General features: G+C 44.5%; 1 long non-coding RNA gene across 1 annotated transcript; it reads right to left on the reverse strand.

Moving 5' to 3' along the window:
* Nucleotides 1-7513: 7513 nt before the first annotated feature.
* Nucleotides 7514-40782, reverse strand: LOC138510968 (uncharacterized). Its single transcript, XR_011280501.1, has 4 exons — nucleotides 40626-40782; nucleotides 33838-33913; nucleotides 7763-7878; nucleotides 7514-7665 (listed from the first exon to the last, which is right to left on the reverse strand). It is a non-coding gene; the product is annotated as an uncharacterized lncRNA (long non-coding RNA).
* Between the last annotated feature and the right edge of the window lie 31307 nt (nucleotides 40783-72089).

The raw sequence follows: 72089 nt of genomic DNA on the forward strand, positions 1-72089 counted from the left end.
GGGCAGGGCTTGCTAAGTGAGGAAAAAGAGCGGCAACCAGGAAGGCACCAGGTGGGCGGGGGTTAGGCCAGTTGACCTAGATCCACTTGCACCTGCTCCCCATCTGCAAAGAGGCTGGAGGACTCCTTAAGTAGAGAAAAAGAGTAGGAACCAGGAAGGCACCAGGTCGGCGGGGCTTCAGTTAGGATGTTTGCACAGCAGTTCATCAAACACAGCAGTGAGTTACAACCTGCTACCACATTTAAAATGCTTCAACTCTTCTTCCTGGGCCACTCGCCTACCAGGATAAAACTCCTACTACTAATATTCGTACGTCATGGTAAGGTTTGTTTACAACTTTCTACACTTGACTCCTCAATGGGGTAAATTAAACCAACAACAGCCTCTGGGATAAGCCTTTAGACTTGTAATATAATTGGCTTATAAATTCTTTCATACGCATGCTGCTCAGAAGGACAATGATTCTTATATGCATTTAATTGCCATTGGAAATGCATTTTACAATTTTCTCCCCCATGAGCCTTTCCACAAAGAGGGACTTTTCTCTGCTGTCTCTTATCTCTTTCCATACAACCTATTGTCTGTTAACAATATTATATACAACCTCTGTGACTGCGACATTCAATCTGCCTTAATTTATCTTGGCTTTGGCAATGCGGGTAATAACGTCCCTTTTTTTAATATCCTTCTTTGGGAAAACTGTATCCTTTGTTTAACATTTGGCGTTCTTTGGCTTGGGCAATGCAGGTTACAACATTCTCTTACTGGGTCTCTCCCCTCAGGCAAGTTGCACTCACTTTGTGCAACAATTGCCACCTTTTGGCTTGGGAAATATGGGTTACATATCTTTCTCCTCGCCCTCTCCCTTGTGGGTAATTACATTCAAACTGCTTTCTTTCAAATGTTTGGCATTCAAAATGTGCTTTCTTTTGAAGCGGTCTATGTTGGAGCACCCCTGGGTTACTGAGTTCAGGATAACTCATCAGCTTCTCTTTGTGTCTCCTCCAGACCTACTTGTTATACTTTTCTGCTCATAGGGTACTCACTCGTGGTGACCAGCTACCGTCAGTCTCTTGCTGCAAGCGCTGTCTCCTGCTGGAGCTCACAAGGCTCCAAACGCACTCTGGTGCAGTCCTCACACCGGAGTGTGTAGTCGGAAAGAGAGAGCGAGTCTCTCTTTCAGGACAGCTGGTCTCGCCACAGGTTCCCAATGTGCATCCTCTGAATCTCCAGGGCACTAAAAGCTCTGACAAACTCTATGTACGGCATTGCGCTATCTGCAAAGCGGTGGTGCCGACTTCTACTTTCTCCTGCTGCTTCTGAGGATCCTGCTGCCATGGCTTGCTACTGACCTGCACCCGACAGGGGTTTAAATATTTAAACTCCCACTCAGGTTTGGGTCACTAGAACAATTAGACTGCTCACTATGGTCTAGTTCCTCTATGCCCCTGTTCCTCATCTCAGTACTAAGATCATTGTGGAACTTGAAGTCCACAATGTTCTTAGTTGTATTAATATCTTTTTTTAATCCACTTTGTTTAGGGTTCATATGTGACACATTTTTAAAGGAAGATTTTAATCAAAAAATAGGTTATCTTTTAGATTCATTACTTGAACATTTGGAAAGATCAGTACTCTTAAAGGTAGTGACATTAACCCTTTGACTCTGATATATATCATCTTCATGTTTACAAAGAAGGTTTTCAAACTTGGTACCTTGTGGAAGTCTGGGAGGGGAGGTCCGATGGTGACAATATGCCATCAAATATACAGGCATTAATAAACCTTCATTATCAGAAGAGGATGGATACCGCGTCCCCTCTGACGGAATCACTACATTCCCTTGACAGCCTTATCCTCTTGTGTGATCCTCCCACCTGATAACACCCCCAGGGTTAATATCAGGTAGCATCTGCCTTCCCTTACAGTCTCCTACAGTCCCCTAATGCCATATGGGAGCAGGTTATAGACTGAGATTCTGGGATGACTCTGCAGGATTCATCACATACCCTTTCCCAATTCCATACTGGATCTTCTGAATAATTAGTGTCTGTACCCAAGAATTTTGGGGAGAAAGAAAATATATTATTCTTTTTTTCAGCAAGATAATTAGTGGTTTTCAATTTTAGATGAGCTACTCAGAGGATCCATTCATCAAAATGGGGAACATCACTGCCCAAAATCATTTCAGCGGGAAGGTCAGGTATTACTGGCACTAGTAATGAAATTTCCTTCACCAGTATGGTAACATATGCATATGCTGTAATGTAATGACCAATTGTACCAGTCTTAATATCAGTATTATGCCTTGTAGTATTCATAATGGGCCATTGAATGCTACTATTCCTGTGCCCTTGTAAATAAGCTCTTGCAAGTAACAGCGCCTCAATGCCCTTGGGCTGTTTGCGTGCTATAGAAATATAAATAAATAAACATCAAGTTTAGTTAAAGTATGTCCTTTAGCTTGACCATGAACACAACCTACATTTCTCTGTCATAGGGTTTTCCAATCTGGGGGAAGAATAATAGCTTTTACTGCATACCCTTTACTTCCTGTGTCCAATTGGGCCCAAATTGTTTTTCCCTGTATTATTGCTGGGAGCTGATATTTATTTGTCTTCCCCACACAAAGCATCACATCATGTTTCTCAACAGAGATTGTTCTTTTAGAATGAAAAGAGATGGTACTTTCCTCGGATACTCAAGCTTTTCTTCTTCTCTTCTTTCATTAAGGGTTAAAACACCCCTGGTCTATGGGAGAAGGATTATCTGCAAGATCTACATCTTTGAAGTATAAGGTTTGAAGATTCTTATGAATTTCTAGTAAAGACTCTTGAGTTGTATCTTTAACTGGGGGAAAGATATCATGGGATTTATTTTGTTTTGAAAAACCTTTATTAGGTGTTTGATAATCCCTTATTTCACCCTCTTTACTATACGAGTGGTGGTTTATGAGGGCATCTTTCATATAATTAATAGCTATGTCTGAGTTCCATAAAGATTCCAATTTCTCATACTTCAGAGTACCATTATTGGAGTAGCAACATTTTCTGGGTTCTGTTTGTTCAGAATCGAAACATGTCATCATATTATGTGATTCTCTCTCCTCTTCATCAATAAACTCCCAATTACCTTCATTTACTGACTGAAGGGGAATTTGAAATCCTGAGGACTTGTTAAGGATATAATTTTTAAAGGTCTACTTGTTCCATGCCTCCCAAACCACATTATATATCAATCTTCCTACTTTATCACCTCTGTGTATTTCACTGGGATTTGGTGAAGTGTTCAGGGGCATACTTTTTAATTCCTTTCCTCAAGAAACTAAGGGATACATTTTCAATCATGATTCTTGTAAAGGTAGAATGTAGGCAGATAGGTAAAAAGGAAACTCTATTTCCAATAATAGAGAAATTAAGAGTGTATCCTTCCCCGGGATTACATGTTTCTGAGGAAAAAAAGATGGTTGATGTTACTTTCTCTCTTTCGGGACAGCTGGTCTCGCTACTGCTTCCTGCTGTGCATCCTCTGCATCTCCAGGGCACTATCAGCTCTGGCAAACTCTTTGTACGGCGTGCCACTAGCTGCAAAGTGTCGGGACCGACTTCTACTTTCTTCTGGTGCTTCTGAGGCTCCTGTTGCTGCTGTTGCCATAGGTTGATACTGACCTAAACCTGACAGGCCTTTAAATATTTAAAGGTCCAGTTAAGGTGTAAGTCACAAGACCAACCAGGCTGCTCACTATGGTCTAGTGCCTCTGTGCCCCTCTTCCTCATCTAAGTACTAAGAACATTGCAGGACTTGAAGTCCACGATGTTCTTAGTTGAATTAATGTCTATTTTTTTCATTCTACTTTGTTTAGGGTTTGTATGTGACACATTTTTAAAGGAAGATTTTTATGGATTTATAGGTCCTCTTTTAGGCCCATTACTCAAACGTGTGAAAAGACCAGTACTATTAAAGGTAGTTACCTTAACTCTTTGACTCCTATATATATATCTTCTTAATGTTTACAAAGAAGGTGTTTACACTTGGTACCTTGTGTAAATCTGGGAGGGGAGGTAACAATATGCCATTAAATATTCAGACATTAATAAACCTTTATTCTCAGAAGAAGGTGGCTACTGCGTCTCTCCTGTCAGAGTCACCACACTCCCTTGAAAGCCTACTCCTCCCATGTGATCCTCCCACCAGATACCACCCCCAGGGTTAGGATCCGGTAGTGTCTGCCTTCCCCTGGCCACATGAGAGGAGGTCCTAGGCTGGGATTCTGGGATAACTGTACAGGATTCATTACAGTACCAATTTCTCGGGTAAATATAATCTGTGGATGACATGAATTCAAATATGCCACAAATTCCATCAATTCAGTATGTCCGGGTTTCCAAATTCCAAATTTGTAATCGATGTACCATCTCCAGTATATCAGTTTGTTGGACCAACGCTCATGTGTGAGAGTGTTAAAGGTATCAAAGTAGTACGTAAACAGGTTTGCGTAAACTGAGGTCATAGCTGAGCCTGCCGAGGTCCCTGAGATCTGTAAATTGAAGATTTTATTAAATCTAAAGAAGTTGTTATACAACATTATTTTAGTCATTTCCAGAGTAAAAACTTAATTGGCCTGAAAAACATCTGGTTGCTGAAGGAGTATCCACGCTAGACGGTCCAACCCTTCATTGTGCGGGATGGACGTATATAGACTCTTTATGTCTAATGTGAAGAGAATAGAATCAGCACTAAGGTTTCGTAGATCGTTCAGAGAGTTCAGGAAATGTGTAGTATAGGTGGAAGTTTGTTGGGGGGGTTGAAGAGGTTGTTTTGGATTTTGGGTAGTGCATAGAACACTGGCATTATAGGAAACTCTTTAGTAAATTATTCCCTAGTTTTCTTTGAGATCCAGCTATTGTTGTAAGCATTATCCAATGTTGAGTCAATGATAGTTTTACTAGATTAATAGGGTTATGTTCCAACGGTGTGTATGTGTTCCCATCTCCGAGCAGGTCCAGGTAGCTCTGGACATAGGAGTCCATATCCATAATGACTATTGCCCCGCCTTTGACTGCCGGTTTGATAATAATCAAATCATCCTCAGCCAATTCTTTTAGCAATCTCCATTGATGCTTTTTGAGATTGCATTGCCTTTTGAATTGATATTTAATAGAGTTAAGATCCTTCAACATCTTGGTTTCAAACACATTAATAGCCAAATTGTGTATAGATGGGTTAAAGGTACTCTTGGGTTTTAGTTCAAGGAAGTCAAATGCCAGTGATATATCCTCCAAAGGTGGTTGTGATTCAAAAAATACCTTGGCCCTCATTAGGACCCTGGCGTTAAGGGGTTAATGATGCCGTAAAAGGTTGCGGTGCCGTTAACCCCTTAACGGCTTACTACGAGGTCCCTTTGCGGCTCCCGACCTTAACGGCTGGTCTAGACCAGCCGTTAAAATAGAGACCCGCAAAGGGACTTTGAAGGTAATTGTGGTACCGCAATTTGCGGTACTGTAATTACCGCCTTCCCCATTCCCATTGAGCCCTATGGGGCAAAAATGGGAATGGGAAAGGGCCAATGGTAAATGGGGAATTACCGCCCCGCCAACCTTGGAATGGGGTGGTAATTCCCCATTTAACCATGGCGGAGTCGGTAACTTACCGGCATTAACCATGGCGCTAATAGCGCCATTGGTTAACGCCGGGGTCCTAATGAGGACCCTTGTATACATTTTCGTATCAGCTTTGACAAATGTATCTGTTCCTCAAATAGTGAGGTGCTAATGGTTGGAACAAACGAGAGGCCCAAATTAAGGAGATGATTTTGTTGGTTAGATACATTTTTCTTAGATATATGCACCACTAACTTGTGCCTTTCCTCTTTGGCCTGAGATTTCTTCTGTCCTCTTCTAGTCTTCCCTAGGGTGACTGCTATGAGGTTTCTTAGGGATTAGGCCTGTTTTGTTGATATAATTCCTGCCAGGAGTAGACAATTTTTTGCGCTGCTCAATCTCTCTATGATATTTTTCAAGTTTCCTTTAAGTGTCCTCAAGAATTTTGTCTAGATTTTCACCTGTAATGATCGAAGTTAATTGTTGTTTTAGGCCTGAAATCTCTGAATATATGGGAGCAGGAGATTTCACTAGTTCTTCTATTGTAAAGACGATAAAATCTAGGAAACATTTACTAAGAATCTGGTCCCACCTTTTCGCAAATTCAAAATTCTCCTTGCATAGCGCTGGTTTTAGATAAATCCTAATACCACGAGGGATCCTTTGTGAGTTGTAATATTGAGCTAGCTTTGATGCAAGCAGTTTGTGGGAAATGTCTTTCTTAATCAAAATAAGTCTCAGGATTGTCAGCAGGAGAACTCAACCTATCCATATCTTTGATCAGTGAAAGGATACATGGGGCTTCCTCTTCACAGAAAGCTAATGTAGTAGCATGTTTTAAGGTCAAAGCATTAATTTTAGAAAAAAACATAGCTATCTAATGGAAGAATTTGGTTGGTGCTGAATGGAAGTTGTGCCACTCCCTGAGAGGGAGCACAAATCCAATGTAGATAGATAACCCAGTCAACTTTCCTAAAGAAGTAAGTAAAATAGTGTAATACTTAAGTAATTAGATATAGTTTAATCGGGGGAGAAGACAGCAACTCTACCACAGGAGTTGCATGTAGGAATATAGTAAAATAAAGTGTCCTACAGTGGAGGAAACTCCCGTTCCATGCACACTATCTCAAATTGGAAGACCAAACAATATTCAGAAATTTGCAAAGTCAATAAACACATGTTCCGTGAACAAACATTTCATCAGGTGACATGTAAAGTAAAATCTTTGTAGTCAGCTCTCTCTCGTATTTTCTGATGTAAATGCAGCCTCAAATCCACTGATAATGACATCACATGCCTGGGCAGACACCACATGTAATGTATACCCTTGCAATAAAGTGCCATGTGCAACTTCAAAAGCCCCACTAATAGTATTATAGTGTTGATAGAGTCACCATATGCAAGGTAGAGCCCCACAAGTCCAAACACAAATGACCCAACAAAAGCTTAAAGTCATAATATATAAGCTATAGCCTCACAGACCATGTCCATGTGTTGCAATCATATTGTAACTGCACATTCAAATGCCCCCTAACATGTCTGGTAACTCACCATGTAAAAGGTGTAGCCTTGCAGCAAATGCTGCAGGCATATACAAACTAGAGTCTCAGATGCCCTCCAATAGTGCCTTCATAGACCTGTTAAGTAAACAATGTGCAAGCGTTACCATCACTGCAGAAAATACATCTCCTGCAGAGCTGGCCTGATTTACAAGACTAGATTTATTATCAAATTAATGTATTGTCAACTATTTTCCCTCACTCAATTTGCAACATGTAACTTAACTTGAAAGCCACAAATCTTAAAGATAGGACTGAAACTGAGCATGCGTGTTTGTGCTCACAAATTGTAGAAAACCATTTACATGAATATAGATTCAAATGTACATTTCTGTGGATTGATGCAAACCTGTCAATTAGAATATCCATGTTTATTTAGGCAGCAAGTCTGGACTGAATTGCCAGTGTGGCAAGATCTGATAGCCTTTCCTCGGACATTGTTGTGCGCAGATAAGACTTTATTAGCTTTAGTGCAGAGAAGCTTCTTTCACATGAAGCGCTGCTGACTGGCAAAACACAAGCAATTTTACAAAGTCAGTACAGTTCAAAGAATAGAACAGCATAAAGCTCCAGAAAGTCTCTGAACTCCAGAAGTGTGCTCACCTTAATGGCACCATATGCCTTCTTCCTTGACAGTTACCAGTGCCTGCTTTAGTTCTGTTTGCAAGTTCTCCAGGTCACAGGAATAGAATGCAGCCAATGGTGACAATTTCTCAAAACTGAGAAAAGGAGCATATGTGGGATTTAGTGCCTGCATATCTTCCATGACCAACAAAGAATCTTTTGAAAAGCAGGATTTTAGTTCTGAGATTATTCAGTCAAGAACTACATATGCAAAACGTGTAGTGAAATCATCTTTGGTGCACAGTCTTGGTTGCTGCCCCACATTCTCCATTATGGCACTATTTTCGAATTGGAGAGGCAGTCGACAATCACAGTTTTTGGAAGTGGGTTCAGCCTCATCATTTGTAGGTGCTGCTATACCACACTTACTGCTCAGGTGGACTGCTTTGTCCCAAACAGTATTGTTGCATCTAAGTCTTGATTATGCACTTCCTCAAGTTCTTGTATGAATGTCCAGACAAGGACGACAGCTGAGGCCTATACAATATCTGCTTGCTGTAACGTATTTGATAGAGCATGGGTCCTCTTTAATATATTTTCAAAAAACACAAGGCAGAATATTGGCATGCCCACCTTGTATCACTTAAGTGTTTTAACTGTATGACCTGTTTTTACATTTCTGTTTCAACACTTACAAACACAGAGTGAACGACAGATGCACTGCAAAACAGATAAAGCTTCTCCAATTTCACAGAAATCTCAGTTGCTGCATGTACGTTCTTAACCATGTCAATGATGACTAAATTAAGGTAGTGATTCATTAATGAACATAAAGTGCACAGGGCACCTCTTTTTGAACATGTGCCTGCACACCATTAAGCCAACCACTCATCACTGAGGCCCCATTGTACCCTTGCCCAATGCATTCATTTCTATCAATGCCCAGTGATGATAGACCATTCAATATATAACATGTTAAGCGGGCATGGCTGTGAGCCACTAGTAGTGGATGTGACCTCATAGAGCTCCACATCGAAGCCTGCAATATCCAACATTATACTGATAATTTCTCACCGAATCTACCTGATTCCTTAATCCGAACAGAAGGGGAAGGTGTGTCCACTTCCCCTTAAATTTGGTGACTCAGGAGCTTTGTGGCACAGCTGGATAAGCACAAGCGCCTGTAGTGTGTCAGTGCCTATTTGTGTAGATGGAGAGTTCCAGGGGAAAACTCCAGGCTGCACTGTTTATTGCTAAGGATGACACTGGGGTGCAGCAGGCAGACAGCAGCGCACAGAACGGCATGTCTGTACATCTATGAAGGTCTGTGTCCGACGGCGGAGTGCAATTGGAGCGAACACCAGACTGGTAACTCAACGAGGTGGGGGTGCGTTGGGGTGAAGGAGCTCTTGTTCTGGTGAGTGCTGATAAGGTCCTGAGTGTCTCTGTGGATGTGGGACTGTGTTGCTGAGATCAGTGTGAATCATGATTGCAACTTCCTCCCGTGGAACGGAAGGTACAGTGGGAACGTGGAATGAGGGACTGCCAGAGACTGTGTGAAAGCAGTGGGAGAACTGATCGTGTTGATACAAGAGCTGGCAGGCCTTGGGCTGATTGTTTGCTCTTTGTCTAGGGCAGCTGGAGTTACAAAATGGTGAAGGGACAGCAACAAAGGATGAGAATTTGTTGGTGTTAAGGGCAAACATGACAAACACCTACCAGTGGAAGTTGATTTGCTTGGTCAACTGAAACCTCCCCCAGTGCAGGTCACGTTGGAAGGCCTATTGGCTGCTAGTCAGGACTCCAGATTGTCTTTGGACGGCAAGATCCAGGAAGTAGGAGTGGATGTGTCCTTGGTAAGAGCAGACCTCAGGAAGGTGAGTGAGCGAGTCACAGAGGCAGAACAGAGGTTGTGCAGGCTGGAGAACACGGTGCAGCTGTTGAACTCCAAGATTATGGGTCTTGCTACTGCCATGAGAGTTTAGGAGGATAGAGCAGAAGATGCTGAAATGTGCTCCCTTACATGCAATGTTAGAATTGTAGGTCTCCCTGAAGGTGATGAAGGCCACAGTATGGAGTTGTACTTGGAACGTTTGTTTGCAGACACCTGTGTAGTGAAGGGGCTGTCTAAACTATTTACGGTGGAGAGAGTGCATAGGGTCTCTGGAAACCACCTCTTGGCACTCCACATAGTTCGATTGTGGCAACAATTCTGCATTTCAGAGACAGAGATGCTAACTTGCAGGATGCAGAGTGCAGGAAAGCCTACCAGGTGGGGGGAGCCCAAATCAGGGGTTTTCCAGACTTCACGCAGAAAGGCCTGAGGCAGCATAAGTCATTCAATGTGGTACAGGGAAGACTGTGTGACTTAGGTTGTAAATACATGATGTTCTTCCCGGCAAAGATGAAGGTACTTCATAATGGCAAGGTTCACTCCTTTGACTCAGCCAAAGATGTGTGGGACTGGCTGGACAATGGCCCACTGAGAAATGTGCGGAAGGTTAAAGTGGTGACTACCTCTCAGGTTGAAAAGGGAAGGCGTACCCTAGGGACATCTGGATGGGAAATCTCTGCTGGCTGGAGCAGAGTGTGGGTTACCGAAGATGGCAGACTGGCTTTGGAAGACGTAACGGTGGACAATAGTGGAAGTGGGGACCCTTGAGTATATTAATGATGTTTGCCGCTGGGCTCAGTAGACATTTGGGACAGAGGAGTGGGGGAGACACTTACAGAGGTTTTAATGCTGTTTCGATGACTGGGAAAATTAGGAAGAGGGGATATTGTCGTTGGGAATAGGGCAGCTGAAAGGTCTAAGGAGATGAGCATCTCTGAGGGACTCTGATGTGGACTGTAGTGTGCTCGATTGGGTCTGCTATATTGCTATTGCCCTGGTAGGGTATGCCACAGAAGAATAGTAAGTGGGCTTTTCTTGGATTTCAAGATTATACATTTTTGTTTATTGGGGAAGGGGGCAGGTGGGTTGTTGTATGCGCCCACAGTGTGAAGATGAAAAGTGTACAGGGGTGAGGGGGTTTGGTTGGGTGGGGGGCATGTTTGGGCTTGAGATACATTGTAATGATGAGACGGGTATTGTAATGGGTGGGGTTGGTGATATCTCTGTGAGCAACCGATGGTGACAGGTAGAGTCCTGAAAATCATAAACTGGAATGTTAGGGGAATGAATGGGGGGTTAAGAGGAGCAGACTACATTCTTATTTGATTAGGCATGGTGTCACGATTGGCATGCTCCAGGAAACACACTTACAAAGGGGTGAAATACAGAGTTTGGTAGGCACTAGAAGGGGCGGGTTGTGGGTTTGGTATTTTCAACACGTCTCATGGGGGTGCTAAATTGGGTAAGGGATACCACATTGTTTCAGCTGAATTCTATGTTAGAAGATGAGAAGGGACGATATATAGGCGTGATGGGTACTTTTTCGGCAAGGGACCAAATGTGGATCATGCAGGTTTCTTAGACAAGATGGCAGGTGTAATTGCAAAGTATCATTATAATGCTGACATCAGTATGCAGTGAAGACCTATGAAAAATGTGGGCACACTTGACACATATTGAGTCCCTAGCACCCACGCTATCTCTTTACTTCTCTCAGCATCCATCAAATGCCTGACCTCATGGGTCGCGTTCTACCAGAGCCTGGTCAGCCTCCTAAGCCTTATTTGGCGAAATGTAGACACGCATTCAAATCCTACTCCATGACCTCCAATACTCTAGACTACGGTCCCCGGGGGGCATTCCCACCCCAGCGCATTGAGACTAAAATAATGGTAAAAGGCGCTATATAAATTACAACTACAATACAATACTATAGTAAATGGATACTGTAGGCAGGGGATTTTAACTGCATATTGGATGTACATTTGAACACTCAGAGGGTGGGGGCCACATACTGGGGATGGCTAAGTAGACGCTCTTGAGAGTGACGTGAGAATTGAGGTTAGTGGAGGGGTGGTGGCTGAAACATGGGACCGAGATGGGTTACTCTTGTTATTCTGGGGTGCAAGGCTCTCAGTCCAGGATATACTTTAATTTCACTGGGAAGGAACATATGGAACAGTTGGTTTGAGTGGAATATTTGGATTGGGTGTTGTCGGACTATGCACCTCTTTTTGTGGCTCGCTGTATGCCTCTGAGGCACACACCAATTCCGCTGACGTGATTCAATAAGGCGATGCTTAAGGATGTAGGTTTTAGTGAAGAGTTGAGAATGGAATTAACATGCAATCTAGCATCTAATTGGGGGTCAGCAAGGTTCAGAGCTATAGAATGGGATGCATTGAAGATGTACATTAGGGGTGTGCATGTTCCTTAGGATTGGGGTGTACAGAGCTCTTAATCAGTCTGTGCTGCAGCTTGAACGACAATTGGCTGATTTAGACAGGGGATTGGTATAGAGAATGACTTGAAAGCACGTTTTCCAAACATTTGAACTGAATTATTTGCTGCACAAGAGAGGTTGAGGGACTTTGATTATGCGACTCATGAGTCAAAAAGGCATGTAGAGGGAGATAGGCCTTGCCAGTTGTTAGCGTGGCTGGTGAAAAGGGAGAAGGGTGGACAGGCGATCGTGTGTATTAAAGCTGGCGATATTGTGACGGGCAGGAAAAAAATCTGTGAGGTATTGTATGATTTTTATTACAGGCTATATGAAGAGCATCCCAAGGTGGGGGAGTGGTTGGAGGAGGCACAATTACGGTCACTCACTGAGGAGGAGGCTGTAGCACTTAATGCACCAATAGATTTGACGGATGTGGAATGGGCTATAGCCAGGTTTGGAAGGAATAAAATATGGGGAGTTGTTGGATGAATTGATGGTGGAACATTACTACTCTTATAAGCAACTGCTGGCTCCTAGACTGTTGGAGGTATTTCAAGAAGCCTTTTCGAGCTCCATGTTGGAGGCATGGTGGTCCTGTTACCTAAGCCGGGGAAGGATGCCCGGGAATGTGGCTCTTACTGGCCTTTGTCACTGATTAATGTGGACCTGGACATCCTTAGTAAGGTACTAGCAATTAGCTTGAGAAGAGTTATGACTAATTTGGTCAATGAAGATCAAGCCGGCTTTATACCTGTAAGGACCAATCCTCAGAATCTAAGAAACCTATTGCTGATTTTGGATAAATGTGCATGGGAGGGGTGACAATTGGGGATTGCCAGCTTGAATTCATATAAAGCATTTGTTATGGTAGTCTAGGAAGTCATGTAGGTTGTCTTAGTGATGATGGGATTTGGGAATTGGTTTTTAGGGTGGGTCAAATTACTGTATAAATTGGCGCACTTCCAGGCTAAGAGCTACCAGGACATTGTTGTGGGAAATGTGTAGGGGCACTAGGCAGAGTTGCCCACTATTGCCATTGGTATTTGCACTGGTGATGGAACCGCTGATGAGGGTGATTAGGGGTATGTATAATGATTGGGGGCTCAAGGTGGGCAAGGTTTCTCACTGGATCATGCTGTATGTGGATGACATATTTCTGTATTAGGCGGACCCTTTACAGGTGTTGGGGTTGATGTTGGATTCAGTGGGATTACACATGGCCACTGCCCTGGATAGGTTCCAATATCTGGGTATTTAAGTGAGTCAATATCTGCAATGAGTATATCAGCAGAATGTGGAGGATGCATTCTTACAGTTCAATAGATCGGTGGATTTTTGGGCAAAGTTTCCGTGCTTCCTGATGGGACAAGTTGGTTGGGCAAAAATGATCACATTACCAAAATTATTGCACATCTTAAAATCCGTGCCCATGGTGATACCTGCTGAAAATTTCCAGAAACTTGAGATGGGGTTAAGGAAACTTCTTTGGATGAATGAGGCCCCAAGAGTGGCCTTATCTATGTTACAACTGCCATTTGGACAGTGGAGTGTGGGTATATGGGATGATAGGGTCTTTTCTTGGGCGGTGATACTGCAACATATGGTAGTTTGGTTTAAGGTGCCTTGTGTAGATGTGGTTACGAAGTTAATAGAAAGATTGTTTATGCCCTTGCAGTTGTTCGAAATACTGGGAGCTATGGGGAGGGAATTAAGGGCTCTGCCAGCGCATGTGTCCAATTTGTTGACCGGCAGGCGAAGAAGGGCTCCAGCACAAAAGTGGTTATATTTACCTATGATGTGTTTGAGTATTAGTTGCATGGAGAATGCATACAATGGTAATGCGCGGTCATGTACTCTCAGTGATAGACTTAGGGGTACATTCAATGATATCTATTTGTGTGAAAGGTCCGCCACATTCCATGAATTTAAATTGTTAAACCCAACAATACGCATACATTTTTTGGAATATGTCAGTTTGATGGCAGTTGTGAGGAAGGTCTGGCCGCTGTTTCTGAAGAGACTGGAACTGCACCTGGTGAACCAAACATTGATGGGTGTAGCGACATGAGGGTGGAAGGTCTTGGAGCTGTATGGGGTGATTCCAAGGAGGGAAGATGGAAAATTATGTGAAATTAGAGTGGCATGGGACGGAGATGCAGATATGCAGTTCACTGATGATGAATGGGCAAAGGTACTTAGGCACACAAAGGAGGTCTATAGGAATGTAAAATTCTTTTGGATAAAGTACAAATGTGTAATGGGGGATATGTCACACCCATAGTGGTGGCTAAAATGACAGGGGTTGCTGACCCTACTTGCTTGAGATGTGGGGTAGAGGATGGTATTATATACACATGTGGTGGGCTTGCAGCAAGGTATTCCCTTTCTGGGTAAAGGTGGTGGAAAATTTGAACAGACTGAAGGATATACAGATGCAGTTGTCAGTTTAGCACTGCCTGCTGGGTCTCATCCCGATAAGGAAAAAGAGAAGTGTTCCAGCTCCCAACTTTGTGGCAGTTGGATTATTATTGGCTAAAAGGCATATAGCCAAGACTTGGAAGTCTACCACTGGGCCAAAATTTCTGACATGGTTGGCCGATGTCAAAAAATGGATTAGGGCTGAAATGGTTATCATGAATGTTAGATAGCAAATAGGGGAAGATGCAGGGTCCTATACTGTGTGGCATGATGTGCATGATTTGTTGAATGAACCTTCACTTGTACCCATCTTGAAATTGTCAAACTTAAAGTGATGTTGATTGAGGATCTTACAAATCATACCACTTTGTTTATGGATGCTGGGTTGTACGGGAATCTGAAATGTATGATATTGATAGTCTGCGAATGGTAGGACCAGACTGAGGCCCCAATTCACATCCTGGTGTTAAGTACCGAAAAGTTGTACTTAAGACCTATTCTGAAGGTGGCGTATTCTTCCAAAGTTGGAAGGAGTGTGTCACTTTCGGAATACATATGGCGGTTGCTAGAATGGGTTGGAAACCAACCTAGCAACTGCCACATTCGTAACCTGGCTTTTTTTAAGGGTGTTCTTGTGGCACTCCTCCAGTTTAATATGTGCGCTAAAATAGCGCACATATACAGTTCCATTTTGATGCCATCATACTGGAGGAGTGCCACAAGAAACTGTTGCCAGTGCAGGGTGTATATAAATGTGTTCATATACACCCGCAGTGCATATGAACACTTTCATACACAACAAAGTAAGCAGCTTCAACGGTGCAAATCACAATGTTGAAGCTGCTTGCTTTGGTGTATATGACAGTGTTCATATACATCTGTGTGGTGGATATGAACACTTTCATACACACCAAAGAAAGCAGCTTCAACGTTGCAGAATACAACGTTGAAGCTGCTTGCTTTGGTGTAAATGAAAGTGTTCATATTCACTGCACGGGTGTATGTGAACACTTTTATTTACACCAAAGGCAGCAGCTTCAATGTTGTATAATACAACATTGAAGCTGCTCGCTTTGTTGTAAATGAAAGTGTTCATATACACCACACGGGTGTATATGAACACTTTCACATACGCCAAAGCAAGCAGCTTCAACGTTGTATTTTGCAAAGTTGAAGTTGCTTACTTCTGTATTCTCGGCAGCATTTTTGTAAAATAATGAATATGTCATTATATCACAAAAATGCTGCTGAGATCAGGGGTGTTGCTAGGTGTGGAAATGGTCCGGGGCTGCACTAATATCAGGGCTGTCGGGACTCAGTGCTAGCTAGCCTTTTGGTTGTAGCCCCTGAGATTCTATCTGGGGCTACAACCAAAAGACCCAGGGCTATAGCCCCCTAAACCCCCCTAGCAACGCCTATGGCTGAGATTGCAGGATTGCACCCGTTATGACAAAACAGGCACAATCCTGAAGGAGCACTATTGTGCATTGCAAGGATGCCCAGGCCCACAGTTCTGAATCGGGGCCTGAGGGTCCTTTAAAGATCTTTTCTGAGATCTTTAGTCTTATCAGCAAGAACAGAAAATGGGCTTCCTTTAAGGCTTTCAGCAATTGTTCTGCTTTTTCTTGGTCACGTGGGGAGACCTCGAACTTTCGTTCCCCGGACCCTCGCAAAAATCAGTTATTGGACTCAGGTAGGCAAAAAATTACACATAAAACGCTGGGTATAATAGTAATATAAATGGCTCGTTATAGGCCCAATATTCACTCATAACATACACAAAAAAAGAAAAACACATAGGGCCTCATTACGACCCAGGCGGTAAGGGGTTTACGGCGGCGTAAACAGCGCCGACCCTTACCGCCTGATTCCGAGGTCCCTTAGCGCCATGGAGGATTTAACACCTGCTTTTAGCAGGTGTTAAAATCCATGGCGCTAAGGGGCCTTGTTGTTAATTACGCCACCGTAATTTACGGTGGCGTAATTAACGCCTTCCCCACTCCCATTATGCCCTATGGGGCAAAAATGGGAATGGGGAAGGGTAAATGGGGATTGGGGACTTACCGCCCCGCCAACCTCGGAATGGGGCGGTAAGTCCGCCAACCACCATGGCGTAAACATAGTTTACGCCATGGTGGTAAAGGTACGACCCAGGCGGTAATTTACCGCCTGGGTCGTAATGAGGCCCATAGTCAGTTATACATATACATAGAAAAAGAGCATCACCGTTAGGATAGTTGCAGAAGACACCTTCATCTCGGCCACCAAAATACTGCTTAGTCCCACAGCAGGTAGGCAAAGAGATCACTCGTGCTTACAGGGTCTGGATCGGAGCGTCCTCCCTCTCAGCAAGACAGCATCACCCGGGGTCCAAGTTCCAGCTGCTTTTCCGAGAGGAATACCTCTTCTCTTTATGGGGCTAATCCCCGCCCCTCCTAGGTTACCTGACTGCCCTCGGCCGAACAGCAGACAATAAACATGAGGAGCAAAGAGTGAAAAATTCCAGCTCGAAGTGGAAAAAACCCAGCTTCTCTCCTTGCCCTGGTTCCCAGTACCCCTTATCACTGCACCTGCAGAATGCTCTGACTCCCTTTCTGGCTTGTCCTTCAGCGAACAATACAACATCTATTCTCCACAGTTAGCTCACCTAACATCAATATGTGACCTTGCCCTGCTGCAGAAATACATGTTCACTTGCTCTTTCATTGCTGTAATGGAAGTGAATGTCCAAGAAGGCTGCGCATCAGCGCCATGGTTTCTTTGCTCATTCTCGCACATGCACTAGAGCAATGCCCTTTCTGATGAGAGCAGCCAGAATTGACAGAAGTTCATTCTTTATGGACAGATGTAAATAGCCTGCGTTTTGGGCCCATTAAGTTTCTTTTTTTACAATACTCTCTCTATCAGCAAGTAAATACAATATTTCTCTCCTATTTCCATGATTGATGTCATCAGAGTTGCAGCAATGCTCCCTTTGTGCAATTTTAGTTTTGCCAGTTAAAAGTAAAACTTGAGCAATTGTTTTAATGTGATGCTGATTTTCAGTCACCTCTCTGGAATATGCCTCACTGGTACCTTTTAAATGTATCGTCTTTTATGTTTCTTTTGAAATTCTCCCATCTCACATAGCATTCCTTGTTGGAAGCAGACTTCTCATGCTGCATTATTCATTTGTAATTTTGCAATGTGTTTTTTCAGTTGGTAAAGCCTACACTGATCAAAGTTACTTTTTAAAGTTCCCCATGAAAAGATTTGGACCTAGAAAATAATCAGCATGGAAAACAATATGCTGCATCCTGGGCAATGGAGTTTTGTAGCCATGTGTATAGCTGAAACCAATGCGAACGGAATGGCCTACGGCATGCACCCAGTTTTGTCTGAGCATATGTTTTTATGATGGGTTATTAAGGCCCTTCACTCGCCCGCTGGCTGATATCACTGGGACCTGGTAGTGCCTTACCCTTGACAGCTGCAACAGTCTAAAAATCACACTCTTAATACACCACACCACTTCCCTTAACTGTGAAAGTGCATAAAGACGCTGCGCTGATTAAATGCACCAACCCGTATCTAGCGCGCTCCTCGTTTCGCCCGGGAATAGTGTCCTTACTAACCTCCCCTTTTTGTTGTTTTACACCTGCCGTTGTTTCCCTAAAGAAAAGAGTCCAGTATTCTTGATGGTAAGGCCCCAGTTCTTTCTACTGTATTAAATAACCTGGGTTACGTATAAGGTTTATAGCAGTGCTTTGTATTATAGATAGGAAGTCCATTCCGGGATTCCCTGTATACGGTCCAGGAGCGGACACATCAGGTATTCCATAGAAAGCTTATGTTAGATTTGTGTACTCATAAGTTACAGATTGTTACTTACATTCTGCCCTTTCTTTGCAGCTGGTTTTGTGACGGTGTGGTCTCCCCGCTCTTTTGAGTGATCGGATCCTTTTCACTGTTTATCATTTGAGGGTCATATCATTAAAAAGGTATTTTTCCCTCACAGAGAGGAGGCTCGGGTAGGAGGCTCCAACCCGAGCTCTTCAATCAATTCTCAGCACTCGGTAACGGTCCCGGGCAGTTCCCTTTGGTGAGTAACACAGACCATGCCAAAGAGAAAACTGCATTTTCCACCCCAGCAGGCCTCTACCAATTCAAGGTTATGCCTTTTGGATTAAAAAATGCACCTGCTACATTTCAAAGGATGGGTAATCAAGTTCTGCATGGGTTGGAGGACTTCTGCATGGCATACTTGGATGACATTGCAGTGTTCAGCCCTACATGGAAAGAACATATTGATCACCTGGGATATGTTTTGCAGGCTCTTGAGCAGGCCCTTCTGACCATAACGGCAAGCAAATGTCAAATTGGTCCGAGTAAAGTGGTCCACCTCGGTCATGAGGTAGGAGGAGGTGAAATAAGGCCATTGCCCAGCAAAGTACAAGCTGTGCAAAACTGGGCCACCCCTACTACTCAAACCCAAGTGAGAGTTTTTCTAGGTCTCACTGGGTACTACAGGAATTTCATAGATAACTATGAGTCCATAGCTTCTCCCTTGAATATGACCTCCTCTCCAAAATTCCCTAAAAAGTTTAGATGGAATGAGGAGTGCAATCAAGCCTTTGAAACCTGAAGAAAGCCCTATGTCAAGCTTCAGTCCTAAGAGCTCCTGATTATCACCAACCCTTCATTGTGCAGATGCCTCCAATATAGGTATAGGTGCAGTCCTTAGTCAACTGGATGAGAAAAGTAGGGAGCACCCCATTTGCTTCATCAGTAGGAAACTGAAGGAACCAGAAACAAGGTGGGCAACGATAGAGTGTGAATGTCTTGCCATTGTGCGGTCTCTGAAGAGGTTTAGACCATACTTGTATGGATCTACCTTTGTGATTCAGACAGACCACCAACCCTTGAGATGGTTAATGCAAATGAAAGGGGAGAACCCAAAACTTCTAAGATGGTCAATCTGCCTGCAAGGGTTTGATTTCACCATTGAGCACAGAGCAGGATGTCACCACCAATGCTGATGGACTCTCTAGGATGTTTTTTAACTGACTAGAGGTAGAGATTCATCCAGGAGTGGATTAAATCCTCCTGTCCCTTAGTCTGTGGGGGGGGGGCCAGTGTTAGGGAGAATACTCATAAATGGATGATTTCCCTTACCTAATGAGTCCCTCAGCAGCTTTGCTGGATTTCTAGGGTTTATTTTTCTCACCTGGTAAGAGTGTGAGCCTTTTTCCCACTCTTACATGTGTTTTGCTGTGTGTGTTTTCACTTTTTGTGTGATCTTGAGCACTGGAGCCTCACCTACTCCATGGCCTCATATTTTCCATATGTGTTACACAGCACCTTCAGTGCAGTGACACAGGGTTGTCTTTGAGACTTCCCACCGACTCCATTTTCTGGGGCTGGCTACTGTCCCCCAGAAAAGGTTAAGTGCCATTAACTTTACTTTAGTCACTTTAAACCACAGACCCAGTACTACCCATCTTACATGGAGTATTGGAACGGATTTATTCCTATCCCTTTTTGTCTGTGTCTCTTGGAGCAGTGTTTCGCTCCCTTTAAATTAAGACTTGGATGGTGGCAGTGGTAACTACCCTCACTTTTCTACCGCGGTTATCTTATATAACCATGGTATTGTTTTAGGCTATTATATTATCCTCGAACATAAACCCGCTTGACCAAATACATTTTATTTTTGCTCCAGTGGGTTTATTCACCATTTCTGTTTGTTAAAGTATTTCTCGTGTTTTTCTCTGCGCGCCAAACCGGGGATGATTCCTTTGTTCGGTGTCTTTTCGCGGGCTTTTGCACGCCCTCCTTGAGGTGCCTGAAAGTCTAGGTAGGCAGGATGTGAGGGAGGGATCTTCGGAACCCTGCCATGGGTTCTCTTGGGAACCCAAGTTGTACTCCTGTTTGATTGGCTGAGGGGACTGTCCTTGCCAGGACAGCCACCCTGCTGTGTGTTTGACAGCCAGGCTGTATGAATGGGGGAAAACTGCATAAAAAGCAGGTCTCTGGGACTGGAAAGGAGAGACGCCACTGGAACGAAAGAACCAACGAGGAGCTGGCAGGAGAGGACCTCTACAACGAATGAACCGCCCGGTGAAGTCCTGCTGCAGGTCCGAATCTTCAGAATCCGATGACAGAGAAGATCCTCCAGGAAACGTCTTTCCTTGAGCTGGTGGGACCAACCAGTTCACCCAAACTACAAGCCAGGACCCCACCTCTGGTGGAATCCACTGTACAGAAGTACAGTGGGCCGGATAGCCAGGAAGGTCAGACCCTGCTTGGGATTTAAGGAGCGCACCTTTTATTTGTTGTTTTGCTCTGCTGCTGGTTTTTTCTCTGGGTAGCGCAGGACCCTCGAGTCTTCCTACTTCTTGTCAGTCCGACAGTCGCTTCAGAAACCGTGAGTCTGCGGGAACTACCAGGAACGTGCGCCTAGCTAAGGCTTCCTCTCCGTTTTAAGGTACTGTGCAAATCCGGTTGCTCGTTTCGTTGAACCGCGATGAAAGTGTTTGAAATCTTTCTCCAATCCAAGGGCTTGTCCTCCTCTTCTCTTTGAACTAACTTTTGTACCATCCAACCTCGTTCAGTAACCGTGCCACAAACTTTACCACAAACTACCCTGAACTGTGTGATCTTGAGCAACAGACTTTTGACCCATTGACTTTGGCCCTAAACCTTTTCTACCTGATTCTATCTCTGTAGTGCCTCATGTTCAATTGCCCTGAGTACTTACCTGTTGGTTGATCTAATTTCTAATAACTTTGTCTTTCCCTCCCTTTTAAATTGCTAGAGTGCCATTTTGCTCCCACTTCATTTTGTGAGCTTAACTTGTCTGGAATTTAAGGGAAGTGGTGTGGTGTATTAAGAGTGTGATTTTTAGACTGCTTATAATAGTGTAATGTTATACAACTGAAGAGTGAAATAAATGTATTTTATTTTACTTGAAAACCTTGAGTCAGTGTTTGCCTGAATCATAGTAATTGCTGTCCTTTGTGTAACTATCTGATACTGCTCACTAACTCTTGAGATAAGTCTGGCTGCTCAGCCATCGCTACCACTTTAACAGGCTTGTACCAAAGGTGAATTTGTACTGTCACTTGTAGTCTTAATTGTGTGTGGTGTTCCCAAAGGGTACTGCATATAATTCTGCCTAATAGGTGTAGGCACCATGTTTATGCTCCTTGAATTGACATTTGCATGTGTGTGCTGATGCCGCCCTTGAAGATGGGGATGCGCATCATGTCTGTGCCACCTATATTGACTTTATGCATTGTTTGCTGATGCCACCCTCTAAGATGGGGCTGTGCATCATGTCTTTGCCACCTATACTGACTTTCTGCATTGGATGTGGATACCTCCTCTATTCAGATACCTCCTCTATTCAAAAGGAGGCTAGGCAAATTGTATGTCTTTGTTAGCACTTATGTTACCACGATTTAAAAAGCACTATGTAACTAAGTAAGACTACTTAACAGCGCTGCGATGCCCGAGGGCAGTTGTTCGCTTTACAAATGCTAATAAATAAATCAGTCTGAATGTTATATGATAGGTTATTTATAAAGTGCTCAATACCCAGTGGTTTCTAAGAGAAGACCCTGGGATGGAACCTGTGTTGCTTCGTGTCGTCTTGCTACCAAGACAAGCACATTGCCGCTGAGCTATCCTCCCAAGGTGAGAGTCTTGCATAATTTGCAGATGAGAGTCCGAATAGATTTGAAAAATGAGACATGAGGAATGAAACAGCGTGCATGCCGAGAGTGCTCGAACGCTGGGAGAGGAGATACCACGAAGACCCATGGAGGCAGGTAAGAGGGACCAAGGGTAGACACACGCGCAGAGCAGTTGATAAACGCGGGGAGATGCAATGAGTAGAAACTGGTGGCTGTAAAGCGAGGCGGCACCCGAAGAGGGTAACATTTACCGGCATGTGCATTATAACGCACGATTTTAATGTGCTAGGAAAGGAAAGGAAATGTGCCTCAGGTTGATGCAATTATACAGATAGAACTAATGGAATTGCGAGAGCCAACAGGGCCAGTGTCTTCTCCGTTCTCTACTGTCGAGTGTGATTGGAGCAATACTATGCACACGAAATAATGGGCAGGAACATGAAAAAGAAGCAGAATAAGCAGGGCTTTTCTTCTTGTTTTCCTTTTCTTTTTTTCATGTTCTTGTTCCGCTCATTCTTGAATGCAGGTGCGGTAAACATACGAATGAGGACCGGACCAGAATGTTAAAAGACCAAGGTAAATTCAGAAAAGCAGTAAGAGACGGATTCCTGGTGAAATGAAGCTCAGGTCGTTGAAAACCCCTGCAGTTTATTAAAAGACACAGGATTGGTGTACAGAGTGGACACCGATATCAGGTGAGAGGAGTAGTGTTGTAAATTCGGAAATGAGACAATTGTTAGGGAATTAAATTCCAAGGTGCACCAATTAAATGTGGGCACTGAAATACTGAAAATAGTATACAGCGCTGAGAACGGTGAATTAAAACCGTGTCTGTCTATGTGTTGCTGACCCCTTGCAGGTAGTGACGGACGGCAGAGTCCACCAGATACAGTGGAAGAGTGCCATTGTTGATGTACATCATTTTTGACCAGAAGGATTTTTTAAGCAAGGTCGGCAGTGGTGTTAAACAAAGCAATAATTCAAGCAACATAAATGTTTAACCTATAAATAAGCATGGATGTGTGTACTAGTGTTCCCCTGATGAAATTCCTGAGAAATTGTTCTTAGATTGAGTGAAAGAGGAATGAAACATGTTGGGCTAATTGTTGACTGTATTTTAGAGGCTGATTGTGAAAACAGATAGATGAGAAGAGTTTAAGTTTTAACTAGAGGATGAAGATATTCTAGAGAGAAATCGCCACTAGACACTAATGTCAAATCCACGAGATAAAATGATTTGTGTACAAATGTTTTTATAGTTGTTGTATCAAACAATATGATTAATTCAAATAATTCAATTGCAAAGTTACCTGAGTCGAGTGAGAAAGAATAGAATTTCTTTTCTAAAAACATTTTTTGCAAAAGGTTTTTCTCCAAAGTAGCTGGTTGCGAATTATGCGATTAGAGTGATGTGATAAGGATCTAAAACACAAGACTGGTGGAACATTTTATAATAAGTATTGGTTATAAGATAGGGGGATTGTTCCATCTGGTCATTAAACACCCTCTGGTCTCAGGTTTGGTCTAGTGGCTGACTCCAATTAGTACAATCAACGGTTTAAAAATGGGTAAACGTATCACAGGTATACAGTAAAAACTGGCCTTGTTGATTGGTGGCACTATATACATGTTCCACAGGGGATGCCAGGCTACAATTGGTTCCCTTCTCCGCCGTCTGTCAGTCCTCAAGTGGGTCAGCTGGGCTCATCTCTCTGTGGAGCGAAGGTCAGGTGTCTCATAAGCTACATTGTAAAAACAGGGATTATTTGCTAAGCCAACTACTACATCACTATGGCATGCACATGGGAGGCCCAAGACTGGTACCAGGGGAAGGGGGGAAGAAATACAGTCACACTGACCCACACAATCTGTGCTGTGTTGATACCACTCCTCACGCACCAAGGCTTCCACCTTCGTTTTGATCTATATTTTATTCTTCCCTGTACCTTGCACCGCAAAGGATGTATTTATGTGACAGGTTTGGCCTGTAGGTTTACAATTTGAGCTGGGGTCGTTAACTACCTTAGAATGCAGGGGTGTGGGGATCAGGTCAATGGTGTGGACCATGGCTCTGGGTAGGGTGGGTGAGTGTTAGAGGCCTGCTGGCAGCTTGGCTGTGATGAATGTGCACTGCGAGGAGCCTGGTGTTGTCTCATGGCCTTGTAGGGTGCATTCCTCCCAGTGATACTAAGTAATTGCAACAATGGAGGGACAAGAGGCTGCTTCCGTGAGAACTGGATATGCGGACCCATCCTATCTTAATGATTTGGGCTTGTCGAGTCCTTTCATGGACTTAAGTGTTGTGCAGGGTAGCGATGCAAGACTATGCATCCGCCATAACTACAAAATGGCAGTTCTTTCTATGCGCATACTAGGGTTATACATCTATCATTTGCACTATATTATATCCACACTGAGTTTCATAGCACGGTCCTCTCCCTCCTTGTACAATACACGATTTCATATGGTATTTGCTGCACCTTAAAGCACCCATTGGGGTGGGATAGACTAATTTACATCCCAACATTCCCCCTATCGTTACTTTTACAGTAACTCATTTTTCCCCATATTTGCACTCATTTTCTTTTCTCGCTGCTTCTTCATAGGCGGGTGTTCACTTTATTGGCATCCAGGCCCTACACACATGTCTCAAGCTTTCTCCAGATCGGGAATATTCCTCAGGTGTGCATGTCATATAAATACAACCCCCATTCCCGGCCAAGTCAACCCACAGTTCCTTGTAATTCTCGGGATCAGGTGGAAGAACAATGGTTGTGTGGTACAATCGATTAACTATGTCTCGCACAAGGATACGGGCCATGTGAGGAATGGGGTGATGAGTCTTTACTTCTACTTCCTTTGTATTGCAAGGTACTTTAGGACCGCCAATGGAAACCATCATGATTGCGTTATTAGGCACTGCTTTGGCACAACACCAGAGACCTAAGTGGCACATGCAGAAAATCACCAGGAACAACACGATGAAGGGCACCATCATTTTCATCAATGTTCCGAGCCAGGGTGGAGCACAGCAGAATGCCAGCGAGAACCAATTTTCTTCTTGAGCGCCAGCTCCTTTTTCAAATTCACCCCTAGCTCATGTAATGCAGCAATAATGTGTGATAATGTCCCGTTTTCAGCATCTTCAGAATGTGCGAATGTGCAACATGAACTCCCAATCTTTTTGCAAACACCACCTTCCATTGCTGTCAGCAGATCCAGTACGTACCTGTTCTGCATCGTCATCAGTCTGAGGGCGTGCAGTTCCACTCTTATGACATTGAACCCCTTCTCAGTATCATTGGCCAATTGGATCAGCTCCCATCTAACGATCTGGAGCCATTTGGCATTTGCTCGTGTCTGTATACTGGGTATTAAGGATGTGAAAAATGTCTCTATGGATGTGAAGAGCTTGTACTCATCAGGTATCTGTGCGAGCAGTTCGGACGAGTCTGTTGATATGTAATTTGATTCTCTTTTTCTTCTTTGTAGTTGAGCATACGGTTCTTTCTGAGGAAGGATGCGAAAGTCTGGCAGTGGCAAGGTGTGCTGTGCTTTGATTTTCGGGGGCATTCTGGGTGCTTTGTCAGGCAGTAGCCCCCCTTTCAGGTGTTCCTCTGAGACTGCTAACAGGGCTGAGTGCAGTGTAGCTAGCAAACAATAGCCCCTCCAGGGGGGTAAGAGGTGCAAGTACGCTTGTTGGCCACACACCCAGTAGTAGTCCATCAGTGCTGCAGTTCCCTTCTTGAGGTCTGGAATTAGCACAGTCCTGTGACACCGTTCGTTTGAGCTGACAGAAATAGTTACTTCACTGAAAAAACACAGTTCATAAGTCTTTTCTTGTAGACTGGAATTGCATTGTGGTGCGTGTAGCAGAGAAAACGGGTCAAATAAAGGGAAGTTAGGGTACGCATGGATAAATTGGGTGGGAGTAAGGAGGAAAGAGAGAGAAAGAGAGAGAGAAAAAGAGAGTTTTAGTTTTTCAGTTCTTCACCACATGCAAAAGTTCTAAGTGGACGTTGCATGCCTGGAAAGTGCCTCTGATCCTACATAGTGTAAGATGAATTAGGCATTGTGCCTCTATAATTGGTGCTTCCTGTGGTACTAAAACCTTGGGTGCCCCAGATGCGTGAGGTATTAAGGAGCACACATAGCAACTACCATTGGTTGTTCACCTTCCTGCTGCACTCATGTCGGAATAACAACTGTTAGAGTGCTCGAGATGATGGATATCTTCAACTGCATCTAGGCCCAGGCCATGATAAGCATCATATTTGGGTTTTCGTGCTTGTTTTTTCATTCTATTAGGACATAATATGTGTCTTTTCCCCACTCTGTTATTGCTGTTTGTGATATTTACACTATCATTTGTGCCACAAAAAAGGTTTTTAACATTTAGAAGTACTACTTCAAACATTTTACTGTTGCACACAGTCATGTAGGTGTTGCTGCCACTTGTACGGGTTATGTTGTACGTATATATAGTTACATTTGCTTGGTAAGTCTAACTATAGGGTGTGCTTCATTCAGACATTCATTCAGGGTTAGACTTGGGGTGAATTCAGTTAAATTAGCGGGTTTACTTTTGTTCCAGTTCCTCAGGGCCTCCCCCCTTCTTTTAGATGGCCAACCCAGTTAAAAGATATCCCCCAATATGAATACATTCTCGTGCTAATAACGGTTTATAGTGATAAAATCGAAAACAAAAAAGTCGAATGTCAACATTTTTTTGTTATTCCCGGACCCCAAAATAAATATATAATTAAAAAAGAGGGAATTCGACTTTTTTTTTTCAACATTTATTTTTCGACATTATTGTCATTCGACTTTTTTTTTCCACATTTTGACTGACCACCGCTAATAACAATATTTCTATCACTAGACAAAGAACAGCTTTAGATTGAAGTTTTCATCATTTTGGTGCGTGTAGTAGGGAAAAACGGGTCAAATAAAGGGAAGTTAGGGTAAGCATGGATAAATTGGGTGGGAGTAAGAAGGAAAGAGAGAGAAAGAGAGAGAAAAAGAGAGAGTTTTAGTTCTTCAGTAGCTGATACTTTTTAGCAGCAATGCAAGTGTGCTTATCTCTTGTACATGATATGATATGATATGATATGGCATTTATAATGCGCCTATACACAAGTGTTTCAAGGCATGACGAGGCAAGGGGGGAACAAAAAGAGAAGACAGAGACAACAATTTTACTAGGCCAGGTGACATTGAGATTGTGCACGTACAGGGGAGTGGGAGGAGAAACATGCAAGGGGAGAAGGGACTGGGCAGTGCAGTACATGGGATCACACTGTAAAAACAATAACAAGTGCGGCCAGTTGGTGGCAAGTGCAAGGGTAAGTGCAGACATCAAGTGTCCAAGTGCTGGTAGGGGGACTGTAGGGATACAGAAATATACCTGAGTGCAAGGGTTGCAAGGGGGGCAGTGCAGGTGTGCAACTGGTAGGGAGGGGACCTGGGCCCGAGATCAGAGGGTAGCCAGGTGACCAGTGCAGCTTCAGTTTCAGCCAGGAGTTCAGCAGGGGAGAGGAAGAGAGGAAGCAGAAGCAAAGAGGAAGGTCTTGAGGTGCTTTCAGAAACAGAGTTGGTTCTCCTCAAGTTTCAGAGAGGCTGGGAGGCTGTTCCAGAGGGAGGCTGCAGCAAAAGAAAGAGATCTACCACCAGGCTGTTGCTTGGAGAAGCGACTGGCCCTGAGGGAGTTGGAGGCGGACGAGCGAAGAGCTCGAGAAGGCAGATATTTACAAAGTGAGAGTTGAAGGTATTGAGGCCCAAGGCCCCAGAAAGCCTTGTAGACAATACAGAGGGTTTTGAACTTAATCATTGCAGCCAATGGGAGCCAGTGCAGAGATTTCAGTCCTGGAGAGATATGATCCCTGGGCTTGAGGCCAAGGAAAAGTCTTGCAGTCCTGTATTGGGTGAGTTGCAGAGGGCGGAGAGTAGAAGCAGGCTGATTTAGAAAGAGGCTGTTGCAGTAGCCCAGCCTAGAGAGAACCAGATCTCCAGATACAGTGAACTTCTGAGGAAAGGAGAGGAAAGGAAGAATACCTCTGAGGAGGTGCAGTTGGTAGTGTGAATTCTTAGAGATGTCAGAGATGTGAGGAGAGAAGGAGAGTGTGTAGTCGATGATGACCCCGAGGTTTTGAGCCTCACAGGTGGGAGCAGGATGAGGGCCAAGAGAGGTCGGCCAGAGACTGACAGGAAAGGAGGGAGCAGGTGTGCCGATGGGTAGAATCTCAATCTTACTGGCATTCAGAGATTGTTGGCGGCACACCACTCCTGGATAGAAGACAGTCAGAAATGAGATAGGAGAAGAGGTGGCAGAAGGGAGCCTGAAAATGAGCTCAGTGTCATCTGCATAGTACTGAAAGTTGGGGCAGAGAGCGTCAATGTGGTGGGCAAGAAGTGCCAGGTATTAGTTGAACAGCCAGGGAGAGAGGTCAGACCACTGGGGAACACCGCAGGTAAAGAGAGAGATAGAGGAGAGGAAGGACCCTAGTTGGACCTGGGAAGGCCGATCGGAGAGGAAAGGATTAAGCCAAGCCAGGGTCTGATTGTTGATGCCCAGGTTATCATGGAGACGGTTGAGCAGGATGGCATGGTTGACCGTGTCAAAGGCAGACGAGAGATGAAGTAAGATGAGGACACAGGGGTAATTAGAATCGAGGATGGAGAGCAGTTTCCATGCTTCTGGCTGCTCTGAAGCCAGACCAATTGTCATGGAGACAACCAACAGATTCAGTGTGAAGATTAAGCTGGGAGATGACCAGCTTCTCCAGGGGTTTGCCCAGGAAAGGAGTGATGGAATCGGGCAATAGTTAGCCTGATAGGAGGGGTCGGCTGAGGGTTTCTTAAGAAGAGGGTGAACAAGAGAGTGCTTCAGGGGGGAAAGGAAGACTCCGGTTGATAGTTTTGGAGGAAAATGGGGAACTTGTTTTGACAAGACTTTCAAAGCTCAGACTTATCTAGAAACCTCAGATTGGGAGAACAGGGGAAAGGCAGAGAAGGAGGGAGGAGAGGAGGCAGGCCACAGAAGGGCCAGAGGAAGAACAGAGAGTAGAGGGAGGAGGGGAGAGGAAGAGAGAGAGGACAGGATGTCCTGAGTTTTAGAGATGAAATGAGAAGCCAGAGCCATGCAGAGGGTCTGGGAGGGACAGGAGAGGTAGCGACTGCAGCAGGATTGGCCAGCTCCTTGCAGATTTGAAAGAGTTCAGCCACAGAAACGCTGGCTTGGATGTTGGCTCTCTTCTTGGTGTGAACAAAGAGCCGGTATTGCCTTTGGAGCAGGCGGCAGGCCAGTTTGTCAGAGGATGCACCCGAAGCATGCCATTTCCTCTCAGCCACCCTGCACATGCGTTTAAGGGTGACAAGGTCTGAGTCGTACCAGGAGTTGCACTTGGCTTTGGGCTTCAAGCGGATCTTCATGAAAGGGGCAAGAACATCAGGAGTATCAGATATAGCAGAGTGGAGCATGGAAAGGGCTTTGTCGGGGTGCGAGTCAGCCAAAGGGGGCAGGGGTGAGAAAGTGGCGGCAAAAGCCTCAGGTGACACATGCTTCAAAGGTCGGATAACCGAGAAGGTAGGGGGCAGTTCTGGAGTTGGCTTGCCCTGAGGGTTATAGAGGGTGAGATGGGAGGAAAGGAGAAAGTGATCACTCCAGGAGAGAGGTGTCTTGCACTTGCATAGTCAGCATTGAATCTGGGATTGTTCCATTTTCTGACAAAGCTTCTGACATACACCAGCTCCCCCAGCAACAATGGTTGTGTTGGTGCTGTGTCATTTTGCAAATCTGCCACGTTTTGTGCATCTTCTGTGTGTGGTGGTGCCATCTGTCATGACATGAACCTGATCGACCATGTTAGGTGTGTCAAGTACTGCTTGAATCCCTCTCCCAGGACTGCTGCCACCAACGGTTCCTCTTCTGGATTTAGGGTCATTGACAGGACTGGACACACAAGTGCTCTGTGTATGCTGTCCTAGTCACGGTATATGTCTGTCCCAGGGAACAAGAAAGGGTTTCCTCCTACTACTGTAGCACCTTGAAATGCGGCCACTGTGCCACACAACAATATAATCTCATAAAATATTTCTCTAATAAACACGTTTGACAGTCTGAGATCATTATAAAATACACAACTACTTAGCATGTGTGATATATTGCATTTTTTGTAACAAGATTGTCATTAATACAATCCAGAATCACCACAAGTTTGAGAATCAATGTTTGGCTGTTACCCCACATGCACCTACTCCAGGTGGATTCTCTTGAAAGCGCAGATCCTGATGCAAGATAGGTGTCAAATGTCCTAATCCTAGTATCCTCAAAAAAATCACAATACATAACAAGATGTTTTAATGTTTCTTTCTCTGAAAATCTAGTACAAAACCGGCATAAACCTGTGGGACCATTAAGTGTTTTTTTGTCCCAGGATTGAAGCTTTTGGTTGATAGGAAATCGATAGAATTTAAAGCGTATATAAGTTCTTCTTACTTTATTGCATGGAAATTTAAGAATATACATTGCTCTCTCACCCCGTTTTCTGGGTAATTTGCAATATTCGGTAAAAGACTTGTAGCCACAAACTTTATCTGTCAGAGTGCACCATTGGTATTTCTGGAATTTACTTTTACAAGCAGGCAATCTTGCACAAAGGTCTTCTTTTGATACCAAAATGGCCTCAAGGATTGAGTTGACTTTTTGTGTAATTTATTTGATAGAAGAAAATTTAGCCTCCATGTACATAAGATGTAACTCCTCGTACATAGAATTTCTTGGCGGCTGTATAATTTTTGCATGGCTATTCATTAGGTGCCACTTCCATTTAGCAGAGAACGGAAGAAGTCCAAACTCATAACATCTAATGACGTTTGGAATTGATGAGGGCAATCACAATACCAATTTCCATAGCCTACCTTGCAGCATTTCTAAACAAATATCCATGTCACATAAGCAAATGTCCAGCCCATAAAGAAAAATAGGTTCTCATTTTAATGAAGAGACCTATATAAGGGGTAACAGAGAGAACTCACAGTAACTGTGAAAAATAATTTTCAATTGGGAAGTAAGAGGTTCGATTTTATTTTTTAAGATAGTCTTCCACATTTCTGCAGAATAGTTGTCTGTTAGTGTATAACCTAAATATCGTATTGTAGGTGTGTAAATAATTGGTATTTCTTCCAATTTCCAAAGCATTTAGATGGATTAGATTGGAGATTATGCTGTTGTGCGAAACATGTAAATAGCTTTAACTTGTTCTGGAGCCCAAATGGCGTCCTGTCTAACAACAACAAGTCATCTGCAAATCCAATCCAATTTAGTACAAGACGACCCAATTTACAGGATACATAGCAAAATCTTTCCATGCATTGTCAAGGTCTGATATATAGAGGTTGAAAAGTACAGCAGCCAAATTGCAGCCTTTTTTAACACCAATGTATGTGGGGATGAGATCCGTAATCGCCCCTTCCCGGTTAAGTCTAATCGTGGAGGATGTGTTGCAATGCAATAAGGCGATAATAGAAACAAGGTGCGATGGAAAACCCAATTTAAGCATTTTTATGACTGTATCAAAAGCAGTGGTTAAATCTAAGGCTGCCATGTAAATCGGGCCTGTTTTCAAAAGTTTTGTTTGATACTGCAGATGTGCTACAATAGCAGCATTGAGAGGGCACCCCATGGATTTACGAAATCCCACCTGATTACGAGGCAAGATAGTGTTTTGGGCAATAAACGATTGCACTGAATCTAGTAGAAGTATCGAGAAGATTTTAGAGGATGAGTCCATTAAGGCTAAGGGTCTAAAGTTTTGAGGGTCACTTGCTGGGACTTTTTTGTAAACAGGAATGATTTTAGAAGAGCACCATGATGGAGAGAGCACCCCCGATGGATAGATGCCATCAAATTTCATCTTTAGTATCTTATCCCAAAAAACAGGATCAGATTTCAATAAGCAAGGGGGGGGTGCCATCAGGGCCGCAGCTTTGGAATTTTTGGTCCTATTTACTACATGTTCGAAATCATTCTGAGACCAAGGCGAGTGCCCTGAAATGAATGATTTATCGTTCACCCAATTGATTGAACAAAAGCTTGTAGGTAAACAATATTTCTTGGAAATATAAGTTCACCATACTTCTGCAGATATCGAGAGCTCTGTAAAAACATAAAATTCAAGTAGCAAATATGCGGTAGGCCAAAATGGAAAAAAGTGGACAACGCAAGACTGAGATGATATTTTCATAAGGCAAGTCGTTTGTTGCAGCTACATTTCAACACAATGTGATCCTCTTCCTGAGGCTGATGAAATGTTCAGTGAGTGGTTATTTAGATCAACCATTATGTTGTGAATACCCATGCATGATCAAATGCCTTAAAAAAGTATTTTTCGAAGAAGCACTATGCCACCTTCATTCTAAATGGCTACAAAACACGCAGAAACATTCTACACTTCACTAAAGGGTACTCTGAGTACAGAGTACAACAAGCCCAATAAGTATTTTAATTCATTTTTGAGACAAGGTAGGTCTAGCATCCTGCCTTCAACCCGACCCCAACAGCACAAGCCCCATCCCTGGCCTTCTTCCCTCCGCCCATGACAAGACCAGGTCCCATACCCACCACCCAAGCGTGAGCATACCCACCAACTAAGCTTGAGCCCATACCTGGCAATCTGCCTTCCCACTGCCAGAGCCCAAGCCCAATAACTGGAATCCTGCTCCCCATCACCAGAGTGCAAGCCAAATACCTGGTATCCTGTTTCACCAGAGCCCAGGCCCCATATCTGGCATTTATTTTACTGCATATAGTGCAAACTTAGCTCAAGAGTAGCAGAGCGCTTTACAACAGTATGTGTCGGAATTGGGCTTAGCATTTTATGCAATCAATCCTGCTGCCCACCACCAAATCTGAGGTCTCATACCTGGCACCATGCCTCCCCGCCCAGAGCTTTGCCCATGGTTATGATTAATTCAAAACCTTCCAGCCATCACCTTTCTGTTTTGCCAAAGTCACCCCGAGTGGGACGGATATGCCTAGACGTGGGCCCCGAGTCTGCCGGGCTTAGAGACCCAACCTACTCCTCACTGATGACACCCAACAAGGCTGAAACATGTCTGGGGATGCTTGTTGTCTTGTGCAGAAGGGATGTGACCTAGCAGTTCGGGCTGGACTGCTCCTTTTGGGGTAGGATCAAGCCTGATTTGCATATGGTTTTTCCCCTTCTGTAATGGCTTGGCAGGCTGAAAAACGATGGTCTGGAGGGTTGCCCAGAGCTTTGCCCGTGGTTATGATTAATTCAAAACCTTCCAGCTATCACCTTTCTGTTTTGCCAAAGTCACCCCGAGTGGGGCGGGTATGCCCAGACGTGGGTCCCGAGTCTGCCGGGCCTAGAGACCCAAGCTACTCCTCACCGATGACGCCCAACAATGCTGAAACATGTCTGGGGATGCTTGTGGTCTCGTGCAGACGGGATCTGACCTAGCAGTTTGGGCTGGACTGCCCCTTTTGGGGTAGGATCAAGCCTGATTTGCATATGGTTTTTCCCCTTCTGTAATGGCTTGGCAGGCTGAAAGACGATGGTCTGGAGGGTTGCCCAGAGCTTTGCCCATGGTTATGATTAATTCAAAACCTTCCAGCCATCACCTTTCTCTTTTCCCCACCACCAGAGCCCAAGCCCCATACCTGGAATCCGGACTCCCCAACACCAAAGCCAAGGCTCCAGACTCTGTAAGCGGTTGTCTGCATCCCTGAGAGTTGTCTGTAATGAGTTAATAAAGCTATGTCAAAGATAGCACAGCCCTATAAGACAATACAATTTCTTGAGGCAAAAAGCATACTTTTGACTTCATTTAAAAAAACAAATTTTATAGTTAAATTAATATCTTTTTAATAAATAGAACACATCACATCATAAAAGAAAGGTATATCATCAATGAAATCAGTATATCAACATTAGGTCTGCCAATTAATGCTTCAATTACAGTTATTATTGCATACATTTCTTTCCATAATTATGCATCCCTCATGATTTCCAGGTATGAATATAGCCCACAGCTCATTAGGGTTTACTGCTATCTCAAGGCCTGAGGCTTTGATTGCTTTTAACCGAAGAGCTATCATTGCGCAGCAGTCAAAAAAGAGATGACAAACAGATTCCAAAACCAGTTCACCACAAAACCGTGAGTCTGTGGTTCCTTGTGATCTTGAGTGTTTTGACTGCATTAAACTTAAGGCGCAGATAGTCCCATACCAGATGGTTTCCAATAACATTCTGAATACAAGATGGGATCAGTTGTCTTTTTGTGGCCAAATCAACTATCATCTTTTCATGGATGTGAGCCTCTAATAGTGTCCTCAATAGCTTGTTTATATTGGCTGATTTTCATTAAAAGAGGATCCACACTGAGTTTCCCAAACCATAAATCAGACAATTGTTTGAGGGCTCCCAGTGTAGAACATTTCATAAAAGCAAGATTAGTATAAAACACTTCAAGCCCATGAGAGCATTACTCGCATCACGGACAAGCTTCCAGGACCAGATTAAGCACGACAGCATAACGCGTTTTCTTATGGACATTAAACCAAACTCTAAAAAAAGCATTTCAGATGACACGTATTGTGGTAATCTTAGAATCTGGTTAAGGGTCATCCGTTCTATTAGAGAGATGGCCTCCAGCGATCCAAGCACCCATGCCTCTGCAGCAAAACATATAATTGGTGCAATCTTCATGAAATACAATTTGACCACAGATCCCACAGAGTATCCCCCTCCCTTGTGCGCAAAGGAATAAATAGCTCCTGAAATTTGGGCACTGCAGACTTTAAGTTTACTCAAGTGTGATAAACGTGCAAGGTTTGCATCAAACACTATCCCCAAATAGGTATATTCATTTACAACTTCAATAGGATCCACTTTGAAGTTCCAAACAGCTCAAGCCACTTTTTTGTGTGGAGGCTTGAACACTATGATTTTAGTTTTTTCTCGTGTTCACTTTTAGAGAATTTACTTCAGGAAAGGAGAGAAGGTTATCTAAGGCAAATTAGTACCCGCGTGGGTGTGGCCACGTAACGTGATTGGCTCGTTTCCGAGCCATACCACGGTGTAATCCTGTGGACGCACCTACGTGCCTGCGTTTGTTCCTTTTAGGGGGGCGTGGCAGCCCCGTAGTCAATGAAGAGGCTCGAGACGGGGCAATCCCCGCTTGGAGCCTCCCCACTTACCTTCTTTTTCTTCTTTTCTCGGGAGCGAACGTGCTGGGAACACTCAACGGTGGGCCAATAACGACCCCAGGGGCATTACCTGGGGCGGTATTAGCCTGTCGTCTCATGGCTTATTGCCACATTGTAGACCACTGGGGATAAGAACTAGGATAACAATGTCGTCAGCATAGCCCAACCACTGTACAGCCTGATTACCCAGTTTAGGTGGAGTACATCTGGGATCAATGAGTTCACTACCCAAGTCGGATAAATACACATTAAACAACAGAGCTGCCAATGTGCAGCCCTGTTTGAGTCCCAATTTTGTGTTAATCCAACATGAGGTTCCACCATTGCCCTCCAACCTCACTCTTACCAGTGTCTCCTCATACAACATCATGATCATTTTCAGCAGGCCATATGGAATCCCCCAACTGGACAACTTTCCCTATAGCATTTCACGGTCTACTGTGTCAAATGCAGCACTATTATCTGAAAATGTCACATATATGAGGCATCTGCGAGTCTGCCTCGACTTTTGAATTATAGCTGTATCGGCTAACACATTAACAGAAGTAGAACATCCCTTTCGGAACCCAGTTTGGTTCCATGGAATAATAGCTGTAGTCTCAGACCAACTTATCAGTTCCTCAAGTAAAATCTTGGCGAATATTTTGGAGGCGCCATCCAACATCGCGAGGAGGCGATAATTTCGAGGATCTGTGTGAGAACTTTTCTTATGGACGGGGACCAGGTTGCTGTCATCCCATGTTACAGAAAGCAATTTGGTAGCAGCATCTATGCTAGAAAAGAGATGATATAGGACATTGGTCCACAGCCCAATATCCGATTTTTTCAATAGATTGTACAACCCGTCGGAGCACTTGATGACTTACTATTATTGATTAGTGTGGCAACTTCTTGTTTGGTTTTCCGAAAGTGCCACACTCCAAACTGGGAAGGAATTAAAGGTTGTTCCAGGGTAGTATCCCCAAGTGTGTCATTGATGTAGGCGATCCAGGCAGGCTCGGCAACACCATTGTTTATGACAGTAATACACTTATTATCTTTGTTGATGATCTCCCAAAATCTTTTAGAATCATTGGTTTGAGCATTAACAACCAGGTACTTCCATTTTTCACATTCTCTAACCTGGCAATGTTATCCAAGCCACTTGTTATAGTTTGCCCTTATAATTCTCCGGCCGGAGGCATATTCATCCTGATCATTCTTATGGAGGGCCAGACTACGTAATTCACTATGAATTACTTTTTTGTATCACTAATCTGTTGCTCCCAGCCTTTGGGAAAATGGTATTGTTAATAGCTAGAACACACTCCTCATATTTGGCCAACAATTGAAGTCCACAGTGCAAATCCATGTCCTGTGGAGGAAAAGAGTCAGATACACAAATTTGGTCAAATACTATATGTGCAATTGCTGAAGCAGCTTTGAGTTTAGTAGAGGACCATTTTATGCTAGTCATGGCAGTATTAAGTGAAACAGACCCCTGTTTTTTATGTAAAAAGTTACATTGTTGTATGTTGCACAATGGGCAAATGATCACTCTCGTGAAGTTGAATTATAGCCATGTGTACTATCAAAGAGGAATTGTTTAATTCAAATACATAGGGCCTCATCACGAGTCTGGCGGTAACCCTTAAATACGGCGGTAGCGCGATTTACCATTGCACTTAAGGGTCCGGCAGATCATGGCTGTGGCAGATTTCCCCCAGCTCTGAGCTGGGGGGAAATTCGCAGCAAAATCTGCCGATTTTCAGCGGGAAATCCACCGGCGGTAATAGCGTGAATTTTCCCCATTGGGGCCAATGGGGAATGAGGAATTCCCGAATGGGCCCAATGGGGAATGGGCAATAACCCTTCCGCCAAACCTGTGATCCGGCGCTAAAAGCGCCGGGGGATTTGGCGGTAGGGCTATAAGCGCTGGCGCTAATAGCGCTGGCGTTACCGCCCAACTCGTGATGAGGCCCATAGTCTTTAATATTGGAGCTAGTAACAGTGGACTTTGTGAACTGCGGAGGGCAGTTGGAAGGTCGCGCTCCATTCATCATGAAAACCCTCTAGAATAAAACAGGGTTGTCCAATCACTTTGACAAGAACATGAGTTGTTTAGCCCAGCCTCAACAGGCCCAGAGCAATGTGTGTCATTTAACATTTTCTCTTGAATGTATTGGCACGGAATACGAGAATTAAAGTCTCGACACAAAATTATAGGGGTAGTGATAGTGGTATTTTCAAACCATTCTCCAAGATCCTTAAGGAATGTCACATGAGCTAGAGTGTAGGGAGGCGTAGATTGTTACAAGAAAAATATCTTTCTGCTCAGATGGGTCTATGAAAGACATCTTGCCAACTAGAATGTTCAAAGAAGAGCAATGAACCTCTGTAAGCAAATATGTTTTTTTATTCCCATTAAAAGACCACCCTTGGGGCGGTCTTTTTTCCCTTAATAGCATATTTTTGGATGGTGGTCCAACCATCCAAGACAAAGGTCTCTCTTGAAGAGCTAATATATGGAAAGCATATATATGATCCAGCAGACCATCCTGGTCATACAGATAAGAGTGTCCAATTTAAGATAAGGAAAGGGTTATTGGGAACACTACAAATACTGCTGTGGTACCAGTCTAGCGACCAATTCTCAGTGCTCTGCATCATTGCGTGTGCCGAGCATGTCTCCATATAGATCCCCAAAAGCCACATCAGAGGATCTATTGGCAGCATGTGGAGGTAGAACTACTTGAGTAGGTAGACTGGATGAGTAATCATAGATGGGGCCATCTATAGTGATCATTCAACCACCATCATGAGTGGTCAAATCAGGAGCACTTTTACAAAAAAGCGGGAAACATTTGTATCCAGCATGAAAGAACAACTGTGAATATTCCATGACATAGTCAACCATCTCATCAGAGAAGAAGTATGCCAGCAAAGTTTCAGATTGAAAATGTTCACATTGATATCCACAATCTTTATGTTGTCTGGGCAGATGATTCATAGCAGGATAATAGTTTGGAATAAATTCATGAACTGTTTCTGGTTTAGGTAGTCGCCTGGTTCGTGCTGAAAGACGCTTCTGATTTGTAAAGCCTTTTCTAGATGCTCAGTATGGAAGCAAGGGGCAGACCCCAGCGCTCCCACCGGAGTTGAACGTGTATTGCAGTGTGCCTTTTTTAGAAGGGCATTCCTTTTATTAGAGCTAGTGGTTGCAGGTGCGCCTGTTGTCTCCACAATCTTCAGTTCTGATGACGGGGCATGACCATCCTTTGAAGCTACAGAAGAAAGCACATTATTGTTTGCCACTACTGTTGACTCAGGGATGTTGAACAGATGTTTCAGATTTTATACAGGTGTTTTGTCAGGCCGACTCCCACCACCAGCCAACACAAGCTTTTGTTGATTTCTTCGAGTGCCCCTTTTCTTCTTACCCAGGGCCCCAGTAGCAGTGGTGGAAGATGAATTAGCCTGTGGTGTAGGTTTAGCAGCTTGGAATTGAACCTAAGGCGCTTACTCGCCGGAATTCGGCAGAGTATTGCTTGTATTCATGATGGTAAAAGATGTGTGTATCACACAATTTGAAGTTGGATTTCCTTTGTGTGGCACTTTAATCTTAGACACTGGAGCACCATGATTTTGGCAGGTTACCTTCCCGGTAGTCACCACCGAGTTTGTAGGGACGCTTCTTCCATACCGTCATTTCGTTGTTCAATACAAGTATTGATTTTGCTGTTAATTACAAGTGGGTCATTCAAGGAGAGTTGGTTGAACAAGCCTGTCCCTCTGAAGACAGAAAACACCCCACCTAGACCTGCTTCTGCAGGTGTATCTGACGGAGTGTCAGGCAGAGGTTTTTGTTTGCCGTAGATTTTATTCCCATATTTTTTCACCAGCCAGATAATTCGTCTCTGTGGGTGGCGGGAAGCAGGGACACAGGGGGAAGGGGATTGTTAATTAAAGATGTAATGTCAGCAAGATGTTCATGGGAAACTGGCAAGTCCCCCTGTAGATGTTTGGGGGGCATCATCAGCTCGACATTTGACCCTATTTTCACTAGCTTGGTTACAGAGACTAGTTGGGTTGTTTCCAGTGATGTGACAGCACTTACTAAAGTGGCAGCATGTCTTGGTGCTTTTCATGGTTCAATATTGCTTCAGTGTGGCAAAGTAGAGTCGAGAGTAGATTCTCTAGTGCATCAAACATGGCTGCAGAATTAAGACTGCTTGTGCTCTACGTGCTACGAGAGCAGTTCTGTGATGTATTTGCATGGTTCAAGCAAACAGAAAAGGTTTTATCATGATGTAGCCCAGAATTATTATAGAGAACTGCGAAGGGGTCATTTGTATTGTTGGATAGGTTTAGGTTCTGCACTATTGTGGTCGGGTGTACTTCCGCAAAAATCTCCACTTTGTTAGTAATTGCAGTTTCTACCCCTACAGACGGAGTAGTACAGGGTATGACATCGCCGACCTTTGTGGCATTGGTGGCAGTATTAGAAAGGGTATGTGGATATAGAACCCTAGGGCTTGCCTCATCAATGAGTTGACCATCGCTGGCGCCTGAGCTGGAAGTAGCGCCCACCATAACCCTATCTTGATTTTTATCAGTCAGTAGAGGCAAGACGGTGTCTCCCAATAGGGCCGTAGAAGCACTTTCAATGAGCTTAGATCCCAGACAGGACACAACGCTGGATAGCGTGGCCATCCACTGCACACTAGAAGCCATTGCAGAACTCATAGTTGGCTCAGCAGAGATAGGAAAGACATCATTTTCCTTATGCATATGGTGCAATTCCGGCAGTTCCGTTATTTCACTCGTAGGTTTAAGTGAGAATATTTCCGTCTTGGACCCCAACTGGAATGTCTTACATGGACAGGATTTAGGCAAGCATAGGAGGGGGGGGAGCTTTTTTAGTTTGTTTAACTGCTGTGAATAGCGGATAAGTGAGCGGTGGCTGGTCATTTCTCGAGCAAGTTTTTATTTCCAGATCAATGATTTCTTTCTCCGTGATTGCACTCAAAGCAGAACACGTAAAATCAGGAGATGCTGGTTTTACAATAATAGGAGGAAGCAGTCGCTTGGCTGTTGCAGCCACAGCAGTGCTACGGGTCCCCATCGGGGTAGCACTAAAAACAATCACAGCTCTGTCGGCACACTCCACAGCTCGTACAGCGAGCGCCCCAGAGGCTTTACGTTTCGTGCTGATTGAGTTAGCTCAGTGAAATGTAACGAGGCAAAAAGAACAATCTTACCGTGTGTTTTTGTAGGAGGACCGGCGTAAGATGAAAACGGTCTTCTGGCTGTACACGCAAATCACAAAACACAGAACACATAACACTCGGCTCATTCCACGTGGAGTGAGTCTTTTGTGTGTTTCTCAAAGCTGGCAGCAAGGAAGCCGCTCCCCCAAGCAGTGGAAATTATGAAAAGGCTCCAGAGCAGCACTTGGACACCTTCCAACAAAGAGTCCAGGCACAACCCAGAACACTCAGCTAGAAGATATTCAGAAAATGTTCACAAGCACGTACTGCCAGTGGAAGCAGTTTTCATATCCACAATGCATTTCTCCATGGTGCTGGACTGGAAGTGAACCTCCAGGGATGGCTACTGAGTGGTGTTGTGAGAATGATTGGCTTAGCTGAAATTGCCTATTCTACTCTAACATCTCAGTTGTTTATGTTTTTTTAAACCCCCATAAGATTGAGGGAGTTTGCAGCACATACCCCAAATCTCCACCTACAAAGATGTCAGACTGTGTTGCACTGATAATTTATTTTACAGGTGAAACATGTATGTGGCAGTTTGCATCCTCGAGAGTTGTCTGTTTTGGGTTGATAAATCTGTCTTAAAAATAGTACTGCCCTATAACTGAAAGACACTTTCTGGAACAAATATCATGCATTTTACATAATCTGTTTCCCACAATGCATTGCTCAATGGACCTAAACTGGAAGTGAACTTCTATGGATGGCTACTGGTAGTGCTGTGGCATGTGTGGCTTTATGAAAGTTGTGTATTCTTCTCTCACTTTTCACGTTGATGTGTTTTTTCATGTTTCTTTTAAACTCACCATAACATTGATGGACTCGTCTTGAGATGTACATTTGTTCTATTCGTTGCCTTGGCATGATTTTTATTATAGCCCGCTTTCACTCCACCGCAGCCTAACCTCTACACCAGTGGGAATCAGGATGTCCTACAGGGCTGTGACTGGTTCTGAACTAGAGAACGGTGCTATACCTGATGCAAAGCTCCAGAGAGAGTTAGATCATGTGATTTATGGTCAATGAACCCGCTAACCCTGCACATCAGACAGGTTTATTATTAGTCATCAAAAGTGACATGGGCATAACCGAACATCTGCACAAAACATGAACAATAAGGGACAAAAATCTAATTCAAATATAGGAACAAGAATATAATCATAATTAAAGAACCACCCTCAATTTAGAACAAAGGTTCAGATGTATATCACCCAAACAATTCCAATCAACTCTGCCCCTCATGCTTAAATGAATTATGTAACTGTGTCTTCAACCCAAATCTGGCTAAGCCTCTGAGCTTTTGCTAGAGGCCAGGAAGCTATGGTGTTAAAAACTGAAGAAGATAAACTTCAGCTTGTTCTGCATTGCTCTCTAGTAACAGAGAGACTATTGATTTGCGCTGTCATGGAACCTTGGTGCCAGTGGCTGTAATGCCATGAGAACTGCCCTGTGAGGAGGTCAAGGAAGAGTTCATTTATTCAGCTCCTTCCTTTTCTTGGAAGTCTCAAGAGAGACCTCCCACTCTCATGTGCCACAATTTGCTCCAGGATCCATGTCTTGTGTTTTCCCACTCACATCAAAAGCAATAGTCAATGTTTTTGGTTTGTCACCCCACAATCTTGGCATTGAATACTGCTAAAATGTTGGCTGCTGTGTGTGCTTTCTCCATGATAAACCTTGAAAGGTCAGTTGCTTGCAAATGTTTTTCAGCATGGCATTTGCAGTAGTAGTGGTGGTTGAGTAGTCAATGTATAATTCCTTAAAACCGTCATAGTGGGCAGTGATGCACAAATAATCATCTGCTTGCTACTGGTTCACATGTCCGTCAGCACATGAGATCAGTGCTTTACTGATTGTAGCTTAAAGTGCCTTTTTACATTTGTGTGTGGCTGGATAGCTGATATTTATTTTGGACAAACAGCTTTGACAAAGCCTTAGAATCCTTTGGTGTGTACCATAGAAAAGGACAGAGTTGAACTGGCAACATTTTTGCCTGCTTCCCACTGTAAAAGTGCACCAGAGGATGGTTTCTTTGGTGTTTCATAAACTTGGTGAAAAGAATCCAGATACTGTTTTGTTAAATGGACAGTGCTTGTCAAATTATACTTACTGGATGGGTGCTTTGCCCACTAAACTATGTGCTGGGGTGACAGATTTGTGCCACCTGGAGGCCGGTACAGGGGACATGGTCAAGTCCAGCTCACTGAACCCCAGCATTCAACACACTCATTTTTGTTTCCTGATGAGCATGCAATTCCATTGCTTGATTGTTTTTTCCCGAATTGCTTCACAGTCCACCAGTGCAATAAGGTCTGCCCAGCTTTCCGTGATACGAAGCTTTTTCACAAAGTGAGCAGATGGCAATGTGTTCATTGCTCTGAACAATGGTGAAAAGAACAGGCTGGTGCTGTGGTCTTTTTCACACTGGCAAAGTCAATGATAGAGTTATCTATTTTGGTGGAGATGCTTGAAGCGTTGGTAAACAATGAAGGAGGACAAGAGTTGTTAGATTGCTGTCTATTACTGCTACGGTGCTTCCAGCTGTACTTGTACTACTTTACTCAGTGCGGCTGAATGATTTTTTTCTTGGCAACAAAATGTCCCTGTTCGGTACCACAGACGCTATTTAGTTTGCGGTCTACTTATATTGCTCACAATCGCTGCACTCACATACCGAAGGCAAAGTGAATCACCAGTACAGTGATAATGCTGGAAATGGTGAGTACCATCAATAGTTGCAGATGTCTCTTTCACCAAGGCCTGCAGGAGAGCAACCGAAGGCAAAGTGAATCACCAGTACAGTGATAATGCTGGAAATGGTACCATCAATAGTTGCAGATGTCTCTTTCACCAAGGTCTGCAGGAGAGCATAGAAGGTCACTGGCATACACGTCTTATTGGGAGTGAGTGTTAGGAATGGCTGCCTTGGACCTTTTCCTCATTTTCATAATCATTGCCGCCGCCATATGAGGAAACTGTCTTGTCTGCACCGCAGCTCGCCCTTTTTTCCTTTTTCCAGTGTTTGCTCCTCCCCTTGTGATTGTACCTAATATTGTCTTCAGCACAACAGGACCAATAGGAAGAGGGACTTGCTTTCCCTCATGATTGAAAGTGGAGGAGGTCCTGAGCTCAGCTGCACTTTAACCATCCTCATTATGACACCCAATACAAGTTGTTGCAACAGCTACTTCAGACAGTGACTTCTGCAATGGCGTACTTCCAAAGTATAGAAATGGTTTGATCACAGACTTCGGTGCACAGCTAGTTATCTTGGGGGTGGGTTCTTTCTTGTTTGCCCAGGCTTGTTTTAGGTGTGATTTTGTTTTAGTCTTCTCAGCAAATACAATCTCAACCTATTGGTCTAGTTGCATTGAAAATAAAAAATATAAATCTGCTTGCTATATCCAGTACTCATGGTTTGTTAGGAAAAATAAAAATGTTGAGGAACATCTTTATATTGCAGATGTGTTTATTGATGTAATACACATACATGCAAATCTGACTGAGCTGCAGATGTGGATGGAATAAAGTTTGAGTGGAGGCCTAAAATTAACAAATTGTCTATTGCCCCGATTTCGTAAAGTCTAAAGCTTTGTTCGTTCTCATTTTTTTACCATTCCATAATGTGCTGTCATTCTCATTATCCCTTATGGTTCCTTACATCCACTCCAGTCCAAAATATGTATCCATTAATACAAAAACAAAACACAAAATAGTAACAAAGTTAAAATAAAATATGAATTGAAAATAAAATTATTGGTATAAATGAATCAAAGTTAACAAAAAGAAATACAAATTAATACTAATTAATGAGCACTATAATAATATTAAACATACAATTATTACTAATCAGACTTAATAATCTGGGTCAATAATAATTTCAAAACAAATAAAATAGTAATACATGGAAAATTAAATATTAATACAACATGCAATTATCAAAATGAATAATCGAGATAAAAAATAAAATGTTAAATAGGAAAACATAAAAAGTAAGAGAAATACAGTTTAACATTATTGAAAATGAACAATAAATATTAATAGAAAAGAACAATAATAAATAAGGACAAATCTAAAATGTATGAAAAATAAAAGAAACATGATCCAAAATGAATCACTAAAATGTAACAGATAACAATAGTAATAATTATGACAATAATAAAAACAGCATGGACTTATTGTGTAAGCAGCTAGTGGGGTTATATGTACAAAGGACATGATGTTAGCAATATGAATGTCCCTAGGTGCCACGGTACTCTGCGTATGTGTCAATAACCCCCAAAAGATTATAGTGGTTTATGGCATGTCATCAGGGGAATCTGCAGGAAAATAGCCACAGGACATTATACATTCCAATTGGTGCATGATACTGTTCAAGTCATGATGTCTCAGTGTCAACAATTGCTGGTCAGTGAAGGTCCGTGGTAAGAGTGCGACAGCCTCCTGCAGCCCCCTGCACCTTCTCACTGGAGCCTCTTGCATTGTTTGAACGACTGGCTGCTATTACCTTTTAAATACATATAGGTCTCTCACGCATGTTGGTTCCGCACTCTTTAGTCCATCAGGTTGGCCTGGGGTGTGCATTAACATCCTATGGCCCTTTTGTATTCATTCATGTGCAAGGGATAGGGTGTATCTGTAGTTGTTCATGGTGTATACTGCTCATGGACTTGTCCTTCTGTTGTCCTGATACAGCCACATAGGGAGGGGATTTCTAGTTAGCAATGACTATGATGCATTGTGCATACGTCACTTTCAGTACAGGGTATGAGGGCAGAGATCTGGTTGGGTTTACTCATCCCACTGCCCCACCTACCCTCCAAGCCCCAAAAGCGTTGTGTGGCTTTATGACTTGTTTCTTGTATGGTACAGGCCTCTATGGAAATTGGTAACCAGTTATGAACGTCAGTTGGGCTCTGGCTCCTTTTGGCTGGAGGTATTTTTTGAGTGTTTTGCTTTAAGTTTAGGCATATTTAAAACTAGTAATAGGGCAGTATTTACCCCAGCAGTATTTACCAAGTACCAATGCTTTTACAGCATTCGTGGGATACCACTGGGGGCCTTATCAATAGTCTCCTTTTGGTGGATTTCTGGAGGCGATATCCAACCTATGGTCAGGAGGTCAGCCGAAATTGAGGTATTTGGGAACCACAATTTGTTTCATTACCTCCCAACTCGTAATGACCCCCCTTAAATCCTCTGTAGATAGGACTGATGCACTGAAGAGGGAGATGCTTTCCTCTTTGTCAATGTGTATTCTAGTTGCTTGACCTTACGGAGCTCATCAGCCATTGACCTGATGTGACCACTCAAGAAATAAAAAGGCTTATTTTAGAAATGCATGCTGCTTGCTGTACATACATGTCTTCTTTCAACAGGCCTGGATTGTCATTCCAAAATCTCTGAAGGGAGCAAGTGTAACATTTAAATCTAATAGAACAAAGACCAACATTGGTATGCAGGCTGAAGAAGTGACAGGTGCCCTTAAGCCGTCTCTACGCCTTTAAATTATCCCTAACATGACCCCACAGTGGAACATCTAAGTGGCAGGGATATTTGGCTTTTGATTATCTAACACACACACATGCGAAATCCAGAGTAAATGAAGAGTCTGACAGCCATTGAATTAAATAAGATTTATAATGAGAAGGACAAATGAATTGTAATTAGGGATTCACTACCATCCAAATCAATTGTCCTTTGAGGATGTGTTATGTTTGTGAACACCACGCCTTAGGATTTAGACTCCATCTGATATGTGGACATTTGTCAAACCATATTATCGATGTGATTTTAGGAATTTCCAGAGCTAGGAAAACACATGTTAAATACACGTATCAAATGAATTGTTGGCGGCCGTAAAACGAGCCATAAATAATACATGTAAAAATGCTTTCATTTGCAGTACACAACCACTTTTCATAAATTAGCAAATGGTACCCACAAGACCTGTAAAATTGTAAAATACAACGTGCTTGGCATGAAGTTCGTAAATAGCCGTTGGGGACGTTTTATTGGATCATTTGGTGGAAGTTTTATTAACAATCTGTTTAAGTGCTCGAGCTTCTAGAAAAAGCAATAGGTTTTGTAAGGCAGGGAGCCTCGGTAAGACAGCAGTGATGTTTGTGTCAACGTCGGGGAGCTTCATTTGTTTCCCATCATTCACAAGGCCGCATGGCTCCTCAGCAAAGATTTCTGAGTTCAAACAGAAGCTTTTCTTAAGCACCACCAATGAGTGCATACTTGTTATGAGGTCTTAGTCCAATGTACACGTGTTTAAGATTGTTCTTCCAAAGCACATAATGCACATTATTCACCCGAAGACAATTTATTTATGTGGGTTTAAGAAATGGTATGCGTTACTGGTGGCAAATGCAGAGCAATGAAGGGGGGGGGGGGGCGGAGGGTGAGCACCCAGGTCATAAGAGGAAGAAAACGCCCATCTGCAAAGGGTGAGGAGGCACACGGGTCATAAGAGGAAGAAAACGTCCATCTGGAAAGGGTAAGGAGGCACAAGGGTCATAAGAGGAAGAAAACGCCCATCTGGAAAGGGTGAGGAGGCACACGGGTCATAAGAGGAAGAAAACGCCCATCTGGAAACGGTAAGGAGGCACACGAGTCATAAGAGGAAGAAAACACCCATCTGGAAAGGGTGAGGAGGCACAGGGGTCATAAGAGGAAGAAAACGCCCATCTGGAAAGGGTGAGGAGGCACAAGGGTCATAAGAGGAAGAAAACGTCCATCTGCAAAGGGTGAGGAGGCACACGGGTCATAAGAGGAAGAAAACGCCCATCTGGAAAGGGTGAGGAGGCACACGGGTCATAAGAGGAAGAAAACGCCCATCTGGAAAGGGTAAGGAGGCACACGGGTCATAAGAGGAAGAAAACGCCCATCTGGAAAGGGTGAGGAGGCACACGGGTCATAAGAGGAAGAAAACGCCCATCTGGAAAGGGTGAGGAGGCACACGGGTCATAAGAGGAAGAAAACGCCCATCTGGAAAGGGTGAGGAGGCACAGGGGTCATAAGAGGAAGAAAACGCCCATCTGGAAAGGGTGAGGAGGCACACGGGTCATAAGAGGAAGAAAACGTCCATCTGGAAAGGGTAAGGAGGCACAAGGGTCATAAGAGGAAGAAAACGCCCATCTGGAAAGGGTGAGGAGGCACACGGGTCATAAGAGGAAGAAAACGCCCATCTGGAAAGGGTGAGGAGGCACACGGGTCATAAGAGGAAGAAAACGCCCATCTGGAAAGGGTGAGGAGGCACAGGGGTCATAAGAGGAAGAAAACGTCCATTTGGAAAGGGTGAGGAGACACACAGGTCATAAGAGGAAGAAAACGTCAATGTGTCCCACAGTGGGGATTTCAGTCTTTTTAGGGTGAGGGCAGCCTCTCTCTGGACTTCAGGCAGTGCTCTAAGTGTACTAAATGAATGAATGTAATTATTTATATTTTTGTTATTGTATATGGTTAAAAAAAACCTTAACAATATATTTCAAATAACACTTAAATTACACAAACATTGCAAGATTTCCATCGTTAAAGGAAAAGAACAATAGAAGAATAAAAACAAACATAACTATGCACTCATCCCCACTGCAATACTAATATTATTACCAGGAAGCAACAAGTACAACTTTCAAATACCATCCACGTTTATATTCAGGGAATTCAAATAACCCCAAACCGCAATTACTACCAAATTGGAACATCCACCTATTAAATACGCCCATAACTAAGTACCTTGCTGGCCTGCTGAACAAAAAGAGCAACCCAGCGTGTCTATGATAGGTCAGCGTGATGTGAGGTTGAAACTGATCAAGAAGGTCCCAGGTTCGAATCCCCAGGAAGATGAAAACCAAAAGAAACGTGCCTGCTGTTTAAGGAGCATCCTACTTCTGGCAGCGTGACCCCCGAAGCAATGCACTGAAGTGCAAGTTTCAACTTCTTCCTACACTTTTATTTTCAAAAACAAAATCATCCCAGAACGATTTCCTTTTAAAATAAAGGTATAGAAACGGTAAAACTTAATTTTAAAAAATGGAGGCGCACGCTCCCAACAGACCACTGGCTTCAGGAAAGATGGAAACAACGCCTTGAGGTAAAGAATCCACAAAAGCCAACATACATTGTGCTATGTTGGAGCCGAAAGTGGGCATCTGATCAGGATAGGAAAAGATGTGATGGGTGGGCAAGTGCAGTCATCAAGCCGGGTGACATAGTTGTTGGTCTGAATGTCAAATATGCGGGGGTTCCCTGTATGCCTTTGAGAAGAAGGGAGGTTTCCCTTTCCCTCCAGATTTTGAGAAAACCTGGCTCAGCCTATAGATGTGGTGCTGGAGCGTCGACACAGTGGAACCCAGGACATGCAGTGTTCTACTGCCAGTTTCTTTGTGTCTGGTCTGGTTGATTTCAAGAGAGTACAGGTTTGCAGATCGTGGATGTCAGAGAGATGGCGTGGAAGCAACAGACAGGTGAGTGGGTTAGAGTATGACCTCGAAGAGATTTGTGAACCTACGACAGTCTCTTGAATTCTTTACCAAAAGGAAGTCGAATGACGGTATGTCCAGCATAATAAAGAACTCAAAGCAAAAGTAATCTGGGCTCTTTTAGTGTATTTACATTTCTTTGCTGATCTTTCAAATTCCTTTAGATGTTTTTACAAAGGTGACATGACCAGGGACGTCATTTGGGGGTCTCCAGGGGTCGCACCTGTGACCCCTTAGGTCTCCCTTGCTACCTCTAGGGTCTCTCTTACTCCAAAAAGCATTTAGGGTAGAATAAGCATCCATTTCGCACTATGTATTTTGCTTTTCGCAAGTTGCAGTTATAGCATGTTTTATTTTGCCATTGTCTCTGTTACGATGATCACAAGACATTCCATGTCGGTGTCCTCGGTCACTTGACAAATTCCTTGTGCCTAAAAGCTTGTGTACAGTGTAGAAATATTTTACCATAGCACACAAAGTGGCCCTCGATTTCATTGTGCCACAATTAATGCTTTGTTGTAATGTGTCTATCTTTCCTATATCCCTGGCATGCTGTTCAGGATGTTTGCTTGCATGTATCAGGTAAAGAGTGCCCAGAGTACGGGATGCCGCGTGAGTGAGCTGCATTTGCAGATCTAATCTAAAAATTCTTTAATACAGTGTTATGAACCCTCCCAATGGTATGTATTTTGCCAACCTCTGAAGCCTGAAAAGTAGATCCACACAGGCTTGACATGTGGCCAACTTTGCACCAGACCTACAGATGAACTGGCCTGCTGTTAAATCTCAGTCACCAGTTTAAGGGTATCCACTATTAGCTTTCTAACTTTGAACACATTCATACATTTAATTGCTCATTTCACTACAGCCGGTAAGATAGCTATAACTGGAAAGAAAGCTCAGTGGGTTGAGCGCTTGTTGCTAAAATGTGTGTGTAATCTGCAAGTTGCAGGTTCTAATCCCAGCAAGGCCAACTAAGACTTTCATCCTTCTGAAGTCGATAAATGAGTACCAATACAGGTTGGGTGATATTTTATGTAAATTTGTTCTCTATAAAGCGCTTAAGCGTAAGTGATATATAACAGAAAAAACATTCATTTGGCCTTGGAAGTCTGCTTGCATTCACAGTAATTTGGTAATATGGGCCTATACACACTGATATTAACGATAAATATGGTGATCCATTCTTTTATGAAATGTATATGACATTACAGGGATATCATAACCATATCTTTCGTAGCATACTTAGAAACAATGCTATGCGATGCCACTTCCTGTTTTGTCAAGGGGTGAAAGGTCATGTTCTATCATTTCTCGTGATGCAACTTCAGGGTGTGGTCAAAAGACATCCCTTCCTATGAGGTCATCAGATGTCAAGGGTCATGTGATGTCACTTCTGCTACCCCTGGGATTTTGGTGAAATGATGTCCCTGGACATGGCTAAACGTGATGCATATGTTCTCGAGAAACACAAAACAGAATCAAAGAGCTAAATATTTTGAGAAATAAATATTAACTACTTAGCATCTAGTCACCAGTTTACGTTATGGTCAGTTATCAAATTATCTCTGTCTCAATTAGTAACACCATGTCAATAGCTTGTATATCAACATAGCACATTTTGTTAGTTTCCATTATTCCTGCTTTAAAAAAAAAAGCTTAATTCTCCGTTCAGTCCAACATCATGTCCAGTTTCTAGTACATTCTAGTACATTCAGATAAACCATCATTGCCGGGTCTTGACTGCTCTTTACCAGCAGGTTTTAACTTCTGTTGCTGGTGCCAAAGTCAAAGGAAATCAAAACTCTATTGGTCACCTTCTAGAGCCGTGATGGCAGCCAGACTACAACTAGTGATGGACACGGCAGTTAAGATATTGCTCCAAAGGCAATGGGCCTGATTCAAAGATAGTTTTCCAATGGGATTACGTCATTATAAAACACTTTTGTGAATCAGGCCCACTGTATATTAATGGCGTGCAGGCTGTCTGGGGTGGGATGAACGTCAAACCACAGCCTCCCTCAGCCAGCCAGAAAATACACCATCTGGGTGGGGCCTCTGACAGCACTTTTTCTAGGAACTTATTTATGTTACACAGACACAACTTGTCGAATAACAAAGACATGATCTGCTTTTCGATAGTCTTCGCAATGGCGCAGTAACCAAATATGCACTGCGTGTGCCGCTAGTTAAATAACTATTGCCCACTGATGCAATGTTAGGAGTTGTACCTTTAAAACACAGAGTTCCTGTCTTTGCGCCAGCACCAAGACAGCACGAATTGGGCCCTTCCACCTGAATTGCTGACTGGCCACAGCACAATGATCAAATATGGCCGATCTTAAATCTAATGCAATGAAAACGTTTGCACTGGCATTTGAACTGAACTAGCACAAATGTGGGCTTTGTGACCTTATTAACACTGATTCAAACTGTTTCATTGAACTACTGCTAGTACAAGCTTAACTGTGCCCATTGTGCTGGCTCAGCAGCCAGGAATTGAGGCCTGTCGTGAAAGTGGTCCCATGTGCAAACGTTTAGCAACTCTGTTATACTCCAGGTTGGTGCATGTCCTACGATGACGTGGTTGATCATTACATGACAGATCATGACATGTAATCTTATGATATGTCAAGCCACGATATATCATGATGTATCTTGATATGCTATGGCAGGATTTCATATCATGGTAATTATTTTATCATACAAGTCACTTGATGTGCCGTGTCAAATGTCATGTCATGATATGGCTGCAAAAGAGATCCCAGTGTGATGCATTTGCTTTCCTACCAGAATTGATACTTACTCTTCAGTTTACATGGGCTCAACCTTCTGCTGCCTTCTATCTTCACCTTTTCACTTGGTATCTGATATGGGAGTTTCTTGTATGGAGGATATCTCTTGCCTTTTTACTTGCGTCATTCTTCTTCCCTTTCCACTTCTTGTTTCCTAATTTCTGCTGCTGTTTTCTCCACTAAAAGCTAATTTTCTATTAGAGCCAGGGTTAGTTTCAGGTCCTCCACCTGACCCAAGTCTGGAGCACTACTCCTTTGGGCCTTTGCTCTCTGAATCCGAACATTATTAAAAATGTGACTGTGTAAAATATGATTGCAGTCAAGTCATCTATTGTCTATCCAGTATTAGGTGGAAACAAAACATGTGGGTAACCCTTAGATATTCCCTCTTCAACCTCTCCAATCCACATATAGCCTAAACCAGCCATATTATCCTGTACCAAAGTATACCACATTATATGGTAAATACTGCCATATTTACTTTGAATGTCGAAGGGTGCTTAGATTGACATGTATTTACCTTAAAATACTTTTCATTACCCTAGATTGTTTTGAATTACTTTTTGTCAGTCTCAATGACTTCTTAGGATGGGAAGGAGAATCCTCAGGAGCCACGGATGTAATTGCCCTCCAACCCTGAGGGAAAATCCAGCTGGTTGGAATATAACCGAGCAGCGTAGCAGTTCCCCAAAGGCAGGAGTACTACTTGACACACCACTTTCCTGAGACGCTTGACATTCCCAGTAGACTGCCAGTTTGAAATCTCCAGCAAGCTCCTAGTTTAACATGCTGAGTAGGCTCCTAGTTTGAAGTTCTTAGTAAGCCCACAATTTACACAACTCCAGTACACAACAATCAAAAATCCCAAATCAGCCCCAAATAACGTGTAAAGCAAGCTGAAGCCATCTGAACCATGCTTCATTAGTATTGTATTGTATTAGGTTATTTACATAGTGCTCTGTCTCCATTTGTATGGCCTCAATGCGCTTTGTGGCTGGAATGCTCTCTGTACCACAGTCAATGTGGTTGAGGTTAGAAGAGTTTAGATTAAGAGATGCTTTTGTGCTTTTTCGCCAGCGTAGGACTTAGGTGGCTGGCTAGGCTCCATTAAGCAGTCCAAAAGTCAGGCATGTGTTTGGGTGCTGTTGGTGGTTTTGGATAGAGTGCTATTGTTGAAGATACAATGTGTGCCCAGGTATACAGAATTTTTTTTCGTTGGTAGTTGCTGTATGCTAGTGGCAGAGGTGTTTAGGTACATCAGGGGTTTCAGTGCGGACGGCTATGTGCGCTGCTAGACCGGAATGACATAGCCATAGATGCATTCTATTGTGCATGGATGTTTGGCCGTGCCCTTGGCTTGTGTCCACAGAGGTGGAGTATGGTATATGTACCGTATGCTGCAATCTAGTTCAGCTGCAGGGTTCTTTATTTCTTTGTCCACTGTAGATGGCATGGTCTCATTATTTGTGGTCTCTCTGAAGCGAAAGTCTGAGCAGCAAGAGTGAGAGAGGTTTATTGCGGTGTGCAACAGCGAATACTGCCGGCTTCCTTGGTGTATTTATCGGGCTGGAGTGGTGTTGTGCATGGGGCGATAGTTTGTCAAGGTCAGCCCATGCAAACTCTGCCGTTATCCGTGCTGTAATTGCGGTGTGCCTCAGCAAATGTTGCTGGCTTCCCTGTGGTATTTATCGGGTTGGAGTGCTGTTGTGCATGAAGGCGATGCTTTGTCAAGGTGAGCCGCTGCGGATGCTGCCTGGCATCTTTGCTGTAATTGGTGTGTAGGAATGTTGGGTTCAGTAATGTAGTTTAGAGATAGGGAGGGGTTCAATAGCATGTTGGGAAAAGCCAGGTTTTTAGGGCCATTCTGAATTTCTTGTGATTTTCAGTATTGTGAATGTGTAGGCGTAGGGAGTTCCAGATAATCGGTGCTTGGACAGAGAAAGAGGATCTGCCCAGCCTGGAGGAGTTGTGTAGTGGGACCACTAGGCGATATGCTGCGTGGGATCGGAGACTCCTTGAGGGCCGGGTGCACTGGATTTTGTCCTGAAGGAATTCTAGGTCGGTGTTGTGGATGGTGCAGTCGATGATGCACATGGCTTTAAAGGTAGTGCATCGAGCAATCAGGAGCCAATGTAGGACTTTCAGTGTGGGGCTGATGTGTTCTTTGGGAGGAAGGTTAATGAGTATGCGTGTGGCTGCGTTTTGGATTCTTTGGATTTTCCTTAGTTGAAACGCTGGAGCGCCTAGGTAGAGGTAGTTTAAGTAGTCTAGGCGGGACAGGATGATGGGGTTGATGGCCGAGATGCAGTGAGGATAGGTGAGGTAAGGGAAGATATGCCTGAGATGCGTAGATGGAAGAAACAGGTTTTAGATACAGAGGTGGTGTGTTGGGTGATGGACAAGTCAGGGTCCAATGTGCATCCAAGGTTTTTTTACCATGTTTGAAGTCGCTGGTGCAGGTCCAAGGGATTGAGGCCATGTTGAGGTCGGTTGGGATAAGAGGGCTGTTTTCCCCCAAACTAGGATTTCAGTTTTTCCTGGGTTGAGGATGAGGTGATTGGTTGTCATTCAGTGGTCAATATCCGAAAGGCATGAGTACAGGTCTGGAATGCCAGAGCCTGGAGATTTGGGGATTTTAAGGATGATCTAGGTGTCGTCTACGTAGGGGGATGAGTAAAGCACAGCCTTCTGTGTCAGCTGTTCTTTTTAGGTCTTTGTAGGTCTTTTTAGGTCGTCCCAGAAAGAGGCTACGGAGGATTCAGTTCCTCTGAGCGGCCTGAAACCCGATTGCGCAGGGTCTTGGAGGTTGTTGGCTTCAGTGAATAGGCCAATCTGCTTGCATGCTGCGCGGTCCATGAGTTTGTCCATGAAGCGTTTGTTGGAGATTGGCCGGTAGTTTTGGGAGAGGAGCGGGTTGAGCAGTGGTTTTTTTTAGGATTTGTTTGATGTAGGAGGTTTTTAACGCTTCTGGGAAAGAGTAGATTGTGAATGAGTGATTGAGGATTGTGTGTGCGATGCTACCTGCACAGGTTGAGGCTAGGATGTTTTTGAGGAGAGTGGACGGGCAATGGTCCTCAGGGGGGCCTGAAAGGTGGCTATCTGCTGTAAGCAAATGGAGCTCCTGGTATGAAATGGGGAGAAGGAGTCAAAGATTTGTATTGAGGGGGGTGTTAACAAAGGTCAGCCTGTGGGAGGGTAACGAGCGGGGGCATGTGTTCCAATTTAGAGGTGATGCTAGTGTGTCTGTCAATAGCAACATTGTGGAAGTGTAATGATAAGGTGTCAGATAGGGCTTGGGAGATGGTTGGGGGTGGCTCAAGCAGGCCCAGGATCTGAATTCAGATATGACTCTATGCAGTTACTTGCTCAGGTTTCGGGCATTTAGGATTCTGTTCCCATAGAATGTATTCTTCGTTTTTTCTGATTTCCAGTCTGTTCTTGCTAGAGTAGTTTTGCTCTGCATTGTAGGATTGGTTCTCCAGGTCTGTTCTTGATGGTGCCTGAGGGTTTTTAGCATTTTGAGTTTGGCGGTGAACAACCTGGGTGTTAGTCCGGATATCTGAGAGGCCTGTTTTGCTGGTGTGAGGGGTGTAAGGGTGTTTGTAAGCCAGCCGTCGAAGGTTTCGATCACTGGAGGTCCTTGTTGGAGGGAAAGTATAGGGAGAGAGTTGAGGAGGGAGTGTGCTAGATCTGGGTTGATTACGACTTTGTTCCATAGTGGAATGAGAGGAGAGGTGGTTGGTGGTGGTCACGTGTGGCTTGGCCGCCCGCCGCTGTGCTCAGTGGTATGGAGAAGTAAATTGCTGGTTGATCAGTCCTTGAAAGGGGGCAGGGCTGGGTAGATATGTTTGTAGTGCTGAAGATCGCATCAAGGGTGTGACCGCCTGTGTGGGTGGGTGTGGAGATGTATTGTGTCAGGTTGAGTGATTCCAGGGTTTCAGTGAGTAACCGGGTCATAGGGTTTGAGGATGAGTCAAACCATATGTGGAAATCTCCAAAAATGGTAAGTGTTGGATGTAGGATGAGGTTGGTGGCCAGTGCTTCACCAAGTGTGTCTGTGAAGTTTTTTGTTGTAGCCGGGGGTCTGTAGATGAGTAGGAAGTTGTGCGAGGTGGAAGGTGGGAGTTGAAGTTTTACTAAGAGGGATTTGTAGTCTGTGGTGTTGGTTGCAGTGTCCTTAATTATAATTGGGAATAGGTGTTTGTGTAGTATTGCAAGTCCTCCACCCCTTTGCGATCTGTTCTGGACAGTAAGGTTGTAGCCGGGTGGGAAGGCCTTGTGTGCGGTGGGCTCGTAGTCGTCAGCAAACCAGGTCTCAATAATGACAAAGATGTCGGGATTTTCTTCTGTGAGGAGGTGTTTATTTTTGGAGACTGACCTGGCCTTAATCAGTATGCAGGATAGTTGGTGGTGTGTCATTGGGGCTGGAGTGAGGGGGGGAATAGAGGTGGGTGGAGCAGAGTGAGGGGGGGAAGGTCCAGTGTGGAGAAATCGGAACAGCAGGAGTAGGAGATGGGGGAAAAGGGCTAGGACCGGGTTGGGTGTGGGTGGGGAGTTTTAGGTCCTATAGTGTGGTGACAGTGTTTGCGACCTGGGCTGGAGAGTGGGTGACGCTAGGAGGGGCATAAGGAGCCTTTGGTCTGGGCTTTCCTTGGCTTTTGGACAGTCCAAGGGGTGTGGGTGAGAGTAGGAGGGGCTGTGGTGCTAAGGGCTTTGGCCAGAGCTGCTCTTGCTGCGCTGAGACTGGGGAAGCGCGAGTTGGAGGTGCTATATTGTTCGGTAGCGGTTTCGGCAGCTAGTGTGGGTGAGTGGTTAGTGGTAGGGTGGTGTGTGACAGGTGTTTTATAAGGCTTGCTGTGTGGTCTGGTAGGTTCTGGGGGGCAATGTTCACTGCTCCCTCTCTCCATCTTGCCGCTCTTAATTGAGCAGAGTGGGATCTATGTGGGGGGGTGGCGAGTTGGAGTGAGGGGCATTGGTCTGGCGAGGATGGGCTAGGTGAGGTGTAAGGGTTGAGGGTTGAAGAGGTGCTGGGATGGGGAGGTGGGTTGTGTGTTGGTGGTGGTTGAGTTTGACTGTGGTGGGTTGCATCAGGCCTACATGTGCACCAGCATGCTGGACTGCGTTGACCAGTGTGTGGCATGGTGTCTGTCTAGTGGGAAGGGAAAGCAAAATTATGTGTCTGAGGAGAGGTGCACCTTCTGCTGGGATATAGCGTTAGAAATATGTACTTAACACGGTCTATGGTACCTGGTCAGGGCAGTCTGGCGGGTTTCACAGGAAGGCTTAGGTCTCACAGAGTGGTTTATAGAGAGATAATGCCTTTACTATTATGGGATCCCAGGTAGCGTTTCTAGAGGTCTAAGCCCCACAGGTTGGTAGGCATTAATCAGACCGTACCTAGGTTTGAGATTTCTAGACAGTAGGAGAAGGCCTAGGCTTCACAGCTTGGCGGACATGAGAACAGCGCAACTAAACTAGAGATTCCTAGACAGAGGGAGAGACATATGTTTAATGAAATGGGAGATATAAACACATTCACAATTGAGAGCCCTAGCTAGTGGGAGAGAGTCCTATGTTTCTCAAAATGGCAGATCTAATCACACCCAGATTTGAGACTCTTAGGTAGTGGGAGATAGTTCTATGTTACACAAAATGGCAGATATAGACACATTCACATTTGAGACTCCTAGATAGTGGGAGAGAGGCCTATGTTTCACGAAATAGCAGATCTAAACACACCCAAATTTGAGACTTCGAGATAGTGGGAGAGAGGCCTCTGTTTCACAAAATGGCAGATATAAACACATTCACAATTGAAACTCCTAGTTAATGGGAGAGAGGCCTATGTTACACAAAATGGCAGATATAGACACATTCACATTTGAGACTCCTAGATAGTGGGAGAGAGGCCTATCTTACACAAAATGGCAGATATAGACGCATTCACATTTGCGACTCCTATATAGTGGGAGAGAGGCCTATATTTCACGAAATGGCAGATCTAAACACACCCAAATGTGAGACTCCCAGATAGTGAGAGAGAGGTCTATGTTTCACAAATGGCAGATCTAAAGACACCTACATTTGAGACTCCTATATAGTGGGAGAGAGATCTATGTTTCGCAAAATGGCAGATATAAACACACCTAAATTTGAGACACCTAGATGGTGGGAGAGAGGCCTATGTTTCACAAATTGCAGATCTAAACACACTTAAATTTGAGGCTCCTAGATAGTGGGAGAGAGGCCTATGATTCACAAATGGCAAATCGAAACACACCAACATTTGAGGCTCCTAGATAGAGGGGTAGAGGCCTATGTTTCACAAAATGGCAGATTTAAACATATCCAAATTTGAGACTCCTAGATAGAGTGAGAGAGGCCTATGTTTGACGAAATAGCAGATCTAAACACACCCACATTTGAGAAACACCTAGATTAGGGATTTCTAGTTAGTAGTGTGGCTAATTGTACCTGAGATTGTGCCTACCTTGTCCGTCGATGCTGGTTGACGGCAGTGTGGTCCTCATCTAGGATACTGTCTGGTGCTGCTTAGGTGGTCGCAGGTGGGGTGGATGGTGGGGCGGTCATTCGGGTTGTTGGTCGTTGGCTGCCAGCTTCCTCTGCTGACACCTGCAGACAATTCCTGGAGCTGCTACTTTGGGAACCTTCGCCAAGGGGGCTGTACGGGCGGGGGGCTTCCCCGGGAGTCTCGTTAAAGAGGTGTACCAGGTTGAGGGGAAAGAGTGGGAGACTGCGAGAAACACCAATCAGCTTGAGGAGGGCGGGAAGGGAGGAAATGGACCGGCTGCACTATTAGCCAATGCGGTTGAGTGGGAGGAGCGGGAGGTGGGTGGAAGGGAGGAAATGGGCCGGGAGTGTGCGGTGCTAGCACAGGGCGAGAGGAAGCAAATACCAATTTAGAGGCCCAAAATGGGTCGCTACAGTGGGGGCAGCACACTCACCTGCACCAAGTCTAAAAGGTATCCCTACATGCACATGCCCATATTGACAAGCAGTGTGATTAAACTTGGAACCCATCACTCTAATAGAAGGATTCCAAATCCTGGGGCCAAAAGAAGTACCTTCAATCTCACAAAGTGACAACCATTTTCCTGATGGTGCCTCACAAACCCTTTCTTAAGCATTTACGCAGCAGCGGTCTTACTCATAGAGTAGCAAGAAACGCAATATAAGTAAGAAGGAATACAGGCAGGTTAAGGGAAGGTCTGTACGATCCAGTTCATTACCTTTTGGGCCAGAATAAAGTTAGGCAGATAACACAAGTAGAACTAAATACTGATGTCAATAAAAACAAAGGTCACCATAAAATCCAAATGTCTAGTATGCAAATAAATATGCATTGACGTGAACATTCTGTATATAAAGACAACATGAATACCACAGATGCTTTGTGAGCCACAAGTGGAAGGAGATAAAAGGGACGTGAAAGCAGGATGGAGAGAAGAGGGTAATTTAAAAAATCAAGTAGATAAACCAGCCCTGCAGGAAGACAATGAACATGTTAAGTAGTCCATGCAGGCTAGATGAGACTGTTGCAACCGATAGCCATGTGGCACTATTTCCAACCTTGACAACCTGTACAAATGGGGCATCCCAGACTCCAGCCTCGCTGTCACCAAATCGATCACTTGTGCGAAACTTCCTTCATTCTTCAGCTCTAACATCTCCTGCTGTGGACTTTTGGAATAAGCCGCAACCGGTGGAGCCGCACAGGGCCACTTAAGGGCATCTTTGGGGGAAAGTTTCACCAGACGTCAACAAATAACTAAGTGCCCTCTATGAGCAACAAGAACTGGTTTCATGTGCGGTAAGGCTTAATACCGCTATTCTGAATGCACTTAATGAATAACTGTCCTTTGTCTAGGGGTATCTGAGGGGGCTCTCTTGTGGGGAGACAGCTGTCCATGACTCAAATTCCCTTGTACCCAAATAGGCGGAAGTAATGGATAACTGGCCCAATGAGACTTTTCAGAGGTCCCCAGTTCATGTGCCAGTTCATGCCTCCCAACTCACAGTCTCCATCGGTGGACTGTATTATAAGAGCAATTACGTCTTCAGCTGCTACGACTTCCCCCCTTACCTGGTAATAGTGGGGGAGGGCAATGTCAACGGAAAAGGTTCCTCTCCAGCCTTGCTAGACAATCCACCCACTTCTCCATTTAGAAACCATATGAACAACAAAAAAAAAGAGGAAAAACAACAAGGGGAAAAAGTTTAAAAATCAGTCAGCCCTTAAATCTAGATCTGGCAACGCATCCAAAAAACAAATGAGACAGCTGTCAGCAATCGATACCATCATTGATGTAAATTCTCAATCAAATGATCCACTGGTTTCCAACTCTGACTATCTTTATTCATCAAAAATTCAGGACTGGGGACAATCAAAACAAAAAAAGGTTGTGAGGGCTGGTTCGGTCCTACCTGCACAAATAGTGGTCAACCAGCCTGCAACCCATTGTGTGGTCAAAAGAGATGGGCACTGACCCATTCAACCATGATTTTTCTGACAGAAATCCTCTTTTATTGATTAATCCAGATCCTAGGTGGGACCATTTTCTTCTCTGCCTTCTAAACCGATTGAAGTGTTCATCATACCATATCATATCATATCACAACATATATCATTAGAGGCCAACAGTCCAGAATGACCTCTTTCTGATCATCAAGCATTATAAAGTCCAGTTCTACCACCTCTTCTACTTCAAAACCATTGCAAAGGTCCATTTTAACTTTGGACTCCATTGGTAAGTCGCCTGTCGTTCATCCATTGTCTATTTTTGGGACAGGTCCTACCAGTTTGCCGACATTGGGCCTCATCACGAGTTTGGCGGTAATGTAGCAGTTTTCCTGTCAAGCGTTATTAGCGCTAATGCCAAGCCCCCTAGCGGATAGTCCACCAGATCACGAGTTTCCGTGCACGCACACAGGGACATGGCTGTAGCGTAAATAGCGCTTGACGGGAAAAAGGCCCAAGAAACCGTAAATCCAGCGCACCGTGCGCTTCCGCCAAACCACGCTAATAGCACGCACCATTATCGCGCGCTATTAGCACGCAGGAAACGCGTCACTGCCGGAACGGGAAACAAAGCGGCGGCCATTTTGGAAATCACAATCCGTCAGATATCACAGCCCCTGCAAGCCATCCACCCTTGGGAAGAGTGAATTATGTCACAGGAGCGCACTAGGGGCAAGTCAGCCCTGGACAGGGTCAGAAAACCAAAATTCAGTGACCAGGAGCTGGCCGTACTGGTGGAGGAGGCAGAGATCCACCATGATGAACTAAAGCAGCGCAAGACAAGTGGGCAGCGTTGTGCACAGATCTGGTGGAACATCAGCCAGAGGGTGTCTGCAGTGGGGCACGTGCCCCAGGATGGCGAGGACTGTCGCAAGCGCCTCAATGACTTGCGTGTCAGAGTATGTGGCATACTCTCACAGCACAGGAGTGCAAGCAGGGGCACTGGAGGAGGGCCACCACCACCCTAACACACACCATGGGAGGAGAAGATGACTGCCCTAATCGACATGGGCACCATAGAGGGAATAGGTGGAGCGGAGGCTGGCACTGGTATTCAGCCGACTGCAGGTGAGTCCCACCCCAAATGCATGCATCTGAAAGGACCACACATGCAGACCCTGAATGAATGAATGTGCATGAAATGTGTGTGAGGCACTGAAGACACCCATAACTGAGCCCTTGAACCACTGAACCGTAGTGCCCCCTAGACTCCCCTGCACGTGCACTGCATCAATACAAGGGGCAGGGGACAGACATCCATTGCCATGGGACAGCTACGTAGAGTGTGAGTGTGCATGAATAAAGCCCCAGGACCATGTGCATGGTGCATCCCCATCCTGCATGTGATGATGGCACACAAATATTTCTTTGCAGTCTTCCTCTACACTCACACATTCCATCAATCACTAAATGGGGATTGAACAAAATGCAAGTGCCATGCATAATCGCTACTGCCTACAGTCCCACTTGATGGCATGAACTGCCTGATACTAATGTAGGTTGCCCTGAACTCAGTCCACGCCCTATGTACCCCACAGGCACACAGCGATCTTCACGGGATGACAATGATGGTGAGGAGGCCACTCCATCACAGCGCCCGAGGCAGCGTACCTCGACCAGCACCACCACCCCGCAAAGGGGTCACCCGGAAGCAAACCGATGCCGGACCCATCCTACATCACCACACCGCAGCCCAACCAGACCGCTGCAGCACCCACATGGCCGCAGGGTGTCAGCGCCTAGCTCACCCTAAGCCACCATGCAGACTTCCGATGCAGAGGAAGTCACCTCTGGGTCAGAGCCCGATGTGGGAAAGACACCTCCAGCTGCGCCTCAGGCAGGACAGTTGCATTCCCCCAGAAGCAGCGACGCCGAAGGGATGGGCACACCACAGGGGAGCCCAGTGCCAGTCACAAAGAGAAAACAAACCCCACATGTGCATGTGCGTCATGTCTGCACGCCAGAGCCTGATGTAGACACACCATCATATGGCACCCCAGAAGACCGGCACTCAGACCACAGCAGCCCCATCCAAGCTGCCAACATGTCCCCATGCAGCCCCCCCCCAACAGTGCACCACTGCCAGGCCGGTACCTGCCGCACCAGAGGTACTTTCTGTCACGGGAGCAGCTGTGATGGAACGTCTGGACATAATTGAGGCCAAACAGGCAAAAGTGGAGTCCATAGCCAAAGTGCACAGCCGGCACATCAAGGCCATCAGCGCGTCCATACGGCATGGCTGCAAGTACATTGCTCGAGACAACGCGCGCACACGGAGAGTAGTGGAGCAATGCACCTCAGCCCTGACAGGTTTTGGCCAAAGGGTACGGGAATTGTGTGAGGCAGTATCTGCACTAGCTGAGCAGACAAGGGAATCGAACAACCTTCTCCGTCACCATCTGCAGGCAACCGGGTCAGTCCCATCAACCTCCACTACACCCACGGAGGGATCCCTTGAGCCTTCACCGAGGCGCTGTTCATTGCGCCACCTGAGATCCCACACACCAGAGGGGCCAGGACATGGAAAGCGCCCGCGACCATCATAGATGGACAAGGCATTGTTGTGGGTGCCCTGAGAACATGCACCTACCTGCACTGTTGTGGGGAGTTAACTGGGGGGAGGGGGTATTGTGTGCTGGGTGTTCACTGGGGGAAGGGGGATTGTGTGCTGGGTGTTCACTGGGGGAGGGGGATTGCCAATCTTTGAATAAATCACGTTTAAAATTCATACAAAGCATGGACAGTTGTGATTGTGATTAAGTGCTTTTTAATGTGCAAGTGACATGTGCAAAATGTAGCCATCACCCGTATCAAAAATAATTCTCAATCAAGCCCTGTCTGGCCAACCTCCCCTCCCTCACCCCATTCCTGTGTGCACGTGCAACACCTTCTGGCACATCATCATCTTCACTCCCATGCTCAGGTGGATGCAAATGAGCATCGGGGGGCAGTGGCACATTCCTACGACAGCAAATGTTTTGCAGCATGGCACATGTAAGTACAATTTTTCCTACTTTTTCAGGTGCATACATCAATGCCCCTCCCGTACGGTCTAGGCACCGGAAGTGTGCCTTCAGCAGTCCAAATGCCCTCTCCATGCAGATGTGTGTACGTCCATGGGCAATGATGTATGCCCGCTCAGCTGCAGTGTGTGGATGACGCACAAGAGTCATGAGCCATGTGTACTGGGGATATCCAGAATCACCTGCAGGGGAGAGAAAGCAGCTATGGGGACAAGGTAGGTTCAGTGGGTGCACAAGGCTCAGTCATCAGTGACGTAAGCAGGATCAAGTTCATGTTGAAGAGGTCATGCTACCTCATTGCAATGTTGGCATCCACCCTTTGACTTCCAGGACATGCATGGTGTGAGGTTGCCATACAGCTGTGTATCTATGTATATGTGAGTTTTTATGTGCATCACACTATGTATTACATGTGGCCTACTTATCATTTGGTCACTTACATTGTGGAGTGTGCTGTGCTAGGGGCAGCATTGAATGAATGGAGTACTTACAACTTGCAACGTCTCTGTTTCTAAATGTAACAGTACTCTGTCCCTTCTCACTGGAGGAGGGGACCCTTCTATCGGCTTGTGCATGTGACATGTGGTTAGCCCATGTGTCATTGGTATTCCCTTTGGCTGCTGTTGCATTTGCTGGTTAGCACTATTATGTACAGTTCTCCAGGCATGTGATTGGCCAATCACGGGTCAGTGTTTGAGGGATGTACATTGTCGTTAATCAGACTAGTTTTGTGTAGTGCTTTTGTGGATGTGCCTACTTTTGTGTAACATTGGCATGACGGTCGGGTGGCCAGGGTGGGATGTCTGTGCTGTGTCAGGGTGGGAAGCTATACCTCAACACACACAAGAGGCTTTGTGGTAGTTGGGCTTCCATATGTGACTGTGCTGCCACATGTCTTTGCCATCCAGACTGGGTGTGTTCTGCTGTGTTGCACATGTCCAAGGGTTCTTGTACAAGGTACATGCATGGGAATGTTGCAGTGCTGGTGCTGCCTATTGGCATGCAGGGATTTCACTGTGTATGACCGGCCCCATCAGATGTAATTCAACATGCATTACGGACTACATTTGTACTCATCTAGCATCCATGTGTTTTGGCCTCAGTGCCTTTCCATGTACACTGGCAGGGTACTGTTGCGCAGGACCATGGAGTCGTGGGTGGATCCTGGGTAGTGGGCACAGTAGTGGCTGAAGGTGAGGTCAGGGCTACATGTCATAAGCACATTCAGGGAATTGTAATTTTTCCGGTTTCTGTAGGCTGCCTCGTGCGTGGGGTGGTACGAGTGCTACATGTGTGCAGTCCAGGGCTGCTATAACATTTGGAACTTGGGCAATGGCATGGAATTGACCCTCCAGCTAGTTCAGCTGTGGCTGACAATGCAATGTGCTCATTCACATGGGTGAACAGTGCATCCAGCACCTGTCCCAGCATGGCACTGAAGGTAGACTGGGCCATGCTGTGCATCATGGCAACAGTGTGTTGGTAGCTGCCAGTCCCGAGGAATTGTAGCACGGATACAAGCTTCACAAGCGGGGGCACTGCTGTGCTGATGGCTATATGGCTGCCAATGTCATCCTGGATTGTAGCCAGCAACTGGGTGATGGTTGCTCTGTCCAGCCTTTATTCGGTCACCAACTGGCCATCAGTCAGGGCCCAGGGTGTTGGCCTGGCCCTGGGGATGGCTGGCCACCTTGCTGGTGCTGCTCTCCTCCTCCTTCTCCTCATCCCCACCACCCCCTGTGCTCCCATGGCCCTGGCCTGGTTGGCTGGCCTCTGTAGCTCCAGGCGCAGCAGGTAGATGTCCACATCAAGGCTCCCCGCTCCAAATGGCAGCATGGTGTTTGGAAGTGTGTGTTGTGCGTGGGTGGGTCCTTTGTAGGCCTCTGATTTGCATGGGTTTCACCTGGGCCCTTATTGCTGTCTCCTCCCTGCTCCTGCTGGTGTAATGGTGTTGAGGAGGGTGTGTTGTTCATGGGTGGGTCCTTTGTAGGCCTCTGATTCGTATGGGTTTCACCTGGGCCCTTATTGCTGTCTACTCCCTGCTCCTGCTGGTGTAATGGTGTTGGGGAGGGTGTGTTGTGCATGGGTGGGTCCTTTGTAGACCTCTGATTTGCATTGGTTTCACCTGGGCCCTTATTGCTGTGCCCTGTGTTCTTTTACCTCAAGCATTTTGCTAGGGGTATTTTCGGCGGATTATCTGCCGCTTTTCTGGCGCTAATAGCACCTACGCCAGACTCATGATTGCTATGTTTTAGCGCAAATGGATCCTGGTGCTTTGACAGCCGACGCTTTTACAGCCGGCTGTACTTGCGCCAGCTGTAATGGCACCAGCGGTATTTGTACTCGTGATCCGACGGACCCTTAAATCCGGTGCTGATAGCGTTACTGCCGGATTTAAGGGCTACCGCCAAACTCGTGATGAGGCCCATTGTCTTAAATGACTTCAATGACTAAACAATGACTAAACAGACGGACATAATCAGCAACCAGACAGCACCGGCCGACCTTACTGCTCAAGACAACTGAACAGGTCAAAGATTTTGGACATATTCACTCTGATCCCGCCCCTAACATCTTTACATTGTGGAGCATCAAGTTTATTTCCCTTCCTTTGGTGAATAACAATCGCATGTTTTCTCACTTTCACTCCAAAATTGTGGCAAACTTGGTCTGGGGCCAAAGGGTTACTTTTCATTACTTGGGATTCGAATTGCACAAACTTAAATCTACTAATGCAGTGAAGTAGTTTCTGAGTCCTCCTGTTTTGGCACTTAACTGATTTTTGGGGAATTGTGTAGATTTTCCATTCTTCCTATCTTAAAATATTATCTGGGTAGGATTGAGCCAGTTCTACTGTATGGGCAGGATATGGCGTCTATAAACTTGGGCCTGTACCTTGACTCCTTACAAGGTCTTATTTGGAAGAGTGCTCTGGGCCCTTCAAAATCAATTCCAAATTCTATTGTATGTCATGAATTGAATCTAACATCTCTACATGCTTGATGTCACTGGCGGCAACTCTTGATCTTTCACAGGCTTTTGTGCCCCCCCGCACAACTCTCTTTTCACTGATTTGCACCAGATCTTGGAAGATTGTTCTGTTAAATCAGTCACTGAGTACAGGGACAACATGCATATTTTGCTGGACCGAAATGGCTCGTCGGAGCTGGAGTTAATGTCCAACCCCCGATGCGGCAAAATCTAAACACCTGAGGGACGATTGGAGATTGACTCTTGAAGCCTTGTCTACCTACTCTTCGTACTTCGAGTATGCTAGGTTTCCACATAGGAGAGGCCAACTACCAGTGTACTTGAGGTGTTTCCCATGTAACAAGATTTGTAACACGTACCTGCAAAACAAATTGAATCAGATTCACACTAAAGAGAGGATTAAACACTGGTCCATAGCTCCATCTGATGACTCACTGCTGACTTGCCGTTTTTGTAATAATCAGACAGGCATCAAAACTTTAAGACATTGGATTTTGGACTGTCGAGCTCTGAATTCAATCAGATCAATTTCCTTTCTTAAGGAATTGGACTGTTTTACATCTAACCACTCAAAGGAATTGTTATGGTTCAGACTTATGTGGGGCAAAAACTATCCTCAATCATTGCACTTGTTCATCTTCTACATGCTATTGATCTTATTTTGTAATTGTATGAATTTTGCATGATATTGTATGCTTTGTGTATTTTGTTTCTAAATCTGTGCAAGGTTCTATGTAAAGCAATTCACAATAAAATAAAAAATACAAAATGTAGCGGGCTTCTTACCAGAAATTACCCATGCAAGAAATATATTATCAAATATAATACGTACATATTTCATCCATAGTTTGGGTGTTTGACGGAGGGCTGACCTATTCAGGCAATACTTGTTTTTATTTAATTATTCAATGTTGGTGGGCTCTGTGATAGAAACAGTATTTGCTTTTTTTTCTATTGCACAGATAGCCCACCAGAGATAGCAATAGTAAAACGGCTATTTCTATCATTGAAACTATGTTAGAAAAAGTATCTTTACTATTTCAGTAGTGGTTGTGAGTGGGCTCCCAGATCCCTCTGTGAATACGTGATGGTACTTGAGGAGCCTGGAGTGTCTCATGCATATATTCAATTCACCCGTATTTTGCAGAAGATAACCTGCAAACATGCAAGTGTCACATTTTGTAAAGTTCACTCAGGTTTAGTCTCCATCTCTAGAACTCTTTATAAATGTTTTGCTGTTTTCCTACAGGCAGAGTTAATAATGTTAATATTCAGAATTGTCACAAGAAATATTGCAAATACACTGTCAGAATAAAAATCTCTCCTATCATGTGACTGGAAACTACAAAAACATTAAACAGACTACTTGCATGATTTCTTCCATGCAATAGTTAATCAATAGTTAATCACCAATTTACACACTTACCAGATGGTTTGTAAATATCAGATGATGAAAATGAGATGGATGGGGGATCAACATCAACATCCTGTTGTATTCACATCATGCCCCCCCTCAAATCTATGTATCACTCTGCCATCCGTGCCCTCTGTCTCCCCTCCCCCGTGACTCCATCTCTGCTTCCCTTTCCTCCATTGGCTGGCTCCCCTTTCATTCTCAACTTAAATTTCAATTCCTCTGTCTGGTCTTCAAATCTCTCTATGATCTTGCTCCCCCTTATCTCTCTTCCCTTCTCTCATTCTACACGCCCTCTCGTTCCCTTCGTTCCGCTGACCACTTCCTCCTCACTGTTCCTCCCTCCCCCTGTGCCTCCTCCCATTTCCGCTCCTTCCAACTCCTGGCCCCCCTCCACTGGAACTCCTTGCCTCTCTCTGTCCGCTCTTCTCCTACTTTTTCCTCTTTCCGCACCTCCCTCAAATCTCTCCTTCTCCATTCCCTGCCATTACACCCCCCTCCTTTCACTCCCCTCTCCTACCCCTATCCCCTCTTCACCCTTAACCTCTCCCCACCCCCCCCCCCTTTCCATCCTCCTCCTACCTTCCTCCCTCTCCTCTCCCCTTCCCCCTCTGAATAATTGCTCTACATACTGTTTTTGGGACTGATTCATGTTTGTAATTTGCTTCTGTTGTTACAGTTTTTGTTATGTTAAATGTACCCTGTTGTTGTAACTGTACAGCGCTTTGGTATAAAGCGCTATATAAGATTAATAAATACAATTAATACAATACAATATTCACTGTTGTAAGAAGCCCTCCTAACAACCTCTTTCTTTAAATTTCACTGGACCGACTTGAGATAACAGCGGTGAGAGGGAGCATCTGCCCCTGCAGCTCTTACAGGCCAGTGCCCACATGAGAAAGAAACGTAAAAGAACTTTGTCATGCCTCCCTGGTGGGAGTGCGGGGGAGTGCCCTTCAGCTACCACCCATCTCCTCGCTTTCCCCTTAGTTCCTGTTTTCACCAAAGGAGATCATTGCCTGCTGAGAATATTCAAAGAAGGACAGAAAGAGGAACAAAATCATTCCCGGCTACACTCATAAGGGATTGTAATATGAGGGCAAATGTTGTTTTCCTAATTTGCTGGATGATCACAGCTGGCCTTCCATAGCATAAAAAAATAGGATGCCGTCCCCCTGGGCATCAAATACGAACAGCTAGGATCTCTCCCTAATATGGCCTCATCGGGGCATAATCTTTGCCAATGGGTTATAAAATGTTTAGTAATGTAAAACCCTCCTGCTAGTGTGGCCCTGTTGGCTGCCAGACTTACCATCAGCTACTACCAGCAGTGCCTCACATTGGGGGCACCAGAGGAGAAAGGAATCTGTTCCAGCCCAGATGGGTTCTGCAAGCCCAGCTGAGACAAAAGGTCTTCAAGTCTGCCATATCATAAGACCAAACAAAGGGAGAACATAATGCTCAGGAAGTAGTAGCACAATCTACCCTAGGGACATTGGCAGTATGCTTCCTATGTGCCTCCAGACTATGCCGTTCACCTGAAGAAAAGAGAAAACAGAAGAAGGAAGATTCCCCAGCCTCTTCAAGCTCAGAGGTCACCTTCAACCCATGACGGATCCATCCATAGAAGAAAGGTTCCCCAGCCCCACCAGGCCACAATGCCATCAATCAGCCTGCGGCCCCACCCAGCGGCCCCTTGCAGACCCAAATCCAGTGGCAGGTATTTCAGAGAACACATAAGCCTGCATTTTCTCTCATTTTTATTTTTGTGGGGCCCTATGCAATTTTTCTTCTTTTTCGTTTGACAGCCTGCATCTGTTCATTAGTGCAGACTTGTAAGGGTAAGTTTGTTTTTGGTTAGAGGGAACTGAAAACTAATTGCAAGGAGAAGCACGTCGCTTTAAGAGTAAAGGTGATTGGCATCTCAGGTAAGGGCTGGGGGATGAAACAGAAACTAGAATGCCCATTTTGGTAATGTGTTATGTTAATGTACTGCACACGGCCCTGTTTTACTTAACCCACTTTTTGTATTTATTGTAGCATTTAATGATGTTTGTATCAGTTTTATGTAGTCTCTAGCTGTTGTTATTTTTTAGCACAAGTTTATATGTGATCTGATTTAGGCCTAATTGGGTTTAGAAAGTGCTCAATTGAGGTTAACAGCATTCCCATTACTGCTATTCTTATTGAAAGTTCATATGTCTTACCCACATCAAATATAATAAGTACGGAATACAAACTTTAAGTACCTTTAAAGGGTTTTCAATCACCGTTATTTCCTTCAAGTGCTTTTGCGTTAGTGTTGGTGGTTTCATTTTTGAAACAACGGTCACTGTGTGTGGGTTTGCTTCTAAGTGGTCTGAGTTGGTGGGCATACATGTCATTTGAGTCAATATGGGAGGTCTTGTGTGCCCATGGTGTAAGAATGTATTGGCTGTGTTGCGATTGTGTGAATTATGTGTTATTGAGGAGGTGTGCAGGTCTGCTGTTTGCTGTCAGAGTGGAGTGAGTTTATAGATGTTGTTTGTGTATGGGTGTAGCACTGTTGGTTTGTGTATGACTTGTTTGGAGGAGATGGAGGGTTTTGGCATGGGTTAATGGGGAAAGAGTGCAATCCCCGTGGCACTGGTTTAAGTCGCAATCGTGCATGTAGCTTGTTTTGGTAACTGAAACCCGGTGTGCTGTGTCCAGCTATGTTTGGTCTCTCTTTGACAGTGGCATATGATCCAAATCCCCCATGGAGTACTATGGACTCCATGCCTGGGGATCAACATCACTGTATCACCATTTGTAATCTGCTGGATTTACAGCCAGGATGAGTGGCTAAATGAGACTGTTGTTGTTTTCATGGGAAATATCACTAAACTCACAGAGAGGGTCCATAGTCCTATATGTTGTGTGGCAGGTGGTCATTTGTGGCATTGGCACAAAATTTACACTCAGGTTTAGGAGGGCCTTCTGTGACATAATACACATGGAAGTTTGACTTGCATTAGCCTACCAAACCCAAAAAGGCGATCACGCTGAAAAGGTCAATCGGGGGACAAAGCAGTATCTACAATGCATAGCTATTCAAGTGGATGACTCTTACCTGAAATTGACTAGTTGGAGGGACACACCTACAAAAATGGATTATACTTCCTATTAGAACTTGTTTTGCCTTTTATGCTACCTGTGGGTTCCAACCTAGGAATATTCCAGACATACTGGATCCTGTGCCGTGCCAGCTGTGGGCCAGTGTTCAGAACGTTTCCGGAATGTTCTGCAAGTTGCTCAGATTAATCTGGTCTGGCCTAAGAACCAGTAAAAAAAATACACTGATCAGGTATGCATATAGGCATCCCCACATAAACTAGTACACTCAGTGTGGTGGCTCACTCTCCAAGAACCCTACCCATTTCAGCAACTCAAACACTCAGACCTAGTTTTATTGGCTCCTATCCTAGTGGAAAATGATAAATCCAATAACTGCCTGAATAATACTGTAAACAATGTACAATACACCCAGTGGTCCATGTTTCTTTCCTGAAATAAATTCCAGCTACTCTCTGAATGTGTCTGCAGCCCGCTTCCTTTCCTGGTCAAGGTGTATGAGATGAAAGAAATTCGAGATTCCAAACTAGTGCATGGTACTTCATGGATTGGAGACCAGAAGAATATTCATGGGAACTGGCACATCGGATTCATACTTATTGGCTGGTGCACACTTTCCACTTATCAGACATTTCTAGATAAACCAGACTTAGAGAAGGCGTCTAAGATGGTGTGTACTATCATAGTGCATCATATTCCCATGGCAAAACATGTTAGGGAAGAACCTCCTGCAGACCCCCAATCGCTGGGCCCCAAAACACTAACGGCCTGATTCATGGAAGTGTTTTATAATGGTGCAATCCCATAGGAAAACGTTCCTGAATCAGGCCCTAAGGTTGTCATCTGACCCCCATCCAGAACATTAGGGTGGCCCTTTGCCTACGGTTGTCCCCAAAGACTGCACCAACAGCCCCCCAGTTACCCCAGGGTGTCCTTCACAACATCGGGAAGGTCACACGCAACAGAACAGTTGAACTGGGAGACAAAAATCAGTTCAGTTCACAGGCAGTTTGTATACAAATGCTGGCATGACATGAGAAGGAAGGCATGTTTATATATCAAGGAGACAGGTTCAATGTTCTTCAAATTTCACTGATCTATATAGATG

Source organism: Ambystoma mexicanum, chromosome 6p, assembly GCF_040938575.1.
Source record: "Ambystoma mexicanum isolate Mex_15411 chromosome 6p, UKY_AmexF1_1, whole genome shotgun sequence".
Taxonomy (NCBI): Eukaryota; Metazoa; Chordata; class Amphibia; order Caudata; family Ambystomatidae; genus Ambystoma; species Ambystoma mexicanum.